Here is a 62076-nt window from a genome sequence, read left to right as displayed (position 1 = left end):
CCTCTGCTCCACTGCTTTGCTTTTTGTAAATTCTTTACAATGGCTATTTCTTGATTTATTATTACTACGAACTTGACTTGTCTTGATATTTTGAGATAGGATCTTATTATGCAGCCCAGGCTGGCCTTGATTTCCCAATTCTCTGGCCTTAGTCTTCCACCATTCCCTGATTCTCAATTTGTTATTAGATGTAGTTGTATGGCCCCATTTCCAAATCAAATGTTCTTCTGGCTTTATGACTTTGCTCTTTCCACAGACTTTTATTAATTATGCAAAGTAGATGGTTTTTCATGTTTAAATACTAGATATATTAACTCATCAGTTCCCAAGACAACTCTGTGAATTAAACACTCGTTATCATCCTCACTGTGCAGATAAGGGAATTGAGTCACACAAAGGTAAAATAACTTCTCCACAGTTGAACATCTGACCAGTGTGAGAGCCAAGCTTTGAGACCAGCTACAAAGTAGATCGGCCTATAATGTGTCTGGTGCTGCTGTATATTCAAATGCTAAATTCTGTACCTTAAGGTCTGGTTGCTCCAAGACAAGGAGATCCTCAAGTATACCAGATTTTTTTTTGCCTCCTAAGTTATCCCTGATTGGTTAATAAAATCCCTACAACATGGGCTGGGCAGAAGAGAGGGGACAGAACAAAGTTTCCCTGGGCCTGGGGGCTCAGGCAGGGTCCACAAGGAGAGGAAAAGGACATGGGAGGAGAAGGAAGGAGTCACCACCCCATAGGGTAGGTGGATCGTGAGTGTATTGCCATGAGGGGCAGCCTGTCAGAACAGGAGTGACCCAGGCAGAGCATGGCAAGCAATACCTCAGGGTTATTGACAGGGAAGCAGAAAAAATAGCACAGAGGGTTGATGTCTGCCCAGCTCGAGTACTTTAAGGCTTATTCTAAATCTAAAAGTTTTGTGTCTTTTATTTGGGAACTAAATGATCTATGGTGGGGTAGAAACCCCCTAATAATATTTACTGTAGCAATGGCCACTCATTTATTGTGGTATTTTAAATATAACACACATTGAATTTCACAATTCAGATGCTAGGCTTTTTATGTTTCCAATGTGACTGTACACCTGAGGTCATGTCTAAGTATAGAGACAAAACATGGCAGAAATGCCTAGAACATTTTAAGGTCATCACACTGACCACATGAAAGCCACAGGCTATACAGACTATGATGGATGAGGAGAAGGCTTAGTGCTCTCTGGGAGTCCCCTTCCCTAGTCTTGGGATAAGACTTCCAGTAAGTCAAGACCATATTCCTCTTTCATTTCTCAAGGAGCCAGGGGTAGACCCACATATATGATTTCTTTGCCTGCAGGGTTTTTTTTCCAAGAGCTGCCCTGTTTGAGGACTTGGCAAAGGTAAGCACCATCAGAGGAAGGCCAGCATATGAATTCTGTATAACTCTGCTCTGACAGCATGTAGCACAATCCTATCAAGTACTGGAAGCCTTACTGGAAAGATTAATCAACCTCTAGGATTAAAAGGAAGCAACCCGCGGGGCACATGGCTGTAAATCAAGTCTGAAACCATAGCCCATTATGGAAGTTTATCCTTGGATCTTACATCAAACAGCATTAGCATCCAAAAGAAAAACGAAACTGAAATGGCAAGGTGACTGGTAATGACCTCATGGCAAGCATATCTAAGTCATGTGGAAAGATCCCAGTGCAAAGATACATGTCCACGAAGCTGTCACCAAGAATCCCTATTCTGTGTTCTACAACATTATATATACACACACACAGTGAATCCTCATTTATGGTCAGTTATGGGGATTGATTCTCTGGGAACCTGACTTTGAGATTGACATAGATGTATAAAGGTGTTTGACAAGTGCTCTTGGGGACCATGGCTGTGACAAAGAGGAGAGAAGAGGATGGGGCGGAGAGCACTCTGGCTCTAATGCAGTCACAAGGGTATGCAGGCAGCCCTGTGTGGGGCTCAGGAACTGGCCTGACCCTGAAGTCTTAGCCTGCACTGGAACAAGCAGGAGGCCCGGCCTTAAAGTCCCCATTGGCTAAGGACGAGGTTCCTGGTCAGAACCCAGTTACCACATTGTAACCACATAGCCATCCCTTCTCCATTATCATTCTTCCTAAATTTCCAAGTCCTATCATGAGGATATTTGGGGCTACTCGCTGATCTTTTACTCAGAACAAACATAAAAATCAGGCAGATGGGCAGGGAGTGGAATGGCCTAAGGTTAGGCTAAACCTCAATTTTAATGGGTCCATATGTTCAGGAGGGAGTCCATTTGGCATTGTCTTCTGTGGCTTCTGTGTCCTTATCCTGGGTGTGCTGACTCTGTGATACGATGCCACCTCACCTCACAGATATCAGGGTGAAAATCATGTATGACTTTTCTGGGAAGAACTCTGCCTTTTACTACCATCTGGAGTTATACATCATCTCTATGCAATGCTCAGAAGAGAGGGGTGGAGATTGTGGATGCCTTAGAAGTTGAGGATCTTTTCTGATTAAGGCACATATTTTTTCCTATGTAATTTTTCCCTTGCTCTTTCACTAATGATGGTTGACTTCATTGCTGGCCTGAAGTCAACTGGATTCCAAGGTTTTGGATTAGGGAAGCCCATATTTTTGAGATGACAGGCCCAGCAAGGGATCCCACTGCATACAGGTTCCTATTCCCCAGGAAGTTGTTGGTGTAGAATCACAGCATGGGGGCAGCAGCACAGGATATCTCCCAGCTTTCTCTCCTGCACCTGTTGCAACTGTAATAAGGCTGTTTGTTTGTTTGTTTGTTTGCTTTTTATTGGAAATACCTAAAAGCTGGTCAGAGTTAATACATGCCTTTAATACCAGCACCCACAAGGTATTTTTGTTTTTGCTTTTGTTTTTGTTTTATTTCATTTCATAATTTCTGTAATTGTTGTTAGGATTCTTATTGTTTTCTTTGGTAATTCCCTCTAGCTATTCAATATGTATATAGAATGTAAAGCCATGCATTGCATGGTCCTGTTATTCATGTTAAGGATTTTATTCTTACCACCGATGCCACAGATGAACACAATATTTACTTTCAAATCAGGGAAACAGGCATAAAGAAGAGAGCTATGTTGTTTGGTCTCAGGTAAGCAGGCAATCAGGAGTGTAGGATGGCTTCCCAATGTTTTGGATTAGGTAAGCTTCTGTTATTGAGATGAAAGGCCTCTGCTGAAACCTTCAGTTGAGTAACAGAGGGCCTGGAAAGACTGAAAGAGTGGTTGCACCTTGAAGGTGAAGGCTGGCCCTTCAGTGCCTCTGCAGCCTGAGGCAGAGTAATTTTGGGAACACAAGAGCACTTGGCAGAGATCATAGGGGACTTCATTTTCCTTGAGCCCTGAGAACTGGATGAGCAGAGGCTTCCACAGTTTTGAAAAGGGAAGCAGAGTCACATAATGCGAGGGAACAATGGATCTGTGATCTGCATGTTATCCACTTCATTTATCTTTGCTGTGTACATAGTAAATATAAACGACAAGGGCATCCTATTTTATCACATCTAGTCTCTCTAGATGTTAAAGAATGTGCAAGTGTAAACACAGTAGAGTTAGTTCAGCAATACATTGTGTCCCATTTTGTTAAAGACCTTTATTTTATTTCTATTTATATATTTTTTCTTTTTCACTTTACGTTCTGCTCACTGACTACTGATACCTAATTACTCTCTCCCACAATCCTTCCCCAATCCTCCTGGCACAGTCTTCTCTGAGTGTATGAGGGCCAACTGTCTCAGTACCTCCCTTCTTTAACCAAAGCCTTTCCTGGGGGCATTGTTGAGGATGCTGGTTTTGAATGCCTTGGACTTGGCTTTCTTCATGCTCCAGTTTGCTGGCTTTGAGAAGTTTGTGAATAACTGTCTGTGAACTTGGTACTTCATCCAGATGGTACTCAAGAGGCAATGGTTTTGTTAATATTCCTGAGAGTATATTTCAATCAAACCGCTCCTACTAATATCCTAACAATGACAAAGGTAATGGGAGGCTACACATCTATTTCATTAGTTTTCAGTTCTTCTCAGACCAGCAGTGTAGAAGCCCACAAAGCTGGCAAAGTGAAGTGAGGTCTCGCAGGGGTCTTAAGAGCACTGTCCTACTTTCTTAGAGTAACTCCTAGGGACTTACCATATCCATACACCCATAGCTCCATATGCACTGGACCCCAGGGAAGTGCTCAACATTCATTGCTTTTGTCACTCAGTTTGCCACAAATGGTAGAAATCTGAAAAGTTCAGCAAATTTGAAAGTGTGAATAACTCCCAGTGACTGGAGTAAGCTCAAACAGTCTGTGACAACGAAGAACTGATTGAGCATCCAAGAGACAAGACGCTCACCAGGATCGTAGTCCTATCCCAGTAAGAAAATTTAATAATAAGTCTTCAGGTGAAAATATAAATTAGGAGGTCATAGACCTAAAAGTTTTATCCTCTGCCCTCAGGGTTGCAGCCATTCTTTCAGACTTTCCTGGCCCTCGGTCACAGGATCAGAGTTCTCACCTGGAAGCAGGAATATCTGGAAGGCGCATAATACATATCCACAGACTCCTCTTTGGGTACAAACTGACAGGCAACTTCAAGGCTTAAAGTCATTCTCTCTCTCTCTCTCACTCTCTCTGTCTCTCTTTGTCTCTCTCTGTCTCTCTGTCTCTCTCTCTCTCTCTCTCTCACTCTCTCAGTTTGAGGCTGCACACACTCTGCATTCTTTTGTGCACCCTGCCTTTTTTATTGCAGTTTTCTTTTCTCAAACTCCCACAATCATGCACACGTCTGTTCATTATCCTTTCACGCACACACACACTCTTCATACACTCCTCAGACATATCTCACACACACCACATGCACTCTCCTGTCATGCACACACACAGTCTTCATACACACCTCACACATATCTCACACACACCACATGCACTCTCTTGTCACACACACACACAGTCTTCACACACACCTCACACATATCTCACACACACCACATGCACTCTCCTGTCACGCACACACACAGTCTTCATATACACCTCACACATATCTCACACACACCACATGCACTCTCTTGTCACTCACACACACAGTCTTCACACACACCTCACATTCTCTCCTCACTCATTCTCACATGCTCTCCTCATGCTCTCTCCCTGGCTCTCATGTTTGTTCTCAGACTCGCTCTCTCATTAGCTCGCTCATTCACTATCACGTTCTTTCTCCACTCACTCTTCACATGCTCTCCTCATGCTGTCTCATTCGCTCTCACATTTGTCCTTACATTAGCTCAGTCATGTACTCTCTCCTTCACTCCCTCATGCTCTCTCTCATTTACTCTTCACATGTTCTGTAGCCTTTCTCTTGCCCCAGTCCTTTATTAATAATCCAAAAGCAGGTAGAAAAAAGACATTTTATAATCATTGCCAAATCAAATGCAAAGAATGACTACATCCCATCAAGAACTAAGAATTGCAATTGTTCCCCAAAGTTTCAGGCTTCCTCTATACTCAGGCCTGTGGCCAATATAATAATAATAATTGTAAACTTATCATTATTTAAACTTTAACCATTTACTTTTATACTTCAGAGTCCAAAGCTCCGAGATCAGCTAATTGCATTTTCCTGTGACATTCTAATGATAAATGACATAGGCAAAACTGCCAGGAGGTGGCCAGAAAGAATCAAGGTAACCCTTAGCACACTAATTCCACTAGCGTTCTGCTCCTTTCACACAATGACACTCATAAGGGTTCCAGTAGTTAGACTTAGTTTACTAGTATATTATTTTATATATTCTATACTTCCTTAACCAGTCTATAATATTATGTAAAACTTACTTCCTAACTTCAATAACTCTTTCCTTTCTTAGGGTCCCAATGTTGGCACTAATTCATTTTCTCTTATTTTCTTCAAGCTGTCTTTGCAAGTCAAACCCTAATCTAGAACTACAATTCTGCAGTTATTACATTTTTTCCAAGATGAGAACACACAGTATGCACCTGGGCCACTAGGGCTGTGTTGTTCTGTGCCCCTATGCATCAATTTCCAATTGTCTAAGAATCATAACCTCAAGGAACATCTAGTTTCACAGAATTCACCAGAGCAGAAGGACAAAGACGTGGGAAAGTCAGACATAATAGAATACTTGTGCACACCATGGCCAACTGATAGGCAGTCACACACAAATGAAATCTATACAGCCGTTGTCCAGGCCTAAGGTTTGGAGAAATGGAAACAACCAGTTTTTACAAAAAGCGACTGCGGGCTACTGAGATGTCTCCATTGTATGTTGTCCCCAGCATTAGCCAGAACTCAGACAACAAGAGGAGGTCAAGGGATACAGATTGGAAAGGAAGAAGTCAAAATATCACTGTTGCAGAGGATAGGGTAGTATACATGGGACACCCCAAAAGTTACACCAGAGAACTCCTAAGCCAGATAAACAACGTTGGCAAAGTGGCTGGGTATAAAATTAACTCAAACAAATCAGTACCCTTCCTCTACACAAAAGATAAACAAGCTGAGAAAGAAATTCGGGAAATGACACCTTTCATAATAGTCCCAAATCATATAAAAATACCTCAGTGTGACTTTTGTCAAGCAAGTGAAACATCTGTGTGACAAGAACTTCAAGTGTCTGAAGAAAGAAATTGAAGAAGGTCTCAGAAGATGGAAAGATCTCCCATGCTCATGGGTCGGCAGGATGAAGAGAGTAAAAATGGCCATTTTCCCCAAAGTGACCTACAGATTCAATGCAATCCCCATCAAAATTCCAATCCAATTATTCATAAGGTTAGACAGAACAATTTGCAAATTAATTTGGAATAACAAGTAACGCAGGATAGCTAAAACTATCCTCAACAATAAAAGGACTTCCCTGGAAATCACCATCCCTGAACTCAAGCAGTTTACAGAGCATGAGTGATAAAAACTGTATGGTATTGGTACAGAGACAGGAAGATAGACCAGTGGAATAGAACTGCAGACTCAGAAATGAACCCACACACCTATGGTCACTTGATTTTTGACAAAGGGCACAAAACCATCCAATGGAAAAAGGATAGCATTTTCAGCAAATGGTGCTGGTTCAACTGGAGGGCAGCATATGGAGGACTACAAATCATCTCCTTCTTATTGCCCTGTGTAAAGCTTAAGTCCAGGTGGATCAAGGACCTCTACATCAAACCAGATACTCTCAAACTAATAAAAGCAAAAGCGGGGAAGAATCTTGAACACATGGACACTGGAAAAAATTTCCTGAACAAAACACGAATGGCTTATGCTCTAAGATCAAGAATAGACAAATGGGACCTCATAAAGCTACAAAGCTTCTGTAAGACAAAGGACACTGTGGTTAGGACAAAACAGCAACCAACAGATTGGGAAAAGACCTTTACTAATCCTACAACTGATAGAGGGCTAATATCCAAAATATACAAAGAACTCATGAAGTTGGACTGCAGGGAGACTAATAATCCTATTAAAAATTGCAGTTCAGAGCTAAACAAAGAATTCATAGCTGAGGAATATGGAGTGGCTGAGAAGCACCAAAAGAAATGTTTAACATCTTTAGTTATAAGGGAAATGGAAATCAAAACAACCCTGAGATTCCACCTCACAACAGTCTGAATGGCTAAGATCAAACACTCAGGCTATAGAAGATCCTTGCACGGATGTGAGAAAGTGGAACACTCCTCCATAGTTGGTGAGATTGCAGACTGGTACAACCATTCTGGATATCAGTCTGGAGGTTCCTCAGAAAATTAGACATTGCACTAGCTGAGGACCCAGCTATACCTCTCTTGCACATATACCCAAATGATGCTCCAACATACAACAGGGCACACGCTCCTCTACGTTCATAGCAGCCTTATTTATAATATTCAGAAAATGAAAATATCCCAGATGCCCTTCAAAAGAGGAATGGAAACAGAAAGTGTGGTACATCTACACAATGGAGTACTACAGAGATATCAAAAACAATGACTTCATGACATTAATAGGCAGATAGAATGAACTAGAAAATATCCTCCTGAGTGAGTTATCCCAATCACAAAAACACACACATGGTATGCACTCATTGATAAGTGGATATTAGCACAAATGCTCGATTCCTCCAAGATTCACAGACCAAATGAAATTGAGGAAGGATGACCAAAATGCTGATGCTTCACTCCTTCCTTTAAAGGAGAAGAAGAATCTCTATTGAAGGGATAGGGAGGCAAAATTTAGAACAGAGCCTGGAGGAATGGCCATTTAGAGTCTACCCCACGAGTGGCCTATACACATATACAGCCTTCAAACTAGATAAGGTGGATGAAGCTAAGAGGTGCATTGCTGACAGGAACTGAAAATAGATGTCTCCTGAGAGGCACAGCCAGATCATGTCAAATATCTGGTGAATGCTAGCAGCAAACCATTGAACTGAGAACTGGACCTCAGTTGGAGGAATTAGAGAAACATTGAAAGAGCTGAAGGGACTTGCAACCCCATAAGAACAACCATGCCTGCCAAGCAGAGTTCCCAGAGACTAAACCACTACCCAATCACTATACAGGGACTGTGCCATGGCTCCATCTGCATGTGTATCAGAGGATGGTCTTCTTGGGCACAAATGGAATGTGCAGCTCTTGGTCCTGCCTAGGCTGGGAAAGTGGATGGATGGTGAAGGGAATACTTTGATAGCAGAGGTGGAGGGCGATGGTATTTGGACTTATTTCTGGAAAACAAGGAAGGAATAACATTTGAATTCGAAATGAAAAATATCCAACTAAAAATCAACAACAACAAAATGGTATTTTGAGCTTCGAATCAAAAAAAGCCACAGTCAGGAAACAGAGAATTGTATGCCTCTGGTTTTCTTCAAATATGCTCACGGCCCCGGTAGGTTCTGGGCCCAGGCTGAACCAAGCAGGTTCCTGCCACTGACTGCTCCTCTATTCCTGTTTCCAGAGGCATCATGCAGATTAATATTGGGCCAGAGATGTGGGCAGAGCTGGTCAGAAGTGGCTTTCTGTCCTGTGGTCTCAGGATTATCTGCATTCCTGGGTGTTCAGCATTTTCTGCCCCGGGATTTGGGTGCAGGATTCCCGATGGCTTTAAACTCCCTTATACCATGTTTATATGTCCTGGGAGGTATTACAGAAAAATTAATGTTTATCCTATTAATTTGGTCAAAACTCTCATCGACAGAGTATAATTTAGAGGTAACTATATATTTGACAGCAAGCATGCACCTTGGGTAATGTATGCATGGTGAAGTTGAAATTCAGAGTTGGAAACACAGTGCACAGTGACTGTATAAATGCCTGTGAATCTCAGTCTGACTGGGAAGTGATTTGATGCCCAGTCCCCATGAGAATGCAGAGATCCATCCCTTCCTGATAGCTGTGGGACTTCAGATGTTGACACTAATGATCAATAAAGAAGGTTCTTAAGAGTGAAGAGTTTGAGATTACTCCTTTATTGACCAGAATACATCCAATTTACTTGATAGTAACCAGATGCAGGTAGTCAATATATACAGTCTATATCCTTATCAAAATAGAAAAGCAAATGAACAAAACAACAACACATAAATAACAAATCTTCAAATGAATAGAAGGAAAACCAAATAACCAAAACTATTAAAAATTAACCAAACTTTAAATAGAGGAATTGCACTAAGCATTTTTTGCTGCTCCTTTTGCAGAATAGACTTATAGCCTGTGGCTTGCCTTGGAGACATAGTAGACAAGCAGTTAGTGATGGTAATGATCTTTTCAAGAGGAGTGGAAGTAGGTCTGTTTTGTTGGAGTGGGGGTATTAAGGAAAACGCCTACCAATACTGAGTATAAATGATATTACAGACTTTGTCACAAAGTCTTTCCAATATTGTGAATTGATCTCCATGAAACTCTTCTGAATGACTCATCAGGACAAGTACAAATTTAAACGTGCACAGTCTTTCTGGATGACCAGCAGCTCTTGATTGATGTGCATCAGCACTTCTCTGGGTCCCTCCAAAAGTGTACACTTGCTGGAGAGAGGCGAGGTGAAAATAGAGCGTATTCAATGCAAAGAAATCAAACTAAAGGAGGAAAATGCAGTCCACAATTGCTATAGACATTACAGATGAGACGCAATAGTGGTGTATTTGCTGTGCACACTTAGTTCTCCTCCTGTAGTTCTTCTCTCCAAGGGAGATCTTGTCCTGGTCTGTGTCTTGTTCGAGTTTCTGCTGGAGAATTTCAGACCTAGTAGAGCAAGGGGAAAAGGTTTAGTGAGTGGTTGTCAATGAAGCTCTCCCTCTTACATCAGCTCTATTCAGTTGGACAATCCAGCATGACCTGTCAGCTGAAGTCAGTCCCTGCATCCCCAAGTGTCCTAGAGTACCTGGGCTTGGATTTATATCTCACCTTTCAAACTGCTAGAATTTGAACTGTGGACTATGCACTGTACTGGGATTAAGAGAAAAATGAGCCTTTTTTCCCACTGGTCCAGGTATATGACATTGAATAATAACATTGTAGCTATGTCTGAATCTGAGTTCAAGAGAGGTATGAGCAACCTAGAATACCATGTGGATTCCTTCTGGAGAACATGCCCAGAATTGAGGTGAAATTTCTGATTATGTTAGCACTGAAGGAACCCGTCTAGTTTCCATTTGTAACCACTGTATCTGCAAATACACAGAGAAGCCATCTCACTTCAAATTCATGCTCACCGCACAGATCCTGTAATCACTGAGAATGTGCTCCATGCAAATCTTCCTAGCGTACACGTGGACATTAAAGGTGATTGTGATGTAGAAACAGAACAGCACCCCTGTAAGTCTATGGCTAGTGTAAGGCAATTTGTGAGAGGACAGAAGAGAAAATGTCCTCAGATCTTTCTGGAGAGATCACAGGAAGAAAGGAGTAGAACATAGCAAGAAATCCAGAGGATCATATATATTGTTTAATGGGCAAAATTCACATGAACTGTACCAGAACAATACTCTGAGTAGCTCCTTAGCTGCCTGAGGCTGAAATCCAGGTGGGGTGGTCATCCACCCAAAAAGGGTATTTATATAGGGAAGGATATTCAAATGGCTTCTTCCAGCCTGTGTTCCTACCTGAACATTAATGCTTAATGTAAATATTCCCCAGGATACGCTGGAGGCATAAAAACAAATGTTGAGTGGGATATGTACATAGTGGCCAGACCTATAGACAGCTCAGTCAGTGATGTGCTGTCCTCCCAAAAACCGTCATAGACTCAGGGTTCTTTCCCCATTAACAATCTGGCTTAGCAAGTCCCAAAGGCTGTGTAGAGCTGTCTTGTTGCTCAGCAAAGGATCATATATTGGTGGTGGACTAGACTCTTGTTCTTGTTCACTCTTTCAGACTTTCCCCAAAGTGTGCAACTTCTTCTAATCGGAGCTGTCTTTACCATAGCCTGAGTGACTTCATGCCCAAAGCTAGAATCATAGGAAATCTCCATAACCAGGATCCAAATCAACAAATTTTCTCCCCGTAATGTGATTGTTCCACAGATAATTTGAATAAGTAAGTAAAAGCTTGCATGGATTATCTCACACTGAATCAGAATCTATGGAAGGGCTCCATCGTATGGTACACTTTTACTCCTTGGCTGATGGACGTCTGGATAGATTCTCCTTCAAGGTTACTCTGGGACCACTACAACACTGATGCTCCCTAGTTGCAATGGCAATACCTACTCCTTGTTGTGGAATCACTGGGTTAACTAAAACTTCTGTTCCACTTTCTGAACATGGCTTCTCATAGGGCTACCTGTTCTTACACTGTCAGACCCATTTGAAGCTCATCATTTCTCCTAACCCATTGAGGCTGAAATTAACTGAGAGAAAATGATGTTGATCGACAGCACTTGCAGAATGCTACACAGATAACATAGAGGAGCGCTTTGGATTATCTGTGCACCTAAAGGGGTTCCTGAAACTGCCCTGTTCTTGCACCACAGCATAGCCATGGGACTTTTTCTGGATGACGATACAATTCCAAGCAACTCAAATTCTCAATGAATAAAATCCAAGCCAACTCCCACGGGAAGTTGTAGTGTGCCAAGGTAGCTGGAAAGAAATGGTAGCAGGCAATGTGGAAAGCAACCTTGGAGAAGACACAGTGAGTGACACAACCTTCCAGTGGGCTTTCACAATTCACAAAGAACAGAGAAGCAGAATAAACTCATGGATTTTTCTAGAGAAGCCTTGCCCTTACCTCCCAGTACTCCATTCCTTTGATGTGCTCCAAAGGATTTCAATGCAGATCAGTAGTTTTGCCCGTAATCACTTGAAAATCTAACTTTACAGGTGTTTTTGTGTCCTCTTTTTGGGGGTTGCATTTCTAAAGGATTTTATTGTCCTGCTACTACACCATAACAAAAAGGGACCTGCAAGCTCTAGGCCTATACCATTTGTTACCCCTGTGAAACACGACTCACTTGAACATATTTCCACTCCTCCCCCAGACTTCACAAGATAATTCTCTTCTGAAATTTTTGGAAACAGAATAAATTAGTAATTTAAGTGACCTTTTGCTGTACAGAGCTAGATGGAGATGCCAAATGACTGGGCAGCTCCATTTCATGTTTCATGGATGTAAAGTGAACGCTTAGAGTACTTTTCTCATGAATCTTGGAAAATCAGGGAAACACACGTTCACTACTGCAAACACACACACACACACACACACAAACACACACACAAACACAGACACACAGATACACACTCGCATGCACAAATGAAAACTTTGCTCTTATGCAGCACATTTCCTGTTGAGTGAGGAATTAGTGGGAACAATGCTGTGTACAAGTCTCTTAGACTCAAGCAGGCTGTGATGCCCTGCCCTGTACTCATTTCCACTTCAGGAAACCTTTCTATGCAGATACTCGCTGGTCCGACAAGTAAGTTACATGTTCTGCACAGATAGCCTAAACAACACAACATCAAATCCCCAAGAGAGAAATTTCTAGGAAAAGACTCCATCAAGTTCTATGCTGACTCATCATAGGCCCCTCACTAAAACTACCCTGTTTCCTTCATAGAAGACTTTGGAAGCACCAGAGAAGACAGTAACTCATGGTCAGTTCCGAGGAACATTTGATCACATTAGAGTTCCTGTGATATAAAAACAACCTCAATGTCAGTCAGAAAAAGGCTAAATAAATAACATACAGTGAATTTTCTGAAATGCAGCACTGTGTACAATATTGAGAGGGAATCTATCCTGAAAGAATGCAGTGCCCATGATATAGTCAGCAAAGCAATGTCAGCAGAGGGTTGCACTCTAGGATTCAATGCAAGATCATGGTGAAGCCAATAAGACAATCCAGAATCTTCCCGGGGGATAACTCTGTTCAGGTAAAGTGAAGAAATCTAATCCTTATTTTTAAAATAGGTGAATGGTTTAAGAATGTGTTGAGACAAATAGGAGAGGGGGCTCCACTTGGAACTGGACGAATGATGCAAAGACTGCTGGCCAGCATAAAACAGGAAGCTTCATGTTTGTTGAGAGACCTAGGCTTAAAGGACTAAGTTAGATAATGACTGGACAAAACTGCATGTCATGAACTGGCCTCCCCGCATGCTCCCTAAGATGCAGGTCAGCACAGCAATGCACCTTTCTTGGTGAGAATTGGGGGTATATACGGATAACTTTGTTCTTGAAGTCTCAAATCTCTCATGCCTACCCTCAGCCTTTGAGAAACCGTTTCCACATCCTTGCTCTTCTAACCAGCTTCAGGTTGTAAGGCCCAGTTATGAACTCTCAGGGGCACTCAAATAAGACAGGATTGACATACTGATACACAGGCTCTGTAGTTACCCAAGATCTATGAAGCATGAAGTCACCATCTTCATATACAGGGACATGAGGGGAGGAAGAACAAAAGCCACCACAAATGACAATGAGAACCATTTCTTTGGCATTTCCACCAGGCTCTCCTCCTTGAAAACTACTTACTTCCTGAGTCTCACATGATCCCTGTAAAGAAAATGAGCTCCAGGCTTTTGCTTCATCCCTCAAAGCCCTGCTCTAGTCTAAAGAGGGGCTCCCACATAGCACCCTCCATACATAATGGCATGTAGTGCTGTGCTGTGTGATCAACCTATCTCCCTTTATGAAGTGCAGATCTCGAAGAGCAGGAGCATTTGCTTTCCAAACATGCAGTTTCTTGAAAAGGGGCTATCTCCACAGAAAGCCTTGTAAACCATCACATGAATGAACACTTGGATGAGACCTAGGTCAGGACATGGATCAGTCAATGGACAGTTACATTGGTTTGTCTATGTTTATGGTAAGACCTGAGGACAACCTGACCCTGAGCCCTAACCCTACCTGCTGTTGCTTGGCTCTGGGGTCACAGATGTTCATTCTGGCCTCCTCACAGAGCCTCTTTGTCTCCACAGAGGATGATGGCAGTTCAGTCTGCTCCACCAGCAGTTCTCTCTTCTCATTCAGCAAAATCTGTATATTGTTCTTCAATTGAGCTTGTTCACGCAGGAGCTGGGAGTGCCTGATGCTGAACCACAAACAAAAAATGGTAAATCCCAGCCAGCTTCTATTTGCCTGTCACTCCTGCAAGTCCAATCATCCCTTCAAGGGTCCTCATCCTCAGAAATCCCCAGAATAGAGCCACACTATAGAGGTTAGCACCAATTAGAGGAGGTCAAATCCAGAATCCACATTCCACAAGAATCAAAGTACTTCTGAAAATCCTGACACTAAGACGGTTTATATAAATCAAGGAAGAAGAGATGTTCCATAAGGGAGCTCGTATGTCCATGGTATGGTGAAACCATCTTCACGTTGTGGGGAAAGCCCCTCTGAGGGGTAGTTGAAGACCCAATAGCTATAGACTCTTTCCATGTGTTTCTCATGGATCACAGATCTTTAAATCTCCTGTCAGAGTCCTAGAGATTCAGAGTTGATTGCTATTCCCATCATGGTGCAAACCTTTTCTATCTAGAGGAACTTTAACTGGGAAAATAACAATTGGAGGGTCTTCTACACCCCTCACATGTACGACAACTGATTCCAAGAGCTACAAATCTAAGACCCTTGCCAGGAGGCAGCCTTCTTGTTAAGAGTCAGACACTACAGAACCAGAGCCCTGACTTTTGTTCAAAGTCATACAGGACAGAAGCATTCCGTGCCTAGTGCTGGGTTCTCATCTCTGTCAGCGACTCACCGGTAGGAACTGTTCACTTGTATGAGCTCCTTGTACCTCTCCATGGCATCACTTATTGAGTTGGTCATCATTTGCATAGCCATCATTCTCATCTCATGTTCGGATTGAAGGACTGGCAATTCGACATGCAGCCTGGGTTAGGTCATGGCCAAAGGAACAAATAATGTTTTGAACTCACGATTTCAGAATTAGGTGAAATGTAAATAAAAATATATAATAAAATATATAATATATAATAATATATAAATATAATATAAAAATATATAATAAAAAATTTCAAAAAGATGACATTTCTCTTGTTTTGAAAGCAGGTATACTCAATCCTTGGTTTCCATCGTTACATGAATTCCCAGAGGGCATAACTAAGTTTGACCAGGAAGAGGATTTATAGCACCTCCTCCCCTCAGGAGAGTCCTGGGTGCCACCAAGGTATATAGAAGGAGCAAAGTGCTCTTTTGATCAGTGTGGGCCTCCACGTACTCATCACTATCATGACCTGCAAACTGTTGATCAAACAAATCCTCAGACCCCATCAAAGGTCCCAGACGTCCTGATCCTGAGTAAACACCACATATACTTCCACATACACACATACCAACCCATATCCAAACACATTTAGAATGCCAACTACATGCATGGAGGTGCCATAGAATCAGTGTATAATGAACAAATTCAGAGGAAAGAGTGATGACGTGCAGGCATTTCATTCACACACACACAGTTGCAGCAAGTGTGACCAGGTCCTTCCAGCTGATGACAGAACCAATGCTAATCCAAGAGGCTCGGGGTCAAGTACAAAAGAGGTTGACCCTAAACACACAGCACCTAGCTTATCTCACAAGCAAATGCCTGCCAAATCTCCTTAAAATCCAGGATGAGAGGTGAAACTTTCTCGTGCTATGAGTAAATCTTGAGGTAGAAGAGAGAGAGCACAAGACAGTGAACAGGTTACTGGGCATAATGACTACCTGTGGTCCCACTCATCATAGATATAAAGATCCAGGATTTGATAAAGTTCATCCCTCTCGAATTGACACTTCTGGATTTCAAATTTGAGTTCCTCCAGTTCCTTTAGACACTCCTCTTGCTTAATGATGACATTTTGGGATGATGCCTCCCTACCAAAACCTGTAGACAGATAAACCCAACTGAATTTGCATATTTGAACCAATGGGCAGAATAGATCATTCTGAATCCGAAAAGGAGGTTGAGGAAGGGGAAATGGTAGAGACTGGGTTAATCCCTGAAAGAGCAGAAAAGCTTTCTTAAAGGTTGATTCTTAAGCTATGTCCCTCTTCCCAACCTCTAATGCCATACACGTGCCACACTCACTATTACACAACCCCCGGCAGTGAAAGTTATAATCTGACTGAGACATAAACATCTGCGACATTGTTATCTCATATCAGATGTGGTGCAGATAATCCTGGAGTTCATAATGACTTCATAATGCTTAGCACCATCAAGCTCTAACCAAGTGTGGTCCACCCCAAAGTGTCTGAGTACTCAATTCATGACTAGGTGTGCATCCTTCTTTGTTCTTGCCATCAGAGACTTATATAACCTACAGTAATCTAGAGGATGAAGTGCTTCAACTCCCAAACATGGATGGTCACATTGTTAATCTCACAGTGCCTCCTCCTGCCATTCATTGACACTCACAGTTAAAAAGCTTCAAGAAAAGACACTGAAGTCTTACAACTTTCTGGCTTTCTCTCAAATTAAAGATCAGGAACTCCTGACTCTTGGTTTGCCTTTGAAAAATCCCAAGGCTCCTGATTGTAAGGCCTAGTCTTAGAAGGCACATCTCAAACCTACCTCCTTGAGGATGTTCCCCAACTCTGCCCACGACTCACCAAGCCTTCCCCAGAATGATTTCCTCCTTCCTGTTTCACTAGAGAGGGGGTCAGCTTCCCTCTGACCTGGTGCGGTCTCTCCTTGATCAACACTTTCCTTCCGAAATAGCCTGAGCAGCTGGCGAAACATGCCTGCTTGTGAACCCAAAGGGAACTGAAGTAATATCCCAAAGGCAGTTGGTGTCACCACAACACTGGCGACATCACAGAAGATTCTAGGGATCTCTTAGATACAATAGAGTGTCCAGTGAAGGGCTTACTGGTGATGTCACTGGAAAATTCTATGGCCTACCTACTAACCAGCTCTCCCCACACTGATGAATTTCTGTGGGGACCCTTTCCTCCAGTCTCCCATGGGTCACTGGGAATACCATTTGGCAACCTCTATTTCAAAGCTAGATATGTCTCTCTGCTTCATTAGAAGTCAACAATGCTTTTGCTGGGGAGGGTTGCTTACAACCCTGAATTGGAGAACAGATTTTTCTTAGCACCCAAAACTCTAGGGACCAAGGAGGAGGGAGATTTTTCTTAAAAGTAAATCTACTACTCGAGACAATGCATGTGACACACATTTCGATTCCTAAGCTTTTCCCTTTTTCTGGAGGCCAATATATTTCTTCTATACCTCTGAGTGTATAAAACCTGGAAATATGTGCTTATTGTGCAGTCCTTGAAAGCCGACATTGTTTCCATTTACATATCCATGTATTTCACAAAATCAATGGTCTATAATCCTATTTTTTTGCAATAAAAACTCCTTTTACTTGGGAACATAGGGTCCAACTACAGGGCATATATAAAATAATAAATTTCTGTGCGTTTTATATATTATGTAGGACATCCTCCCTTTCTCAAATATAACAAGAAAATTAAATTGGACATCAGTGAGCAAAGGTCAACCTGGACCTTGTGTTACTACATTGTAACTATATAGCCATCACTTCTCCAATATCATTATTCGTGAATAGACAAGTCTAGGCATGAGAATGTTGGGGACTACACCATGATCTTTTACTTGTAGCAAACATAAGAATCAGGAGGATGGGAAGGGAGTGGAATGGCCTGAGTTCAGGTTGAACCTCAATTTTAATGGGTCCATACGTTCAGGCGGGAGTCTATTTGGCATTGTGATATATGGATTCTGTCTTCTTATCATAGGTGTTATAATAATTCAACATGAATGTGTGCTATAACGCCACCCCACCTCAGAGATGTAAGAGTGAAAATCATGTCTGACCTTTCTGGGAAGAACTCTGCCTTTTACTACCATCTGGAGTTATACAACATCACTATACAAAGCTCAGAAGAGAGGGGTGCAGATGTGCAGGCCTTAGAAGTTGAGGATCTTTTCTTCTAATTAAGGCACTTGTTTTTCCTATGTAATTTTTCCCTTGCTCTTTTACTAATGGTGGCTGACTTCTTTCCTGGCCTGAGGTAAACTGGAGTCCAATCTTTGGATTACCGAACCTTCTATTTTTGAGATGACAGGCCCACCAAGGGTCCTACTGCATAGAGAAGGTATGAATAAGTCTCAGGGGCTGGAGTAAGTTAAAAACGTCTGTTACAACAAAGAACTGATTAAGAAAACAAGAGCCCAGCTGCTCCTCAAGATCACAGTTGTATGATAGTAAGAAAATGTGAATAGGGCATCGGGTGAAAAGATAAATTAATTAGGAGGTCATAGGCCTAGAAGGGGTAGCCTTTGCTCTCAGTGGAGCTGCTATTCTTTCTGCCATTCATCGCCCTCTGCCACAGGACCAGAGACTTCCCCAAACAACTGGCTGGCCTTGCCAAAGACCTGGCAGGGCTTCTCCCTGTAGAATAGGAACGTAGAGTCCTTGATGAGTCACCAAGAGGTCTCCTCCACACAGGTTCCTTGTTGTCAAAGGGAAATGTTCCTGCAGAATCCTGCCATGGCAGCAGGAATTTCAACCTGGCTGCTCTTGGTCCAGCTCACTGGGTGCAGACCTGTGGCCCAGGGGTATCTGGGGAAAGAAGCAGCACGCACTACCTCACAGCTCTCTCTTTGTTGGATGCAACTGCTAGGACTGTGATAGGATTTTTGTTTCTTTGTGTGTTTATTAGAAATACCTACAAAGCTGATTAAAGTTGCAACATGCCTTCATACCCAGAGTGCAGAATGTTTTCACATCGTTGTTGTTCCTGTTTTATGTTTGGATTTTGATTTTTAATCCCCTCAGGAAATTTCCCTGTGCTTAGAATGTTAAGCACATGCTCGGGAGGGATCGATTATTCAAGTTCGGCAAAGCTTTTGTTCTCACCATCACTCCAGAGATGATGCCATTACTTACTTTGAAATAAGAAAACAGTTATAGAGAAGTAAATTAACCTGTAAGCTATCAAAGAAGAAACACATCATGATTGTGGAATGGCACCCCAGTATTTTGTATTTCCTAAGTTATTTTTATTTTAAACTTTTTTATTGGATTTTTTTGGGTACATTTCATCTTTTTCAAATCCTCAAAGGTATCTTTTATTCCTCTCCTCCCATTTACAAGGTGGGATTTCACATGTAATTGTTAGTCCAGATAGTTTGGTCAATGGCTTAGACATCACCTTGGCCTAGTTTCCTTGGCATAAGCTGTGTTAGAAGCAGACTCAAAGATTCAGGACCAACAAATAATAAATTCCACTACATGTGGATACCTAGCCTCACAGCCAGGAAGGGACTGTATTTCCATTCACTATTAAAAAAAAAGATGCAGTTCATTAACATGTAAAAAATTTCTCAAGTATATTAAAGTGTTTACCATGGTCATACAGTTTTTCAAATACCTGGCATTCATCTTTTTCCAAAACCTAAAATTTCTGTCTTATTCACATTTTTTGATTATTTTTTGGTATTAGTATCATTTTTTTAAATTTCAGTTTTTTTAATAGATATATATGTTTTATTCAAACGTTATTCCCTTTCCCAGCGTTTGGTCCATACGCCCCCCTGCCATGCCCTCTCCCATATGTATGGTCCCCCAATCCATGCCACTTAGAAACCCCTTCCTGGACATTTCCCTGCAGTCAGGGTCCAACCTTGTTAAGAACAAGGGCTTCCCCTTCCACAGGTGCCCCAACAAGGATATTCTCTCCTACATATGCAGTTGGACCCCTGGGTCAGTCCACGTATAGTCTTTTGCTAGTGGTTTATTTGGTTGGCATTGCTGTTCTTATGGGGTTGCAAGCCCTTCAGCTCTTTGAATCCTTCTTCTAATTCCCATAAAGGGCGTCCTGTTCTCAGTTCAGTAGTTTACTGCCAGCACTGACCTCTTTATTTGACATGCCTTGGATGTGTCTCTCAGGGGAGATGCATATTCTGTACCTTTCAGTAAGCACTTTTTAGCTTCATCAATCTTACCTAGTTTTGGTGGATGTATATATATGGGCCCCATGTGGGGCAGACTCTGAATGGCTGTTCTTTCGGTCTCTGCTTTAGATTTGGCCTCCATATACCCTCCTATGGATATTTTTGTTTCCCATTTTAAGAAGGAGTGGGAGCATCTGCACTTTGGTCATCCTTCTTCTTGAGTTTCCTGAGATCTGTAGATTGCATCTTGGGTAATTTGAGGTTTTGGTCAATATCCACTTATCAATGAGTACATACTGTCAACGAGGGGTGCTGAGAATCTGGAAGAGAATGAGGGATAAGAGATATGAAGAAGGATGCCAAGAGAAGAGTCTGATCAAGGTGACAATTTTATTTTTCCCCAATGCTGAATTTGTACCATAAAAAGGGTAAAAGAGAGGGGAGAGAAGTAAGAAATATTTACCCACGCCAAGGACACAATATTCATGTGGTCAGGGAATCAGCTGATGTTGACAGGTAGTCAAAAAGGTCACAGGTTTGTCATATCTATTAGACAGCATGATGTTGGTTTTTCAGAAAGGTTACAGGTCATGACATTGGGTATATTAACGTCACACGTTATCATATGATTATTCATCTTGACCTCCACATTTGTATTAGTCTTCTGCAGCTGGCTGGGTTTTTCCATGAACCCAGTCATACTTAATGCTAACCATAATAATAACATCAATAATGGAGTGATTCGAGGCCATTGCTCCCAAGAACATACCATGTGTGTTTTTCTGTGATTGGATTGCCTCCCTGTGGATGACATTTTTAGTTCTTTCCATTTGCCTATGAATTGAATGTAGTCATTGTTTTTGATAGCTGAGTGGTACTCCTTTGTGTAGATGTACCACATTTTTCGAATCCATTCCTCTGTTGAAGGGCATCTGGGTTCATTCCAGCTTCTGGCTATTATGAATAAGGCTGCTATGAACATAGTGGATCATATGTGTTTGTTGTATGTTGGAGAATCTTTTGGGTATATGCCCAGGACAGGTATAGCTGTGTGCTCAGGTAGTACAATATCCAATTTTCTGAGGAACCTTCAGACTGATTTCCAGAGTGCTTGTACCAGTTTGCAATCCCAGCAACAATGGACAAGTGTTTCTCTTTCTCCACGTCCTCCCCAGCCTCTGTTGTCACCTGAGTTTTTGATCTTAGCCATCCTGACTGGTGTGAGGTGGATTCTTAGGGTTGTTTTCATTTGCACTTCCCTGATGACTAAGGATGTTGAGCATTTCTTTAGGTGCTTTTCAGCTATTCGATATTCCTCAGCTGAGAATGTTTTCTTTAGCTCCGTACCCCATTTATTAACAGGGGTGTTTGGCTCTCTGTACTCTAACTTCTTGTGTTTTCTGTATACTTTGGATATTAGCCCTCTATCAGATGCAGGAATGGTAAAAATACTTTCCCAATCTGTTGGTTGCCTTTTTGTGTGAATGACACTGTCCTTTGCCTTACAGAAGCTTTTCAGTTTTATGAGGTTCCCCCCATTTGTCGATTCTTGATCTTAAAGCATAAGTCATTGGTATTTTGTTCAGGAAATTTTCCTTAGTGCTCATGTCTTCGAGACTCTTCCCTACTTTTTTTCTATTAATTTTAGTGTATCTGGTTTGATGTGGAGGCCCTTGATCCACTTGGACTTAAGCTTTGTACAGGGCAATAAGAATGGGTCAACTTGCATTCTTCTACATGCTGACCTCCAGTTGAATCAGCACCATTTGTTAAAAATACTATCTTTCTTCCATTGGATGTTTTACCTCCTTTGTCAAAGATCAAATTACCATAGGTGTGTGGGTTCACTTCTGTGTCTTCAATTATGTTCCACTGATCGGCCTGTCTGTATGCCAATACCATACAAACTATTGCTCTGTAATACTGCTTGAGGTCAGAGATGGTGATTCCCCAGAAGGTCTTTTATTGTTGAGTATAGTTTTGCTATCCTGAGTTTTATGGTATACCAAATGACGGCAAATTGCACTTTCTACCTTTATAAAGAATTGAGTAGGAATATTGATGCTGATGGCATTGAATCTGTAGATTGCCTTTGGCAAAATGGTCATTTTTTACCATATTCATCCTGCCAATCTATGAGCATGGGAGATCTTTCCATCTTCTGAGATCTTCTTCAATTTCTTCAGAGATTTGAAGTTCTTGTCACACAGATTTTTTACTTGCTTGGTTCAAGTAACAGCAAGTTATTTTATAGTATTTGGGACTGTTGTGAAGGGTGTCATTTCCCTAATTTCTTTCTCAGCCTGTTTACCCTTTGAGTAGAGGAAGAGTACTGAATTGTTTGGGTTAATTTTATACTCGGACAGTTTGCTGAAGTTGTTGATCAGGTTAAGTAGTTCTCTGGTAGAATTTTGGTGTTGCTTAAGTGGACTATCATATCATCTTCAAATATTAGTGTTTTGACTTCATCCCTTCTAATTTTTTCCCTTTGACCTACTTTCATTGTTTGATTGCTATGGCTAGGACGTTAAGTACCATATTGTACTTAATTAGGGAAAGAGTGGGCAGCCTTGTCTAGTCCCTGATTTTAGTGGGATTCCTTCAATATTCTAAGTTTAGTTTGATGTTAGGTACAGGTTTGATGTATTTTGCATTTTCCTATATTTAGATTCAGGCCTTCAATTCCTGATCTTTCCAGGACTTTATTAATGAAAGGGTAATGAATTTTGTCAAATGATTTCTCAGCATCTAATGAAATGATCATGTGGTTTTGACTTTGTTTATATGATGAATTTCATTGATGGACTTCCGTATATCAAACCATCCCTGCATCCTTGCCATGAGGCCTACTTGATCATGATGGATGATTGTTTGGATGTGTTCTTGGATTCAGTTTGCAAGAATTTTATTGAGCATTTTTCATCAATATTCATAAATCAAATAGGTCTGAATTTCTCTATCTTTGTTGTATCTTTGTGTGGTTTAGGTATAAGAGTAATTGTGGCTTCATAGAAGGAATTTGGTAGTGCTCTGTCTGTTTGTATTTTGCGGAATAGTTTGGACAGTAATGGTATGAAGACTTCTATGAAGGTCTGATAGAATTCTGCACTAAATCCATCTGGTCCTGGGCTCTTTTTGGATGGGTGATGTTTAATAGCAGTTTCTATGACTTTATGAGTTATGTGGTTGTTTCAATGGTTTATTTGTTCCTGATTTAACTGTGGTACCTGGTATCTGTATAGAAAATTGTCCATTTCCTCCACATTTTCCAGTTTTGTTGAATATATGTTTTTGTAGTAGGATCTGATGGTCTTTTTAATTTCTTCAGAGTTTGTTGTTATGTCTCCCTTTTATTTCTGATTTTATTAATTTGGATACACTCTCTGTGACCTCTGGTTAATATGGCTAAGCGTTTATGTATCTTGTTGATTTTCTCAAAGAACCAGCTCCTGGGTTTGCTGATTCTTTTGATACTCGGTTTTGTTTCTTCTTGTTTGATTTCAGCCCTGAGTTTGATTATTTCCTGCCTTCTACTCCTCTAGGGTTTATTTAATTTTTTCTAGAGCTTTGAGGTGTGCTGTCAAGCTGCTGACATATGCTCTCTCTTGTTTCTTTTTGCAGGCATACAGAGCTATGAGTTTTCCTCTTAGCGCTGCTTTTATTGTGTCCCATAAGTTTGGGTATGTTTTATCTTCATTTTCATTAAATTCTAAGAAGTCTTTAATTTCTTTCTTATGTCTCCAATGACCAAGTTGTCATTGACTTCAACTTCCATGTATATGTGGGCTTTCTGTCCTATTTGTTGTTATTGATCAGCAGCCTTAGTCCGTGGTTTTTTGATACGAGACATGGGATTATTTCTATCTTCCTGTATCTGTTGAGGCCCGTTTTGTGACCGATTATATGTTCAATTTTGGAGAAGGTACAATGGGATGCTGAGAAGATGGTAAATCCTTTGGTTTAAGGGTGGAGTGTTCTATAAATATATGTTAAATCCATTTGTTTCATAACCTGTTAGTCTCTCTATGTCTCTGTTTAATTTGTTTCCCTGATCTGTCCATTGATGAAAGTGTTGTGTTTAAATCTCCTACTATTATTGTTTGTGGTGCAATGTATGATTTTTTTGAGCGTTAGAAAGGTTTCTTATTGTTTAGGGACACAACTGCTATATACTTGACAAATATAGCAATCACCCAGAATATCCGTAGAAAGCATGTGACTGTTTGCCACATGAGGATGAGTTTCTTTCAAAGATCATCATGATTTTTGGTAAGATCTTCCCTGTAATTGGTGGCATGGCTTCCCAAAAACATGGTCCAGTAGTCTAAAATCTACACCTTGGTAAGCATCTTGTTTTATCTGACTCATACACCAAATGCCGGGCCTCAGCCTGTGCATGGTCATAGTCCTGAGGGAGGATCAAGTGGCGAATCTCATCCTAGTCCAGCTTCCCATCCTTGTTCAGATCTGGGAAATCATTGAACTGCTCCCCAGACAAAACCCAGTCTGTCTCAGGGCAACTGTCCTCGTGAGAAAAAGATGTCCACAATGTACTCATCCTGGTCCACAAAACCATCCCCGTTCTTGTCGATATTCTCCAGCGTTTCCAGAACTACAATATCCTTCATATGTTCTAAATCCTCTTAGTGTAGAAAAGCAATGAACCCGTCCTGAGTAGCTGTCAGGTCACCATCAAGGCCTTAAACCTCCTCTCATCTCGTGGAGGCAACTTGTTCCAGTTGTGATGATCAGAGCTATCTTGGAATTCAGCAAGGTTTCCCAGGTAGTAGCCATAGGTAGCCTGCTTGTATTCTTCCCAAGAGATTTTTCATCTATGTCCCCATCATAATCCTTCCAGAGTTTAGCCACATTTTGGTTGATGTATCTTTTCTGTACCTGTTTGATCCAAACTTTCAGGTCCTCAGTAGTAACAAGGCCGCATTCATCACTGTCAATTGGATCAACAATTTTCCCCAGCCTCTCCTGCTCTTGTCCAGGCTTAGCTATCAAAGGTCTTGGAGTCCTCCTTGCCCAGGAAGACCTCATGATCGTACAGGAAGCTGTGCTTATTCCCTGGTGGCCACTCGCCCTGCTCTGAATCAGGACAAACCATGTGCTCCTTGCTCATCATGCTCTTGGCCAGGAACGCCAGGACCAGTGCCAGCAGCAGCCCATGGAGAGTCCCAGGCTGACACCATGCACCGCAGTCGTGATCAAAGGGAGGCAGCAGGGAAGTAGGGGCTCAGAGCACCTTATCCGCTTTCCATTCCCCAGAGAGGGCTTTTGTTACATTTCAAACATTATCCGTTTTCCTGGTTTCCACAAAACCCCTTATAAAACCCCCTCCCCCTTCTACTGTGAGGGTGTTACGACATCCACCCAAACACCCAGGCCTACCTGCCTCCCTGTTCTGGTTTCCCCTACACTGGGGCATCAAGCCTTTACAAGACCAAGGGCTTCTCCTCCCATTTGTGCCCATCCTCTTCTACATATGCAGCTGTAGCCATGGGTCTGTCCATGTGTACTCTTTGGATGGTGGTTTCGGTCCTGGGAGCTCTGGGTGTTTCTTAGTGTTGTTCTTATGGGGCTGTAAACCCCTTCAGCTCCCTCAATCCTTTCTCTTACTCCTCCATTGTGGGGGACCCTGCTCTCAGCTGAATGGTTGGCTGCAAGTATCTGCCTCTGTATTTGTCATGCTCTTTACCCCACTCTTTTGAGCAGATCACCACAGAGCAACGAAGATGTATTGTCTTGGCATGATGATGTACAGACAAATAGATGATTTCTTAATTCTTATGATGGTTCTATAAGAATTCCTAAAATTAGATTAGTAATTTTAAGCTCCTTTATAATGGGACTGCTATTATGTTTTCTCTGGTAATCAAAATTGCATTGAGAACTCTTCCTTCTTAAAGTTTCATGAGTGAATTGCTTCTGCAATACCAAGGAGGCATCTACAAATTAGAACCCATGCTAAGAGGGTATAAACCAATTAACCAAAGTTCATAAAAAGAGAACTAATGATTTACTATAGATGCAAGGACTGAACATAAATAATTGATTGGATTTGCCTATAGGTAATTTCACTTATTCTTTTCTCATAAAAATTACACCTTTTAACTCATCATGAATGTGGATAGCTAGTGACAGATGGTAACGGTTTATCCTGATGATTACTCTTCATGGATATGCATGTAAACATTCTCTGTCGTAAACTGATTATCCAACTTATGATTTGAATTCCTGTGCAAACTTGTGGTGAACTTTTCACCATGTGATGCTGTTTTCAGAGAGATATACAAATGTTGAGGACAAAGAGAGAGAAAGCTTTTTAGACAGAACTGAACAGAACAGAACAGAATTGAAGAAGAACTTAGAAGTAAAGGCATAGTGTTGAGAGTAAGGCATTGAGAGAAAGGAAATTATTGTGTCATAAGAGCAAGAGGAAAGAAGATAAGAAGAAGAGAGCAAGAAGAACCTTCTAAGTCAAACTTTATGGAGGCAAACTTTTGTCATTTAGGAAAACTGAAGAACTTAGAAATAAATGTTAAAATCACTGCTCTTCAGCCTTCAACCTGGCTCAGTGGCTAGCCTCTGCTCTTCAGCCTGGTTCACTGGCTAGGCTCTGCTCTTCAGTCAGGCTCACTGGCTAGCCTCTGCTCTTCAGTCAGGCTCACTGGCTAGCCTGTGCTCTTCAGTCAGGCTCACTGGCTAGACTCTGCTCTTCAGTCAGGCTCACTGGCTAGCCTCTGCTCTTCAGTCAGGCTCACTGGCTAGCCTCTGCGCTTCAGTCAGGCTCAGTGGCTAGCCTCTGCTCTTCAGTCAGGCTCACTGGCTAGCCTCTGCTCTTCATTCAGGCTCACTGGCTAGCCTCTGCTCTTCAGTCAGGCTCACTGGCTAGCCTTGCTCTTCATTCAGGCTCACTGGATAGCCTCTGCTCTTCAATCAGGCTCACTGGCTAGCCTCTCCTCTTCAGCTGGGCTCAGTGGCCTATGGGGCCCTAGCACATTGCTTAACCATCTGCTCATGTGTGCCTGACCACACTGACCACCTGACTGTCCTGACTTCTTAAAGTCATTCTCTAGAAAGAGCACAAGAAACCAAAGAGAAACACCACAGCAAACTTTTCCCATGGGCTCTGCTTTAACCTTAAGTGCTTTCATTATTTCTTTAAAAGAGTTAAATATAATTTCGGCTATTCATATGGCCAAGAGAGCTGTGCAGTAGTCATTGCTTTATGGAATTTGGTGCTAAATCAAAAGATTCCTTTATTCTATCACGATGTTATCTGTATGCTGTAAGATGTATGTTTAGAAAACACAACACTAAATTCCTAAAATCTAGATGTTTTAAGACATCAGCTCATGGAGAAACATAACTGCTTACCTATCTAGACTGGGATTTTTTGCTATACTGCAGGTACAATAAATTTTCCACACTACTTCCATGATTTTCAAGAATGATTAAGAGAAAAATAAGTTGAACATAATGGCCAGAAAGAAGGTTCTGTCAAGTTGTCTTATGTGGGACAAGATACCAAGGTATGAATGGTAAACCGAAAACCCCTGTTCCCGAAACTAACAGAACTTACAGAAAATATATATTTTCTTATCATTCCTCCTCCCCGATGGTCAGTTATTTAATGAGCACCTACTATGATCCTAGCACTGTGCATCTAAGTGTGTAATGGTGAATAAAATCTTAATAAAAAGCCTCATTAAGGAATAAAGAAAAATGAAACATAACTTTGAAACTCAGAATTCAATATAAGCAAAACCACCATTTCTTCAGCTGGTGATTTCTGAAAACTTCATCATTTTTCCATGGGCTTCTATAGTAATGATACTGAGTCTTGATTTTGTAAATCACAAAAAGCAAGTCACACTTCTTTCTTGGCTCCCACAACTATCAAATAGAACAACACTGTCACTGTCCATTTTGCTTCCCTATCAATCCTGCTATGGATGGTAATGAATTCCAGTCTTTTCAATGTGAAAACAGGCCACCACTTGAGGGCAAAGGTTATTAAAATTACCCAAACCGGTATATTCTCTAAAATTTTCACATAGCATTTTACTGATAGCACAATGTAAATTCACAACAAATATTTAACCAATGAAAATATTGAATAGCTCTGCAAATAGGAGCGCTAATAATATATACTTGAAAACAACTATTATGGAAACAAAGGACGTACTAGGAGAAAAGTTACATCACTAAAAGCTACACAAGCAGCAAAAAAGACACTACATTTCTTGGTTTAAAAGTTAGGTGATACACTTGATCTTTAAAGACAGGCAATGTATTTGATCTTAAAGCCCTTAAACTGTGCCCTGTCCACATAGAAACTGCAGTAGATGACAATCTTTTGTAAGATTTATTTATTTACATGTCAGACAATGCAGCTGTCTTCAGACACACCAGAAGAGGGCATCAGTACTCATTACAGATGGTTGTGAGCCACCATGTGGTTGCTGGCATTTGAACTCAGGACCTCTGGAAGAACACTTGGTGCTCTTACCCACTGAGCCATCTCTCCAGCCCTCACAATGGCCTCTTACACAGCAACACAGTGGTCTATTTCACTAGATGGATCCAGGGTGATAACAGAGAAACTTTCACAGTTCCTGAGCACTTCTGAGTTCAAACACCACCAGTGCCCACTCTGTGCTGTTGGCACATTCTGACCTTCTCCTAAGGGTTGTCAGCCACAAAAGGGACGGGTTAGCCCCAGACAGCATTCACTGCCCAATCCTAAAAACCCCCTCGATTCTGAAAAAGCCACATTCCATGCTTGCTCCATATTTGAGGAAGCCAAATGGTTGATCTGGCTCAAGGCTCTTCTTTTCTTAGCTCATCAACTTTCTTTTTCCACTTCTTGTCACAAGAAATATTTTTTATGCTGCAACTACACTGCAGTGTTTGAAGGAAACCACCATCAACTCTGGGTGTCACCTCTTGAAATTTAAAATTCACAAAACAATTCATGGCTTTCTAATCAGCACCATGGAAAATAAACAAAAACAAGCAAAACCATTCCAAAGGAACTTGCTGATCTGGAGGCCTGCTCATAGCAGGTAGGAAAGAATTAAATTATGCAGAACTGTAATCTCTCAGAGCTTTGGAGGCTAAAAAAGAGGAAATCTCTGTTTATGTTCCCTTTTCCCGAGTAATTGAAGGAGGGTATTTTACATCTTCCAAATACAATCTCTTGCAAGGGGCAACCAATTACAAAGTAGATCAGAAGAAATCTATTAAATAATAATTCATTGCCTGAGGTTTTAAGGAAATATTTTCCCACGATCCCTGTCCTTTAACATACAATGGAAACATTACAGGGAGTGTGCCACCAGGCTAAGCTGCCTCTGAAAAGCCTGTCCTGCCCTGGCAGGTACAAGCCATTTAATTCCAAGTCATCTGGAGAGATGTGACAGCCCCAGGTTGCTCTGGGGATGTCAGAGCACAGCTCTCATGCACACTCCAGAGCACCTCTCCATTCTTTCCCAATGCCATAGGCTTTCCAATCCCTGCTTCAGCTCTCCATACATCCCTGAACCCTCCCTTCCCCTACCCAGTGGGCTCCCTTTGCATTGCCTCCTTCTGCCACTGCTTTCCCAGGGCGGGGGAGGGGGGCTAGAAGGAGCTTAAGGACCCGCGGGCGCTGGTCTCCTACCTACCTTGATGATGCTGCTCTTAAGGTGCAGCCCGCCCTGCTTGCTGCTTGCTGTCCCTGGGGAGCAGACCGGAGGTCGGCCTGGGGTCCGCGCGGGCGCCAGGCCTCCAGGTCCCCTGGCAGGACTAGCCTGAGCTTCTTCCCTGGAAACTGCAGGGTGGAGTCGCTGTTGGAAACCCCGCCGCTGTCTTAGCGCGCCCTCCCGTGGCCGAGGTGACCCCCAACGCCGTTACCGCCCCCTTCTCTGTCAGCTTCTTCTGATTTTTCTTTTCATTTTTTTCTTTTCTCTTTTTGTTCGCGACGTGGCGCCTGCGAAGAGCTCGTCTCCAGGAAGGAGGACATCGTGCGGACAGAATCACCTCTGGGCCCTGCGGGGGTCGGAGAGGGAGAGAGAGGAGTCAGCTTGGGCGGCGGCGCCCCGGCTGCCGGCACCTGCGGAAGGAAAACTCGCCCAGGCACACGCGCTGCTGCGGGCGCCAAATATAACGCGAGCGCCCCGCCCCCTCAGGCCCCGCGCTCACCCACGAGCTCCGCGTGCCCTGAGGCCCGGCTCGGGCGCGGTCGAGCTGCGGGGTGGGAAGGACACGTGTGCCCACTCCGTGGCGCAGACAACACCGGGAGGCAGGACACGGGGAGGCTTGTGGTGTGGAGCTCCGGGCTCCGCTCAGGCCCGTCAGTCCCCTCTCAGGGCCTGCGGAGGCCGTGGCGGCTTCTTCGGGCCTCCAGGCCCACCGTGACCAACCTGAGGCCATCACAGCTGGAGCTTCCTGGTGCCCCAGGCTGGAGGCTTGGGCATGGCGATTGTGGTTGCCACTCTCCTAGGCCGGTTCAGCAGGGCACAAGCCACCACCTGCTGTCCTCGCCTGAAGACATCCTGATGGGGCTGAGAGCCCACATCCAGCAGGCAAGCCTCAGGGCACAGGGCCAAGGTCTTGGCTCTGCACCTTGTTGCCAGCCCCTCACACATATGGCAGCATCACACATATGGCTCCTTCTACCAACCGCCACTAATTACCATTTGGACATTCCATTACAGTGTTCTCAAGAAGAAAGATGCAAACAAACACGAAAAGAATGAAATTTAAAATCTTTTTTATCAGGTTGGAGAGATGGCTTGGTGGTTAAGAGCGCTGCTTCTCCAGTGCTCCCAAGTTCAATTCCCAGCAACCACATGGTGACCGACAACTATCTGTAGTGGGATCCAATGCCCTCTTCTGTCTGAAGCTCTCTTCTGACATTCAGGCACACTCGCAGAGTGCTCATGTACATAAATAAATAAATCTTTAAAAATAAAACCTTCTAATCAGTTAATGTATCTACATCTAGAAGCTAGAAAAGGGTCACAGCAATATTAAAAATAATTCAGAAATGGTAAAGGGATGTACGAGAGTCACAAAATTCACTGGGCAAGATGGTGTATACCTGCAATCCCAACACTCACAAGGCTGAGGTAGGTGGATTGCCTTGAGTTCAAGGCTAGACTAAAGTGTGAGTCCTTGTACTAGAAAACAGAACAATTGGGGAGGGGATGGAGAGAGAGACAGAGAGACAGAGAGACAGAAGAGACAGAGAGACAGAGAGACAGAAGAGACAGAGAGACAGAGAGACAGAGATAGAGATAGAGATAGAGAGAGAGAGAGAGAGAGAGAGAGAGAGCTTGATGTCATTTCCTGCACTGATGACAAGCTACTGAAGAATGTGAATGTCTCCTATCAAGCACAGAGAGTGCTAATGACAGAATGGGTTTCTTATTAAGATATCATAAACTATAGATGGAAAAGTAAAGGGATGTATAATAAATAAAAGAGAAATCAGACATCGGAAACCTAAATTTAGAAGACTGTATATGTTTAAGTTCCAGGGGAGGGAATGGGACGATGTGGGGGAGAGAATAATCAGAATAAATTATATATGTGTATGAATATGGAAACTAAGAGCAACCAATGAAAAGAGAAAAGCAGGTTTATTTTACGATGAAATTGAGTTCCCATATGACACTATGTAACATTTTTTAAATTGATTATATGAATTATCAGCAATAAAAATTAATTGTTATTAAAGATGTGGTTGTGTTCATATTAATGAGAAATGTTTTAAATTCTTTTTATTTATTTGCTTATTTATTGATTGATTTTTTTTAAGATAGGGTTTTCCTATATAGACCAGGTCGACCTCAAAAAACAGATCCACCTGCTTATGCCTTCAAAGTGTTAGGATCAAAAGTGTATACTCACACATGAAAGTTACATTCTTAAAGTGATAAAAAAGAAAGTACAGTTATCAACATGGTACAATTATTGAACATTGATCAAGTGAATGGAAATATCAGAAACACATTTAAGGCATTAGGTCACTGTTGTTAAAAGGATCTTAAGCAGCATATATAATTCAAATCATCCAGGAGACACATTTCGAAAAAAAACAAGAAACTGGGTAAAGATGATTTAAATTTTTTAATCTATTAAAAATTTTAAAGTGCATTCGATATGAAAGTCTAAGTGATATACTTCACATTTTTGCTTATATACCATCTTCAATTTTATGTGCATTCTGCAAATATTGTCCATGTTTATTCAGGCTCTTAATATTTCCCCATGACTAATAACATTCACAGAAATCATATTGAGCAAAATGTATATGTTGACGTATAATAGAATTGTATTCTACACAGTATAGCATAGAAATATGTATATATAACTTCCCATATGTGTGTATATACATATGTAAATGGCTCAAGAAAATGAGTATCACTTTATCATTGTAGTATTATTTTCATCAAAATCCTGAGAACATTTAAATGGCATCAAATACTGACCAGATTGGCAAAAAGCAAAAAAAAAAAAACAAAAAACAAAAAGAAAAAAAAACTCCAAAAAATGAAACTCTTATAAAGAATCTAACGATACTAGCAAAAGATGCAAAAATATTAAAGTCTCAATGAAAAAAAAAAAGCTCAGATGAAATACTGTATATTTTCTCAACTCTAGGATAATATATTTTTGTACAACTATCAATAATAGGCCTGAATTTTGAAGAATTCAAAAGTAGTGCAGTATAATTATGCAGGGGACAATACTGTTGCATACCATTTTACATAACTGCATACACTCTCGTTCTTTTGTTCCGTGGTCTAGCAACGAACTCCGGTAGATTTATGGGGAACTCGGGTAGATTTATGGGGAACCATTGCACTGTAGACTTAAACTGGATTAATTTGGGGATGAGTAAGTCGTATTTTGTTAAAGTTGCTTTAAAAATAAACCGTTGGATATTAGTATGGCAAGTAATTCTCCCTGAAGGAAAAACCAGACACCAAGAACCTAGACCACTTCTGTCCAGGAGAAATTTCTAGATGATAGCAATATTCTATATCTGCTGTGTTTCTGGCTATGGATTTCTGGCTGCCTGTTTGCCTCCTGGTTTGCCTGCTGTGACTAAAGAGGCAGATTTTAGTTCTAAGTTTAGTTCATCTCAAATAGCCATGTGTGACCAGTGGGTGCCATTTGGACAGTGTAGCCACAGAAAACTGAAGCAGTGTAACCAAAGACTCACCTAGGAGTCAGTTGACCTCCTAGAAGGTGACTTGGGAAAACGTTGGCAATGATAGCCTCTTGGGGAGCTCACCTTCACCAAAAACAAACTGTGAATCCTTACTCTTCTGCAATAGTCATAATGCAACTGGTCTCACACCCACCCCAACCCTCACCAAAGACACTTGAGAGGGAGCTGAACCCATTGTGTGCTTTAGATTTCAGTGTAGAAAGCACTTCCTTCGAAGTGGAGCAGACTGAGATTGCCAAGTCCTTTGCCTGGCTCCAGGGACTTGGGCCTGACCAGGGATGAGGAGGAAATGAAGAATGACATTGGACACACTTACATGGGGAAGGATGGGTCCATGAGCTGGAGAAAATGCAGCATCCCAGAAGCTCAGCATGTTTATTGTATAGAGTTGGCCAGGAAGCAGGGCTGTTGCTCCAGGCAGCAAGGAGGTGGGCATTACATGCAGATAAACAAGGAGGGGAGGACTATGCATATGTAACTGACAAGGGGCAGATTTAGCTAATCTCAGTGGGAGCAGTCTCTGCAGCTGGCAGTCTTCAGGCTGTAAATATCCTGATGGGGACAGGGGAAAGGTAGAGTAGACTTTATCTGCACACACTATCAACACCATCCTGAGAAGGCTTTGTCATGTCTCTGAGCCTCAACGGGTATGGGGGCCTTTGCCTTTTCCCCATGGATAAATGGCTTTGGGTCCATGGCATGGTCATATCATTTTTAAAACACACACCCTCTTAGGGCTGCAGTTCCTCAGGACTTCCTCTGCTCCCACAGTGAGATCTCAAAAGAAAAACAGAAACCAAACAAACAAAAAATGTGCTCAGTGAACTGGTTAATTCCCTAAACTATACAGATCCAGTGTCCTAAGTCTAGGACTTCCTCAAAAGCTACAGAAAATCCTGTGGACCTAAAATAAGCAAGAAAAAAAAAAGAAAAAAGGAAAAAAAAACAAAACAAAGACCCTTGTCCCCTCCACAAAAAATGAATGGGAGAAAAAATTATTAAAGGTTTTCATAGAAAATTGTTTAAGAAAAACACACGGGAATTGTACTTAATAGAATTAGTGTGCTGAGATGTGAGGCCCACTCACAGCATGCAGCATTTGGAAGTCTCAGACAACTTAACAGAAGAGGACTCCTAATTAGTCTTTGTGACCACTCTCCACATACTACTCACAGCTTAATACTAACCTTCATAATTGAGTTGGGGATAGTATTCACCATAGCAGATAATTGAAGCATTTGTGCACAAACACACACACACACACACACACACACACACACACACACACACACAAACATGCACACAAAACACACACACTCACACATACACTCACACACATACACACAGACACACACACATGCACACAAAACACACACACACATTCACAAACATACACACAGACATACACTCATGCACACAAAATACACACTCACACACACACTCACACATACACACACACTCACACATACACACACACTCACACATACAAAACAAAACACACACACTCAGGAGCACACACAAGAGAAATGCATATTCTATGAAGTTTCTTGGCATATTTTTATTTGTAAGCCTCAATGCTGGAGTATTCTTGGTTTTGCAAAAAGTGGGGGGAAAAGTGTGGCTTCATTTTCCCCCTTTTGAAATGACAGATATCTGTGTGTTAAACATTCTCTGATGGCTGTCCAGGCTGCCTCGGCCTATTTGACAGCATCCAGGTCACCTTGGTCAGGACAGTGGTTGTTCTTCTTATTGGCAACTGGTTTGCATCACAAGAGTTTTTCACATCCTTACCAATATTAGAAGTTTGGTGACACAAGCAGCTTGACAAACAGTAAAATTATTGTGGTTTTGCCTCTCTGGAGGACATTAAAATTTACATGTTTTGCATATGGCTTTTTTTCTTAGCATTTAGTCCTGCTTTAGCGCTGTTCAAATGTGGCCATGCAGCCAGCATCCCTTTGCTCCAGGCTCTCAGCACCCCATTCCTGTCACTGATCTGATGCATACTTGGTCCCAGAGATGGACAGCAGAGGGACTTGACACACAGCGTCCACACTGCTCCACTGCTTTGCTTTTTGTAAATTCTTTACAATGGCTATTTCTTGATTTATTATTACTATGAACCTGACTTTTCTTGATATTTTGAGATACGATCTTATTATGCAGCCCAGGCTAGCCTTGATTTCCCAATTCTCTGCCCTTAGTCTTCCATCATTCCCTGATTCTCAATTTGTTATTAGATGTAGTTGTATGGCCCCATTTCCAAATCAAATGTTCTTCTGGCTTTATGACTTTGCCCTTTCCACAGACTTTTATTAATTATGCAAAGTAGATGGTGTTTAATGTTTAAATACTAGATATATTAACTCGTCAGTCCCCAAGACAACTCTGTGAATTAACACTCGTTATCATCCTCACTGTGCAAATAAGGGAATTGAGTCACACAAAGGTAAAATAACTTCTCCAGGTTGAACATCTAACGGGTGTGAGAGCCAAGCTTTGAGTCCAACTACAAAGTAGATCGGCCTATAATGTGTCTACTGCTGCTGTATATTCAAATGGTAAATTCTGTACCCTCAGGTCTGGTTGCTCCAAGACAAGGAGATCCTCATGTATACCAGATTTTCTTCCTTCCTTCCTTCCTTTCTTTCTTTTTTTCTTTCTTTCTTTCTTTCTTTCTTTCTTTCTTTCTTTTTTTTTGCCTCCTAATTTATCCCTGATTGGTTAATAAAATCCCTACAACATGGGCTGGGCAGAAGAGAGGGGACAGAGCAAAGTTTCCCTGGGCCTGGGGGCTCAGGCAGGGTCCACAAGGAGAGGGAAAAGACATGGAGGAGAAGGAAGGAGTCACCACCCCATAGGGTAGGTGGATCGTGAGTGTATTGCCATGAGGGCCAGCCTGTCAGAACAGGAGTGGCCCAGGCAGAGCATGGCAAGCAATACCTCGGGGATATGGACAGGGAAGCAGAAAAAATAGCACAGAGGGTTGATGTCTGCCCAGCTCTAGTACTTTAAGGCTTATTCTAAATCTAAAAGTTTTGTGTCTTTTATTTGGGAACTAAATGATCTACGGTGGTGTAGAAACCTCCTAATAATATTTACTGTAGCAATGGCCACTGAATTATTGTGGTATTTTAAATATAACACACATTGAATTTCACAATTCAGGTGCAAGGCTTTTTATGTTTCCAATGTGACTGTACACCTGAGGTCATGTCTAGGTATAGAGACAGAACATGGCAGAAATACGTAGAACATTTTAAGGTCATCACACTGACCACAGGAAAGCCACAGGCTATACAGACTATGATGGATGAGGAGAAGGCTTAGTGCTCTCTGGAGTCCCCTTCCCTAGTCTTGGGATAAGACTTCCAGTAAGCCAAGACCATATTCCTCTTTCATTTCTCAAAGAGCCAGGGGTAGACCCACATATATGATTTCTTTCCCTGCAGGGTTGTTTTTTCCAAGTGCTGCCCTGTTTGAGAACTTGGTAAAGGTAAGCACCATCAGAGGAAGGCCAGCATATGAATTCTGTATAACTCTGCTCTGACAGCATGTACCTATCAAGTACTGGATGCCTTGCTGGAAATATTAATCAACCTCTAGGATCAAAAGGAAACAACCCGAGGGCCATATGGCTGTAAAGCAAGTCTGGAACCATAGCCCAGTGTGGAAGTTCAGCCTTGGATCTTACATCAAACAGCGATAGCATCCAAAAGAAAAACGAAACTGAAATGGCAAGGTGACTGGTAATGACCTCATGGCAAGGATATCTAAGTCATGTGGAAAGATCCCAGTGCAAAGACACATGTCCACGAAGCTTTCACCAAGAATCCCTATTCTGTGTTCTACAACATTATATATACACACACACACAAAGAATACTCATTTATGGTCAGCTATGGGGATTGATTCTCTGGGAATCTGACTTTGAGATTGACATCGATGTATAAAGGTGTTTGACAAGTGCTCTTGGGGACCATGGCTGTGACAAAGAGGAGAGAAGAGGATGGGGAGGAGAGCACTCTGGCTCTAATGCAGTCACAAGGGTATGCAGGCAGCCGTGTGTGGGGGTCAGGAACTGGCCTGACCCTGAAGTCTTAGCCTGCACTGGAACAAGCAGGAGGCCCGGCCTTAAAGTCTCCATTGGCTAAGGACGAGGTTCCTGGTCAGAACCCAGTTACCACATTGTAACCACATAGCCATCCCTTCTCCATTATCATTCTTCCTGAATTTCCAAGTCCTATCATGAGGATATTTGGGGCTCCACTCTGATCTTTTACTCATAGCAAACATAAAAATCAGGTGGATGGGCAGGGAGTGGAATGGCCTAAGGTTAGGCTAAACCTCAATTTTAATGGGTCCATAAGTTCAGGAGGGAGTCCATTGGCATTGTCATCTGTGGCTTCTGTGTCCTTATCCCGGGTGAGCTGACTCTGTGATACGATGCCACCTCACCTCACAGATGTCAGGGTGAAAATCATGTATGACTTTTCTGGGAAGAACTCTGCCTTTTCCTACCATCTGGAGTTATACAACATCTCTATGCACAGCTCAGAAGAGAGGGGTGGAGATTGTGGAGGCCTTAGAAGTTGAGGATCTTTTCTGATTAAGGCACATATGTTTTCCTATGTAATTTTCCCCTTGCTCTTTCCCTAATGATGGTTGACTTCATTCCTGGCCTGAAGTAAACTGGATTCCAAGGTTTTGGATTAGGGAAGTCCCTATTTTTGAGATGACAGGCCCAGCAAGGGATGCCACTGCATACAGGTTCCTATTCCCAAGGAAGTTGTTGCTGCAGAATCACAGCCTGGGGGCAGCAGCACAGGATATCTCCCAGCTTTCTCTCCTGCACGTGCTGCAAGTGTAATAAGGCTGTTTGTTTGTTTGTTTGTTTGTTTGTTTGCTTTTTATTGGAAATACCTAAAAGCTGGTCAGAGTTAATACATGCCTTTAATACCAGCACCCACAAGGTATTTTTGTTTTTGCTTTTGTTTTTGTTTTATTTCATTTCATAATTTCTGTAATTGTTGTTAGGATTCTTATTGTTTTCTTTGGTAATTCCCTCTAGCTCTTCACTCTGTACCTAGAATGTGAAGCCCATGCTCTGCATGGTCCTGTTATTCATGTAAAGGATTTTATTCTTACCACCGATGCCACAGATGAACACAATATTTACTTTCAAGTCAGGGAAACAGGCATAAAGAGGAGAGCTATGTAGTTTGGTCTCAGGTAAGCAGGCAATCAGGAGTGTAGGATGGCTTCCCAATGTTTTGGATTAGGTAAGCTTCTGTTATTGAGATGAAAGGCCTCTGCTGAAACCTTCAGTTGAGTAACAGAGAGCCTGTAAAGACTGAAAGAGTGGTTGCACCTTGAAGGTGAAGGCTGGCCCTTCAGTGCCTCTGCAGCCTGAAGCAGAGTAATTTTGGGAACAAAAGAGCACTTGGCCAGAGATCATAGGGGACTGCATTTTGCTTGAGCCCTGAGACCTGGATGAGAGGAGGCCTCCACAGTCCTGATAAAGGGAAGCAGAGTCACATAGATGCGAGGGAACAATGGATCTGTGATCTCCATGTTATCCACTTCATTTATCTTTGCTGTGTACATAGTATATGTAAACGACAAGGGCATCCTACATTATCACATCTAGTCTCTCTACATGTTAAAGCAAGTGCAAGTGTAAACACAGTAGAGTTAGTTCAGCAATACATTGTGTCCCATTTTGTTAAAGAACTTTGTTTTATTTATATTTATATATTTTTTCTTTTTCACTTTACGTTCTGCTCACTGACTACTGATACTTAATTACTCTCTCCCACAATCCTTCCCCAATTCTCCTGGCACAGTCTTCTCTGAGTGTATGAGGGCCAACTGTCTCAGTACCTCCCTTCTTTTAACAAAGCCTTTCCTGGGGGCATTGGTGAGGATGCTGGTTTTGAATGCCTTGGACTTGGCTTTCTTCATGCTCCAGTTTGCTGGCTTTGAGAAGTTTGTGAAGAACTGTCTGTGAACTTGGTACTTCATCCAGATGGTACACAAGAGGCAGTGGTTTTGTTAATATTTTTGAGAGTATATTTCAATCAAACCTCTCCTACTAATATCCTAACAATGACAAAGGTAATGGGAGGCTACACATCTATTTCATTAGTTTTCAGTTCTTCTCAGAGCAGCAGTGTAGAAGCCCACAAAGCTGGCAAAGTGAAGTGAGGTCAGGCAGGGGTCCTAAGAGCACAGTCCTACTTTCTTAGAGTAACTCCTAGGGACTTACCATATCCATACACCCGTAGCTCCATATGCACTGGACACCAGTGAAGTGCTCAACATTCATTGCTTTTGTCACTCAGTTTGCCACAAATGTTAGAAATCTGAAAAGTTCAGCAAATTTGAAGGTGTGAATAACTCCCAGTGACTGGAGTAAGCTCAAACAGTCTGTGACAACGAAGAAATGATTAAGTATCCAAGTCCAGGTGGATCAAGGACCTCTACATCAAACCAGATACTCTCAAACTAATAAAAGCAAAAGCGGGGAAGAATCTTGAACACATGGACACTGGAAAAAATTTCCTGAACAAAACAGGAATGGCTTACGCTCTATGATCAAGAATAGACAAATGGGACCTCATAAAGGTACAAAGCTTCTGTAAGACAAAGGACACTGTGGTTAGGACAAAACAGCAACCAACAGATTGGGAAAAGACCTTTACTAATCCTACAACTGATAGAGGGCTAATATCCAAAATATACAAGAACTCATGAAGTTGGACTGCAGGGAGACTAATAACACTATTAAAAATTGCAGTTCAGAGCTAAACAAAGAATTCATAGCTGAGGAATATGGAGTGGCTGAGAAGCACCAAAAGAAATGTTCAACATCTTTAGTTATGTGGGAAATGCAAATCAAAACAACCCTGAGATTCCACCTCACACCACTCTGAATGGCTAAGATCAAACACTCAGGCTATAGAAGAGGCTTGCACAGATGTGAGAAAGAGGAACAATCCTCCATTGTTGGTGAGATTGCAGACTGGTACAACCATTCTGGATATCAGTCTGGAGGTTCCTCAGAAAATTAGACATTGCACTAGCGGAGGACCCAGCTATACCTCTCTTGCACATATACCCAAAAGATGCTCCAACATACAACAGGGCACATGCTCCACCATGTTCATAGCAGCCTTATTTATAATAGTCAGAAAATGAAAAGATCCCAGATGCCCATCAACAGAGGAATGGAAACAGAAAGTGTGGTACATCTACACAATAGGATACTACAGAGATATCAAAAACAATGACTTCATGAAATTCATAGGCAAAGAGAATGAACCAGAACATATCATCCTGAGTGAGTTAACCCAATGACAGAAATACACACATGGTATGCACTCATTGATAAGTGGATATTAGCCCAAATGCTCAAATTCTCCAAGATTCACAGACCAAATGAAATTCAGGAAGGATGACCAAAATGCTGGTTCTTCACTCCTTCCTTTAAAGGAGAAGAAGAATCCCTATTGAAGGGATAGGGAGGCAAAGTTTAAAACAGAGCCTAGAGAAATGGCCATTCAGAGTCTACCCCATATGTGACCTATACACATACAGCCTTCAAACTAGATAAGGTGGATGAAGCTAAGAGGTGCAGGCTGACAGGAACTGGATATAGATGTCTCCTGAGAGGCACAGCCAGAGCATGTCAAATACAGTGGCGAATGCTAGCAGCAAACCATTGAACTGAGAACAGGACCTCAGTTGGAGGAATTACAGAAAGATTGAAAGAGTTGAAGGGACTTGCAACCCCATAAGAACAACCATGCCTGCCAAGCAGAGTTCCCAGAGACTAAACCACTACCCAACCACTATACAGGGACTGTGCCATGGCCTCATCTGCATGTGTATCAGAGGATGGTCTTCTTGGGCACAAATGGAATGAGCAGCCCTTGGTCCTGCCTAGGCTGGGAAAGTGGATGGCTGGTGAAGGGAATACTTTTATAGCAGAGGGGGAGGGCGATGGTATTAGGACTTATTTCTGGGAAAAAGGAAAGAATAACATTTGAATTCAAAAAGAAAGATATCCAATTAAAATTCAACAACAAAATGGTGTTTAGAGCTTCGAATCTAAAAAAGCCACAGTCAGGAAACAGAGAATTGTATGCCTCTGGTTTTCTTCAAATATGCTCAGGGCCCAGGTAGGTTCTGGGTCCAGGCTGAACCAAGCAGGTTCCTGCCACTGACTGCTCCTCTATTCCTGTTTCCAGAGGCAGCATGCAGATTAATATTGGGCCAGAGATGTGGGCAGAGCTGGTCAGAAGTGGCTTTCTGTCCTGTGGTCTCAGGATTATCTGCATTCCTGGGTGTTCAGCACTCCCCACCATGGGATTTGGGTGCAGGCTTCTGGATTGCTTTAAACTCCCTTATGCCATGTTTATATGTCCTGGGAGATATTACAGAGAAATTAATTTTATCCCATTAATTTGTTCAACACTCTCATCCACAGAGTATAATTAAGAGGTAACTATATATTTGACAGCAAGCATACACAGTGGGTAATATATGCAATATGAAGTTGAAATTCATAGAGTTTGGAACACAGTGAACAGTGACTGTATAATTGCCTTTGAATCTCAGTCTGACTGGGAAGTGATTTTGATGCCCAGTCCCCATAAGAATGCAGAAATCCATCTCTCCCTGATAGCTGTGGGACTTCAGATGTTGACACTAGTGATCAATAAAGAAGGTTCTTAAGAGTGAAGAGTTTGAGATTACTCTTTTTTTCACCAGGATATATCCATTTTACTTGATAGTAACCAGATGCAGGTAGTCAATATACACAGTCTATATCCTTATCAAAATAGAAAACAAAATGAACAAAGCAACAACACATAAATAACAAAACTTCAAATGAATAGGAGGAAAACCAAATAACCAAAATAATCAAAACTCAGCCACACTTTAAATAGAGGAGCTGCGCTAAGCATTTTTGCTGCTCCTTCTGCAGAATAGATTTATAGCCTGTGTCTCTCCTTGGAGACATAGTAGACCAGCAGTTACTGATGGTAATAATCTTTTCAAGAGGAGTGGAAGTAGGTCTGTTTTGTTGGAGTGGGGGCATTAAGGACAAAGCCATCCAATACTGAGTATAAATGATATTACAGACTTTGTCTCAAAGACTTTCCAATATTGTGAACTGATCTCCATGAAACTCTTCTGGATGACCCATCAGGACAAGTACAAATTTACACGTGCACAGTCTTTCTGGATGACCAGCAGCCCTTGATTGATGTGCATCAACACTTCTCTGGGTCCCTCCAAAAGTGTACACTTGCTGGAGAGAGCTGAGGTGAAAGTACGGTCTATTCAATCCAAAGAAATCAAAGTGAAGGAGGAAAATGCAGTCCACAATTGCTATGGATATTACAGATGAGACGCAATAGTGGTGTATTTGCTGTGCACACTTAGTTCTCCTCCTGTAGCTCTTCTCTCCAAGGGAGATCTTGTCCTGGTCTGTGTCATGTTCGAGTTTCTGCTGGAGAATTTCAGACCTAGCAGAGCAAGGGAATAAAGGTTTAGTGAGTGGTTTCCAATTCAGCTCTCCCTCTTACATCAGCTCTATTCAGTTGGACAATCCAGCATGACCTGTCAGCTGAGGTCAGTCCCTGCATCCCCAAGTGTCATAGAGTACCTGGGCTTGGATTTATATCTCAGGTTTTCAAACTGCTAGAATTTGAACTGTGGACTATGGACTGTACTGGGATTAAGAGAAAAATGAGCATATTTTGTCACTGGTCCAGGTATATTATATTGAATAATAACATTGTAGCTGGGTCTGAATCTGAGTTCAAGAGACGTATGAGCAACCTAGAATACCATGTGGATTCCTTCTGGAGAACATGCCCAGAATTGAGGTGAAAGTTCTGATTATGTTAGCACTGAAGGAACCCGTGTAGTTTCCATTTGTAACCACTGAATCTGCAAATACACAGAGAAGCCATCTCACTTCAAATCCATGGGAATTGCATAGATCCTGTAATCACTGAGAATGTGCTCCATGCAAATCTTCCTAGCGTACACATGGACATTAAAGGTGATTGTGATGTAGAAACAGAACAGCACCCTGTAAGTCTATGGCTAGTGTAAGGCAATTTGTGAGAGGACAGAAGAGAAAATGTCCTCAGATCTTTCCAGAGAGATCACAGGAAGAAAGGAGTAGAACATAGCAAGAAATCCAGAGGATCATATATATTGTTTCATGGGCAAAATTCACATGAACTGTACCAGAACTATACTCTGAGTAGCTCTTTAGCTGCCTGAGGCTGAAATCCATGTAGGTGGTCATTCACCCAAAACAGGTACTTATATAGGGAAAGGATATTCAAATGGATTCCAGCCTGTGTTCCTACCTGAACATTAATGCTTAATGTAAAGATTCCCCAGGATTCGCTGGAGGCATAAAAACAAATGTTGAGTGGGATATGTACATAGTGAATAGAGCCTATAGATAGCTCACTCAGTGATGTGCTGTCCTCTCATAAACCGACATAGACTCAGGGTTCTTTCCCTATTACCAATCTTGCTTTGCAAGTTCCCGAGGCTGTGTAGAGCAGTCTTGTTCCCCAGCAAAGGATCATATGTTGGTGGTGGACTAGACTCTTGTTCTTGTTCACTGTTTCAGACTTTCCCCAAAGTGTGCAGCTTCTTCTAATCTGAGCTGTCTTTACCATAGACTGAGTGACTTCATGCCCAAAGCTAGAATCATAGGAAATCTACATAACCAGGATCCAAATCAACAATTTTTCTCCCCGTAATGTGATTGTGCCACAGATATTTTGAGTAAGTACGTAAAAGCTTGCATGGATTTTCTCAGACTGAATCAGAATCTATGGAAGGGCTCCACCCTATGGTACACTTTTACTCCTTGCCTGATGGACGTCTGGATAGATTCTCCTTCAGGGCTACTCTGGGACCACTACAACACTGATGTGCCCTAGTTGCAATGGCAATACCTACTCCTTGTTGTGGAATCACTGGGTTAACTAAACCTTCTGTTCCACTTTCTGAACATGGCTTCTCATAGGGCTACCTGTTCTTAAACTCCCAGACCCATCTGAAATTCATCATTTCTCCTAACTCCATTGAGGCTGAAATTAACTGAGAGGAAATGATGTTGATTGACAGCACTTGCAGAATGCTACACAGATAACATAGGGGAGCGCTTTAGATTATCTGTGCACCAAAGGGGCTCCTGACACTGCCCTGTTCTTGCACCACAGCATAGCTATGGGGCTTTTGCTGGATGACAATACAACTCCAAGCAACTCAAATTCTCAATGAATAAAATCCAAGCCAAAGTCCCAGCGGAAGCTGTAGTGTGCCAAGGTAGCTGGAGAGAAATGGTAGCAGGCCATGTGGAAAGCAACCTTGGAGAAGACACAGTGAGTGACACACCCTTCCAGTGGGCTTTCACCATTCACAAAGAACAGAGAAGCCACATAAACTCATGGATTTTAGAGAGAAGCCCCCCTTACCTCCCTGTACTCCTTTCCTTTGATGTGCTCCAAAGGATTTCAATGCAGACCAGTAGTTTTACCCCTAATCACTTGAAAATCTAACTTTACAGGTGTTTTTGTGTCCTCTTTTTGGGGGCCTGCATTTCTTTTTTTGGGGGGGGGGCTGCATTTCTACAATTTATTGTCCTTCTTTTACACCATAACTAAAAGGGACCTGCAAGCTCCAGGCCTGTACCATTTGTTACCACTGTGAAACACGACTCACTTGAACATATTTCCCACTCCTCCCCCAGACTTCACGAGATAATTCTTTTACGGTATTTTTGAAAACAGATTAAATTAATACCTTAAGTGTCCTTTTGCTGTACAGAGCTGGATGGAGATGCCAAATAACTGGGCAGCTGTATTTCATGTTTCATGGATGTAAAGTGAACTCTTAGAGTACTTTTCTCATGAAACTTGGAAATAGAGGGAAACACATTCACTACTGCAAACACAAACACACACAAACACACAGAAATACACAGATACTCACTTGCACGCACAAATGAAAACTTTGATCTTGTGCAGCACATTTCCTGTTGAGTGAGGAATTAGTGGGAGCTATGCTGTGTACAAGTCTCTTAGACTCAAGCAGGCTGTGCTGCCCTGGCCTGTACTCATTTCCACTTCAGGAAACCTTTCTATGCAGATACTTGTTGGTTTTACAAGTAAGTTACATGTTCTGCACAGATAGCCTAAACAATACAACATCAAATCCCCAAGAGAGAGATTCTAGGAAAAGACTCCATCAAGCTCTATGTTGACTCATCATAGGCCCCTCACTAAAACTACCCTGTTTCCTTCATAGAAGACCTTGGAACCATCAGAGAAGACAGGGACTCATGGTCATTTACCAGGAACTTTTCATCACATTAGAGTTCATGTGATGTTAAAACAACCTCAATGTCAGTCAGAAGGAGGCTAAAGAAATAACATACCCTGACTTTTCTGAAATGCAGCACTGTGTACAGTATTGAGAGGGAATCTATCCTTAAAGAATGCCATGCCCATGATATAGTCAGCAAAGCAATGTCAGCAGAGGGATGCACTCTAGGATTCCATGCAAGATCATGGTGAAGCCAATAAGACAATCCAGAATCTTCCCGGGGGATACCTCTGTTCAGGTAAAGTGAAGAAATCTAATCCTTATTTTGAAAATAGTTGAATGGTTTAAGAATGTGTTGAGACAAATAAGAGACAGGGCTCCACCTGGAACTGGACCGGTGATGCAAAGACTGCTGGACAACACAAAAAAAGGAAGCTTCATGTTTGTTGAGAGACCTAGGCTTAAAGGACGAAGTTGGATAATGACTGGACAAAACTGCATGTCATGAACTGGCCTCCCCGCAGGCTCCCTAAGATGCAGATCAGCACAGCAATGCACCTTTCTTGGTGAGAATTGGGGGTATATACGGATAACTTTGTTCTTGAAGTCTCAAATCTCTCATGCCAACCCTCAGCCTTTGAGAAACCTTTTCCACATCCTTGTTCTTCTATCCAGCTTCAGATTGTAAGGCCCACATACGAACTCTCCAGGAGCACTCAAATAAGACAGGACTGACATGCTGCTCCTCAGGCTCTGTAGTTATCCAAGATCTATGAAGCATGAAGTCACCATTTTCATATACAGGGACATGAGGGGAGGAAGAACAAAAGCCACCACAAATGAGAACCGGTTCTTTGCCATTTCCACCAGCCTCTCCTCCTTGAAAACTACTTACTTCCTGGAGTCTCACAAGATCCCTGTAATGAAAATCAGCTCCAGGCTTTTGCTTCATCCCTCAAAGCCCTGTTCTAGTCTAAAGAGGGGCTCCCACATAGCACCCTCCACACACATGGCATGTAGTGCTGTGATATGTGATCAACCCATCTCCCTTAATAAACTGCAGAGTCTCAAAGAGCAGGAGCATTCGCTTTCCAAACATGCAGTTTCCTGAAGAGGGGCTATCTCCACAGAAAGCCTTGTAAACCATCACATGAATGAACACTTGGATGAGACCTAGGTCAGGACATGGATCAATCAATAGACAGTTACATTGGTTTGTCTATGTTTATGGAAAGACCTGAGGACAACCTGACCTGGAGGCCTAATCCTACCTGCTGTTCCTTTGCACTGGGGACACAGATGTTCATTCCGGCCTCTTCACAGAGCCTCTTTGCCTCCACACAGGATGCTGGCCGTTCAGTCTGCTCCACCAGCAGTTCTCTGTTCTCATTCAGCAAAATCTGTATATTGTTCTTCAATTGAGTTTGTTCACGCAGAAGCTGGGAGTGCCTGATGCTGAACCACAAACAAAAAATGGTAAACCCAGCCAGCTTCTATTTGCCTGTCACTCTTGCAAGTCCAATCATCCCTTCAAGGAATCCCTCATCCCCAGACATCCCCAGAACAGAGCCACACTATACAAGTTAGCACCAATTAGAGGAGGTCAAATCCAGAATCCACATTCAACATGAATCAAAGTACTTCTGATAATCCTGACACTAAGACGGTTTATATAAATCCAGGAAGAAGAAATGGTCCACATGGGTGCTTATATGTCCATGATATGCTAAAACCATCTTCACGTAGTGGGGAAATCCCCTCTGAGGGGTAATTGAAGTCCCAATAGCTATACAATCTTTCCATGTGTTTCTCATGGATCACAGATCTTTAAATCTTCTGTCAGAGTCCTAGAGATTCAGAGTTGATTGATACTCCCATCACGGTACAAAACTTTCTATCTAGAGGATCCTTAATGGGGAAAATAACAATTGGAGGGTCTTCTATAGCCTTCACATGTAGGACAACTGAGTCCAAGAGCTACAAACATAAGACCCTTGCCAGGAGGCAGGCTTCTTGTTAAAAGTCAGACACTACAGAACCAGTGCCCTGACTTTGGTTCAATGTCATACAGGACAGGAGCATTCCCTGCCTAGTGCTGGGTTCTCATCTCTGTCAGCGACTCACCGGTAGGAACTGTTCACTTGTATGAGCTCCTTGTACCTCTCCATGGCCTCACTTATTGAACTGGTCATCATTTGCATAGCCATCATTCTCATCTCATGTGCGGATTGAAGGACTGGCAATTCGACATCCAGCCTGTTGTGGGGCATGGCCCAAGAAAAAAATAACCATCTGAACTCAGGATTTCAGAATTAAGTGAATTGTAAATTAAAAAAACCCAATAAAAAATTGAAATTTAAGAAATGTGGGGGGAGGGAAGAATGTGGCAAACACAAAGACCAGAGCAAAAAACACAACAGTGAGACTCCAACAACAATTCTTTCAAGGAAATATTTCTACGCAAATCAGCAAAGAGTCATTTTGAAATATGGACATTTTCTAAGACTGTGGAGATATGGTTCCCCCAAGACCAACTGTACTGCAGTGGCTTGGGTCTAACAGATAGTTGTGATGATATTTCTTTTGTTTTGAAAACAGGGATTCTCAAACCTTGTTTCCTACTGTTCCATGAATTCCCAGAGGGCATAACTACTTTGACAGGGAAGAGGATTTGTAACCCCTCCTTCCCTCAGGAGGGTCCTATCTACCACCTAAGTAAACAGAAGATGCAAAGTGCTCAGTTGATCCATGTGGGCATCCCCACTATCATGACCTGCAAACTGTCCATCAGACATATCCTAAGATCCCATGAAACTCCCCAGACTCCCTGACCGAGAGCTTAATACCCACAAACACTTTCACATACTTACATACCAATCAATATACAAACACAAGCAGAATCCCAACTACATGCATGGAGGTGCCATAGAATCAGTGTATAATGAAAAAAATTAGAGGAAAAGAGGGATGACGTGCAGGCATTTCGTCCCCTCACTTAGAGGCAGCAAGTGTGACCAGGTCCTTCTAGCTGTTGACAGAACCAATGCTAATCCAAGGAGCTCAGGGTCAAGTACAAAAGAGGTTGACCCTAAACACACAGGACCTAGCTTGTCTCACAAGCAAATGCCTTCCAAATCTCCTTAAAATCCAGGATGAGAGGTGAAACTTTCTCGTGCTATGAGTAAATCTAGAGGTAGCAGAGAGAGAGAGCGCAAGACAGTGAACAGGTTACTGGCCATAATGACTACCTGTGGTCCCAATCATCATAGATATAAAGGTCCAGGATTTGATAAAATTCATCCCTCTCGAATTGACACTTCTGGATTTCAAATTTAAGTTCCTCCAGTTCCTTTAAACACTCCTCTTGCTTACTGATGACATTTTGGGATGATGCCTTCCTACCAAAACCTGTAAATAGATAAACCCAAGTGAATTTGCATATTTGGTGGCCCATGGGCAGAAAAGATCATTCTGAATCCGAAAAGGAGTTGAGGAAGGGGAAATGGTAGAGACTGGGTGAATCCCTTAAAGAGCAGAAAAGCTTTCTTAAAGGTGGATTCTTTTTTTTTTTTTTTTGGTTTTTTTTTTTTTTTTCTCGGAGCTGGGGACCGAACCCAGGGCCTTGCGCTTCCTAGGCAAGCGCTCTACCACTGAGCTAAATCCCCAACCCCCTTAAAGGTGGATTCTTAAGCTATATCCCTCTTCCCAACCTCTAATGCCATACACGTGCCACATTCACTTTTACAGGACCCCTCACCCTGAATAGTATAACCTGACTGATACATAAACATCTGGGACGTTGTTATCTCATATCAGATGTGTTTCAGTTAATCCTGGAGTTCATACTGCTTAGCACCATCAGGCTCTAATCATGTGTGTTCCACCCAAAGTGTCTGAGAACTCAATTCATGACTAGGGGTGCATCCTTCCTTGTTCTCACCATCAGAGACTTATGTAACCTACAGTAATCTAGAGGAAGAAATGCTTCAACTCCCAACCATGGATGGTCACATTTTTAATCTCACTGTGCCTCCTCCTGCCATGCATTGACACTCACAATTAAAAAGCTTCCAGAAAAGAAACTGAAGGCTTACCACTTTCTGGCTTTCTCTCAAATTAAAGATCAGGAACTCCTGACTCTTGGTTTGCCTTTGAGAAATCCCAAGGCTCCTGCTTGTAAGGCCTAATCTTAGAAGGCACATCTCAAACATACCTCCTTGAGGATGTTCCCCAACTCTGCCCAGGACTCACCAAGCCTTCCCCAGAATGATTTCCTTCCTTCCAAGGAAGATGAGAGGAGGTCATCTTCCTTCAGCCTTGGTGTGGTCTCTCCTTGATCAACACTTTCCTTCTGAAATAGCCTGAGCGGCTGGCGAAACATGCCTGTTTGTGAACCCAAAGGGAACTGAAGGAATATCCCAAAGGCAGTTGGTGTCACCACAACACTGGTGACATCACAGAAGATTCTAGGGATCTCTTAGATACAATAGATTGTCCAGTGAAGGGCTTACTGATGATGCTACTGGGAAGTTCTATGACCTACCTGCTAACTAGCTCTCCAAAAATTGATCAATTTCTGTGCGGACCCTTTCCTCCAGTCTCTCATACATCACTGGGAATAGCATTTGGCAACCTCTATTGCTAAGCTAGATGTTTCTCTGTGCATCATTAGAACTCAACAGTGCTTTTGCTGGGGAGGGCTGCTTACAACCTGAATGAGAGAACAGATTTTTCTTAGCACCCAAATCTCTAGGGACCAAGGAAGAGGGAGTTTTTTCTTAAAAGTAAATCTACTACTCGAGACAATGCATGTGACACACATTTCGATTCCTAAGGTTTTCCTTTTTATGGAGGCCAATATGTTTCTTCTAGACCTCTGAGTGTATAAAACCTGGAAATATTTGCTTACTGTGCAGTCCTTGACAGTTGACATTGTTTTTATTTACATATCCATGTATTTCACAAAATCAATGGTCTATTATCTTATTTTTTTAGAATAAAAACTCCTTTTTTCTTGAAACATAGGGATCAACTACAGGGCATATATAAAATAATAAATTTCTGTACCTTTTATATATTAAGTTGGACATCCTCCCTTTCTCAAATATAACAAGACAGTGAAATCGGACATCAGCGAGCAAACGTCAACCTGGACCTTGTGTTACCACATTGTAACCACATAGCCATCCCTTCTCCAATATCGTTCTTCCTGAATTTCCAAGTCCAATCCTGAGGATATTTGGGGCTGCACGCTGATCTTTTATTCAGAGCAAACATAAAAATCAGGCGGATGGGCAGGGAGTGGAATGGCCTAAGGTTAGGCTAAACCTCAATTTTAATGGGTCCATAAGTTCAGGAGGGAGTCCATTGGCATTGTCATCTGTGGCTTCTGTGTCCTTATCCTGGGTGTGCTGACTCTGTGATACGATGCCACCTCACCTCACAGATGTCAGGGTGAAAATCATGTATGACTTTTCTGGGAAGAACTCTGCCTTTTACTACCATCTGGAGTTATACAACATCACTATGCACAGCTCAGAAGAGAGGGGTGGAGATTGTGGAGGCCTTAGAAGTTGAGGATCTTTTCTGATTAAGGCACATATGTTTTCCTATGTAATTTTCCCCTTGCTCTTTCACTAATGATGGTTGACTTCATTCCTGGCCTGAAGTCAACTGGATTCCAAGGTTTGGGATTAGGGAAGCCCCTCTTTTTGAGATGACAGGCCCAGCAAGGGATCCCACTGCATACAGGTTCCTATTCCCAAGGAAGTTGTTGCTGCAGAATCACAGCATGGGGGCAGCAGCACAGGACATCTCCCAGCTTTCTCTCCTGCACCTGCTGCACTTTTAATAAGGCTGTTTGTTTGTTTGTTTGCTTTTTATTGGAAATACCTACAAAGCTGGTCAAAATTAATACGTGCCTTAAATTCCAGCACCCACAAAGTATTGTTGTTTTTGCTTTTGTTTTTGTTTTATTTCATTTCATTATTTCTGTAATTGTTGTTAGGATTCTTATTGTTTTCTTTGGTAATTCCCTCTAGCTATTCAATTTGCAAGTAGAATGTAAAGCCATGCTCTGCATGGTCCTCTTATTCATGTTAAGGATTTTATTCTTACCACCAAGACCACAGGTGAGCACAATATTTACTTTCAAATCAGGAAAACAGGCAGAAAGAAGAGAGCTATGTTGTTTGGTCTCAGGTAACCAAACAATGAGGAGTGTAGGATGGCTTCCCAATGTTTTGGATTAGATAAGATTCTGTTATTGAGATGAAAGGCCTCTGCTGAAGCCTCCAGTTGAGTAACAGAGAGCCTGAAAAGGCTGAAAGAGTGGTTGTACCTTGAAGGTGAAGGCTGGCCCTTCAGTGCCTCTGCAGCCTGAGGCAGAGTTCTACTGGGAACAGAAGAGAACTTGGCCAGAGATCATAGGGGACTGCATTTTGGTTGAGCCCTGAGACCTGGATGAGCAGAGGCCTCCACAGTCCTGATAAGGGAAGCAGAGCCACATAGATGTGAGGGAACAATGGATCTTTGAACTGCATGTTCTCCAATTCATTTATCTTTGCTGTATACATAGTATATGTAAATGACAAGGGCATCCTACTTTATCACATCTAGTCTCTCTAGATCTTAAAGCATGTGCAAGTGTAAACACAGTAGAGTTAGTTCAGCAATACATTGTGTCCCATTTTGTTAAAGACGTTTATTTTATTTCTATTTCTATTTTTTTCTTTTTCTTGACTACTGATACCTAATTACTCTCCCACAATCCTTCCCCAATTCTCCTGGCACAGTCTTCTCTGAGTGTATGAGGGCCAACTGTCTCAGTACCTCCCTTCTTTTACCAAAGCCTTTCCTGGGGGCATTCGTGAGGATGCTGGTTTTGAATGCCTTGGACTTGGCTTTCTTCATGCTCCAGTTTGCTGGCTTTGAGAAGTTTGTGAAGAACTGTCTGTGAACTTGGTACTTCATCCAGATGGTACACAAGAGGCAATGGTTTTGTCAATGGGTCCATAAGTTCAGGAGGGAGTCCATTTGGCATTGTGATATGTGGATTCTGTCTTCTTATCCTAGGTGTTATAATTCCACCTGAATGTGTGCTATAATGCCACCCAACCTCACAGATGTAAGAGTGAAAATCATGTTTGACCTTTCTGGGAAGAACTCTGCCTTTTACTACCATCTGGAGTTATACAACATCACTATGCAAAGCTCAGAAGAGAGGGGTGCAGATGTGCGGGCCTTAGAAGTTGAGGATCTTTTCTACTGATTAAGCCACTTCTTTTTCCTATGTAATTTTTCCCTTGCTCTTTTTTACTAATGGTGGCTGACTTCTTTCCTAGCCTGAGGTAAACTGGAGTCCAATCTTTTGGATTACCGAACCTTCTAATTTTGAGATGACAGGCCCACCAAGGGTCCTACTGCATACAGAAGGTATGAATAATTCTCAGGGGCTGGAGTAAGTTAAAAACATCTGTGACAACAAAGAACTGATTAAGAAAACAAGAGACCAACTGCTCATCAAGATCACAGTTGTATGATAGTAAGAAAATGTGAATAGGGCATCAGGTGAGAAGATAAATTAATTAGGAGGTCATAGGCCTAGAAGGGTTATCCTTTGCTCTCAGTGGAGCTGCCATTCTTTCTGTCATTCCTCGCCCTCTGCCACAGGACCAGAGACTTCCCGAAACAACTGGCTGGCCTTGCCAAAGACCTGGCAGGGTCTCCCTGTAGAATAAGACACTTAGAGTCCTTGAGGACTCACCAAGAGGTCTCCTCCACACAGGTTCCTTGTTGTCAAAGGGAAATGTTCCTGCAGAATCCTGCCATGGCAGCAGGAATTTCAACCTGGCTGCTCTTGGTCCAGCTCACTGGATGCAGGCCTGAGGCCCAGGGGTATCTGGGGAAAGAAGTAGCAGGCACTACCTCACAGCTCTCTCTTTGTTGGATGCAACTGCTAGGACTGTGATAGGATTTTTGTTTCTTGTGTGTTTATTAGAAATACCTACAAAGCTGATTAAAGTTGCAACATGCCTTCATACCCAGAGTGCAGAATGTTTTTACATCGTTGTTGTTCCTGTTTTATGTTTGGATTTTGTTTTTTCATCCCCTCAGGAAATTTCCCTGTGCTTAGAATATTAAGCACATGCTCCGGAGGGATCGATTATTCAAGTTCGGCAAATCTTTTGTTCTCACCATCACTCCACAGATGATGCCATTACTTACTTTGAAATAAGAAAACAGTCATAGAGAAGTAAATTAACCTGTAAGCTATCACAGAAGAAACACATCACGATTGTGGAATGGCACCCCAGTATTTTGTATTTCCTAAGTTATTTTTATTTTAAACTTTTTTATTGGATTTTTTTGGGTACATTTCATCTTTTTTAAATCCTTAAAGGTATCTTTTATTCCTCTCCTCCCATTTACAAGGTGGAATTTCACCTGTGATTGTTAGTCCAGATAGTTTGGTCAATGGCTTAGATATCATCCTGGCCTAGTTTCCTTGGCATAAGCTGAGTTAGAAGCAGGCTCAAAGGTTCAGGACCAACAAATAATGAATTCCACTACATCTGGATCCCCAGCCTCACAGCCAGGAAGGGACTGGATTTCCATTCACTATTTAAAAAAAAGATGCAGTTCATTAACATGTAAAAAATTTCTCAAGTATATTAAAGTGTTTACCATGGTCATACAGTTTTTCAAATACCTGTCATTCATCTTTTTCCAAAACCTAAAATATCTTTCTTATTCACATTTTTTTGATTATTTTTTGGTATTAGTATCATTTTTTTAAATTTCAGTTTTTTTAATAGATATATATGTTTTATTCAAATTTCATTCCCTTTCCCAGCTTTTGGTCCATAAGCCCCCCTGCCGTGCCCTCTCCCGTATGTATGGTCCCCCAATCCACGCCACTTAGAAACCCCTTCCCGGACATTTCCCTGCACCCAGGGTCCAACCTTGTTAAGAAAAAGGGCTTCCCCTTCCACAGGTGCCCCAACAAGGCTATTCTCTCCTACATATGCAGTTGGACCCTGGGTCACTCCACGTATAGTCTTTTGCTAGTGGTTTATTTGGTTGGCATTGCTGTTCTTATGGGGTTGCAAGCCCTTCAGCTCTTTGAATCCTTCTTCTAATTCCAATAAAGGGCGTCCTGTTCTCAGTTCATTAGTTTACTGCTAGCAATGACCTCTTTATTTGACATGCTCTGGATGTGTCTCTCAGGGGAGATGCAAATTTGGTCCCTTTCAGTAAGCACATTTAGCTTCATCAATCTTACCTAGTTTTGGTGGCTGTATATATATGGGCCACATGTGGGGCAGGCTCTGAATGGCTGTTCCTTTGGTCTCTGCTTTAGATTTGGCCTCCATATCCCCTCCTATGGATATTTTTGTTCCCCATTTTAAGAAGGAGTGGGAGCATCTGCACTTTGGTCATCCTTCTTCTTGAGTTTCCTGAGATCTGTAGATTGCATCTTGGGTAATTTGAGGTTTTGGTCAATATCCACTTATCAATGAGTGCATATTGTCAATGAGGGGTGCTGAGTACCTGGAAGAGAATGAGGGACAAGAGATGTGAAGAAGGACTCCAAGACAAGAGTCTGATCAAGGCGACAATTTTATTTTTCCCCAAGGCTGAATTTGTACCATAAAATGGATAACAGAGAGAGGAGAGAAGTAAGAAACATTTACCCACGCCAAGGACACAATATTCGTGTGGTCAGGGAATCGGCTGATGTTGACAGGTTGTCAGAAAGGTCACAGGTTTGTCATATCTATTAGTCAGCAGGATGTTGGTTTTTCAGAAAGGTTACAGGTCATGACATTGGGTATATTAATGTCAGACGTTATCATATGATTATTCATCTTGACCACCACATTTGTATTAGTCTTCTGCATCTGGCTGGCGATTTTCCATGAACCCAGTCATACTTAATGCTAACCATAATAATAACATCAATAATGGAGGGCTTCAAGGCCATCGCTCCCAACACCATACCAAGTGTGTTTTTCTGTGATTGGATTACCTCACTGTGGATGATATTTTCTAGTTCTTTCCATTTGCCTATGAATTGAACGTAATCATTGTTTTTGATAGCTGAGTGGTAGTCCATTGTGTAGATGTACCAAATTTTTCGAATAAATTCCTCTGCTGAAGGGCATCTGGGTTCATTCCAGTTTCTGGCTATTATGAATAAGCCTGCTATGAACATAGTGGATCATATGTTTTATTGTATGTTGGAGCATCTTTTGAGTATATGCCCAGGACTGGTATACCTGTGTGCTCAGGTAGTGGAATTTCCAATTTTCCAGGAATGTTCAGACTGATTTCCAGAGTTCTTGTACCAGTTTGCAATCCCAGCAACAATGGACGAGTGTTCCTCTTTCTCCACATCCTCACCAGCATCTGTTGTCACCTGATTTTTTGATCTTAGACATCCTGACTGGTGTGAGGTGGATTCTTAGGGTTGCTTTGATTTGCATTTCCCTGATGACTAAGGATATTGAGCATTTCTTTAGGTGCTTTTCAGCTATTCTATATTCCTCAGCTGAGAATGTTTTCTTTAGCTCCAAACCCCATTTATTAACAGGGGTGTTTGGCTCTCTGTACTCTAACTTCTTCTGTTTTGTGTATACTTTGTATATAAGCCCTCCATCAGATGCAGGATTGGTAAAGATTTTTTCCCAATCTGTGAGTGTCCGTTTTGTCCTAATGACACTGTCCTTTGCCTTACAGAAGCTTTTCAGTTTTATGAGGTCCCATTTGTCGATTCTCAATCTTAAAGCATAAGCCACTGGTATTTTGTTCAGGAAATTTTCCTTAGTGCTCATGTCTTCTAGACTCTTCCCTACTTTTTATCCATTACTTTTAGTGTATCTGGTTTGATGTGGAGGTCCTTGATCCCCTTGGACTTAAGCTTTGTCCAGGGAAATAAGAATGGGTCAACTTGCATTCTCCTACATGCTGACCTCCAGTTGAATCAGCACCATTTGTTAAAAATACTATCTTTCTTCCATTGGATGTTTTACCTCTTTGTCAAAGATCAAATGACCATAGGTGTGTGGGTTCTTTTCTGTGTCTTCAATTATGTTCCACTGATCTGCCTGTCTGTATGCCAATACCATACAAACTATTGCTCTGTAATACTGCTTGAGGTCAGAGATGGTGATTCCCCCAGAAGGTCTTTTATTGTTGAGTATAGTTTTGCTATCCTGGGTTTTATGTTATACCAAATGACGGCAAATTGCACTTTCTACCTTTATAAAGAATTGAGTAGGAATATTGTTGGTGACGGCATTGAATCTGTAGATTGCTTTTGGCAAAATGGTCATTTTTTACCATATTCATCCTGCCAATCTATGAGCATGGGAGATCTTTCCATCTTCTGAGATCTTCAATTTCTTCAGAGATTTGAAGTTCTTGTCATACAGATTTTTTACTTGCTTGGTTCAAGTAACAGCAAGTTATTTTATATTATTTGGGACTGTTGTGAAGGGTTTCATTTCCTTAATTTCTTTCTCAGCCTGTTTACCCTTTGAGTAGAGGAAGAGTACTGAATTGTTTGGGTTAATTTTATACTCGGACAGTTTGCTGAAGTTGTTGATCAGGTTAAGTAGTTCTCTGGTGGAATTTTGGTGTTGCTTAAGTAGACTATCATATCATCTTCAAATATTAGTGTTTTGACTTCATCCCTTCTATTTTTTTTCCTTTGACCTACTTTCATTGTTTGTTTGCTATGGCTAGGACGTTAAGTACCATATTGTACTTAAGTAGGGAAAGAGTGGGCAGCCTTGTCTAGTCCCTGATTTTAGTGGGATTCCTTCAATACTCTAAGTTTAGTTTGATGTTAGGTACAGGTTTGATGTATTTTGCATTTTCCTATATTTAGATTCAGGCCTTCAATTCCTGATCTTTCCAGGACTTTATTAATGAAAGGGTAATGAATTTTGTCAAATGATTTCTCAGCATCTAATGAAATGATCATGTGGTTTTGACTTTGTTTATATGATGAATTTCGTTGATGGACTTCCGTATATTAAACCATCCCTGCATCCTTGCCACGAGGCCTACTTGAACATGATGGATGATTGTTTGGATGTGTTCTTGGATTCAGTTTGCAAGAATTTTATTGAGCATTTTTGATCAATATTCATAAATAAAATAGGTCTGAATTTCTCTATCTTTGTTGTATCTTTGTGTGGTTTAGGTATAAGAGTAATTGTGGCTTCATAGAAGGAGTTTGGTAGTGCTCTGTCTGTTTCTATTTTGCGGAATAATTTGGACAGTATTGGTATGAAGTCTTCTATGAAGGTCTGATAGAATTCTGCACTAAATCCATCTGGTCCTGGGCTCTTTTTGGATGGGAGATGTTTAATAGCAGTTTCTATGTCTTTATGAGTATGGGGTTGTTTCGATGGTTTATTTGTTCCTGATTTAACTGTGGTACCTGGTATCTGTATAGAAAATTGTCCATTTCCTCCACATTTTCCAGTTTTGTTGAATATATGTTTTTGTAGTAGGATCTGATGATCTTTTTAATTTCTTCAGATTTTGTTGTTATGTCTCCCTTTTATTTCTGATTTTATTAATTTGGATACACTCTCTGTGACCTCTGGTTAATATGGCTAAGCGTTTATTTATCTTGTTGATTTTCTCAAAGAACCAGCTCGTGGGTTTGCTGATTATTTTGATGCTCGGTTTTGTATCTTCTTGTTTGATTTCAGCCCTGAATTTGATTATTTCCTGCCTTCTACTCATCTAGGGCTTATTTAATTTTTTCTAGAGCTTTTAGGTGTGCTGTCAAGCTGCTGACATATGCTCTCTCTTGTTTCTTTTTGCAGGCATACAGAGCTAGGCGTTTTCCTCTTAGCGCTGCTTTTATTGTGTCCCATAAGTTTGGGTATGTTGTATCTTAATTTTCATTAAATTCTAAGAAGTCTTTAATTTCTTTCTTATGTCTCCAATGACCAAGTTGTCATTGACTTCAACTTCCATGTATATGTGGGCTTTCTGTCCTATTTGTTGTTATTGATCAACAGCCTTAGTCCGTGGTTTTTTGATACGAGGCATGGGATTATTTCTATCTTCCTGTACCTGTTGAAGCTTGTTTTGTGACCGATTATATGGTCAATTTTGGAGAAGGTACCATGAGATGCTGATAAGAAGGTATATCCTTTGGTTTTAGGGTGGTGTGTTCTATAAATATATGTTAAATCCATTTGTTTCATAACCTATTAGTCTTTCTGTGTCTCTGTTTAATTTCTGTTTCCCTGATCTGTCCATTGATGAAAGTGGCGTGTTTAAATCTCCTACTATTATTGTTTGTCGTGCAATGTATGATTTTTTTGAGCTTTAGAAAGGTTTCTTATTGTTTAGGGACACAACTGCTATATACTTGACAAATATAGCAATCAACCAGAATATCCGTAGAAAGCAGGTGACTGTTGGCCACATGAGGATGAGTTTCTTTCAAAGATCATCATGATTTTTCGTAAGATCTTCCCTGTAATTGGTGGCATGGCTTCCCACAAACATGGTCCAGTTGTCTACAATCTCCTCCTTGGTCAGCATCTCATCCTTGTTCTTATCTGACTCATACACCAGATGCTGGGCCTCAGCCTGTGCCTGGTCATAGTCCTGAGGGAGGATCCAGTGGTGAATCTCATCCTAATCCACTTTCCCATCCTTGTTCAGATCTGGGAAATCATTGAACTGCTCCCCAGACAAAACCCAGTCGGTCTCAGGGCAATTGTCCTCGTGAGAAAAAGATGTCCACAATGTACTCATCCTGGTCCACAAAACCATCCCTGTTCTTGTCGATATTCTCCAGCGTTTCCAGAACTACAATCTCCTTCATATGTTCTAAATCCTCTTAGTGCAGAAAAGCAATGAACCAGTCCTGAGTAGCTGTCAGGTCACCGTCAAGGCCTTAAACCTCCTCTCATCTCGTGGAGGCAACTTGTTACAGTTGTGATGATCAGAGCTATCTTGGAATTCAGCAAGGTTTCCCAGGTAGTAGCCATAGGTAGCCTGCTTGTATTCTTCCCAAGAGATTTTTCATCTATGTCCCCATCATAATCCTTCCAGAGTTTAGCCACATTTTGGTTGATGTATCTTTTCTGTACCTGTTTGATCCAAACTTTCAGGTCCTCAGTAGTAACAAGGCCGCATTCATCACTGTCAATTGGATCAACAATTTTCCCCAGCCTCTCCTGCTCTTGTCCAGGCTTAGCTATCAAAGGTCTTGGAGTCCTCCTTGCCCAGGAAGACCTCAGGATTGTACAGGAAGCTGTGCTTATTCTCTGGTGGCCATTCGCCCTGCTCTGAATCAGGACAAACCATGTGCTCCTTGCTCATCATGCTCTTGGCCATGAACGCCAGGACCAGTGCCAGCAGCAGCCCATGGAGAGTCCCAGGCTGACACCATGTACCACAGTCGCGATCAAAGGGAGGCAGCAGGGAAGTAGGGGCTCAGAGCAGCTTATCCGCTGTCCCTTCCCCAGAGAGGGCTTTTGTTACATTTCAAATGTTATCTGTTTTCCTGGTTTCCACAAAACCCCTTATAAAACCCCCTCCCCCTTCTACTGTGAGGGTGTTACCACACCCACCCAAACACCCAGGCCTATCTGCCTCCCTGTTCTGGTTTCCCCTACACTGGGGCATCAAGCCTTGACAAGACCAAGGGCTTCTCCTCCCATTTATGCCCAAGAAGGCCATCCTCTTCTACATATGCAGCTGTAGCCATGGGTCCGTCCATGTGTACTCTTTGGATGGTGGTTTCGGTCCTGGGAGCTCTGGGTCTTTCTTAGTGTTGTTCTTATGGGGCTGTAAACCCCTTCAGCTCCCTCAATCCTTTCTCTTACTCCTCCATTGGGGACCCGGCTCTCAGCTGAATGGTTGGCTGCAAGTATCTGCCTCTGTATTTGTCATGCTCTTTACCCCACTCTTTTGAGCAGATCACCACAGAGCAACGAAGATGTATTGTCTTGGCGTGATGATGTACAGACAAATAGATGATTTCTTAATTCTTATGATGATTCTATAAGAGTTCCTAAAATTAGATTAGTAATTTTAAGCTCCTTTATAATGGGACAGCTATTATGTTTTCTCTGGTAATCAAAATTGCATTGAGAACTCTTCCTCCTTAAAGTTTCATGAGTGAATTGCTTCTGCAATACCAAGCAGGCATCTACAGATTAGAACCCATGCTAAGAGGGTATAAACCAATTAACCAAAGTTCATAAATAGAGAACTAATGATTTACTATAGGTGCAAGGACTTTACGTAAATAATTGACTGGATTTGCCTATAGGCAATTTCACTTATTCTTTTCTCATAAAAATTACAGCTTTTAACTCTCCATGAACATGCAGAGCCAGTGACAGATGGTGACGGTTTATCCTGATGATTACTCTTGATGGATATGCATGTAAACATTCTCTGTCGTAAACTGATTATCCAACTTATGATTTGAATTCCTGTGCAAACTTGTGGTGAACTTTTCACCATGTGATGCTGTGTTCAGAAAGATATACAAATGTTGAGGACAAAGAGAGAGAAAGCTTTTTAGACAGAACTGAACTGAAGAGAACAGAACTCAAGAAGAACTTAGAAGTAAAGGCCTAGCGTTGAGAGTAAGGCATTGAGAGTAAGGAAATTATTGTCATAAGAGCAAGTGGAAAGGAGATTAGAAGAGAGCAAGGAGAACCTTATAAGTCAAACTTTATGGAGGCAAACCTTTGTAGAAATTTTAGGAAAACGGAAGAACTTATAAATAAAGGTTAAAATCACTGCTCTTCAGTTTTCAGCCTGGCTCACTGGCTAGCCTGTGCTCTTCAGTCAGACTCACTGGCGAGCCTCTGCTCTTCAGTCAGGCTCACTGGCTAGCCTGTGCTCTTCAGCCTGGCTCACTGGCTAGCCTCTGCTCTTCAGTCAGACTCACTGGCTAGCCTCTGCTCTTCAGTCAGGCTCACTGGCTAGCCTCTGCTCTTCAGCCTGGCTCACTGGCTAGCCTCTGCTCTTCAGTCAGGCTCACTGGCTAGCCTGTGCTCTTCAGCCTGGCTCACTGGCTAGCCTGTGCTCTTCAGCCTGGCTCACTGGCTAGCCTC

At 41.9% G+C, this 62076-nt stretch overlaps 2 protein-coding genes and 2 pseudogenes across 6 annotated transcripts in view; all 4 read right to left on the bottom strand.

Annotated features, from left to right (window-relative positions):
• Positions 1–9441: 9441 nt before the first annotated feature.
• On the bottom strand, positions 9442–30483 carry LOC134480542 (uncharacterized). 4 transcript variants are annotated; one of them, XM_087568896.1, is made up of 6 exons: positions 30039–30483; positions 20413–20681; positions 16155–16314; positions 15187–15318; positions 14334–14517; positions 9442–10229 (listed from the first exon to the last, which is right to left on the bottom strand). In XM_087568896.1, exons 2-6 carry the CDS (start codon positions 20501–20503, stop codon positions 10224–10226), a joined length of 573 nt encoding a protein of 190 aa, XP_087425022.1. In that variant the 5' UTR covers positions 20504–20681; positions 30039–30483; the 3' UTR covers positions 9442–10223. The 4 variants fall into 4 exon arrangements, with proteins under 4 accessions (XP_087425022.1, XP_087425024.1, XP_087425023.1 ...); XM_087568898.1 differs by lacking the exon at positions 16155–16314; XM_087568897.1 differs by lacking the exon at positions 20413–20681.
• Positions 24609–25492, bottom strand: LOC148003580 (reticulocalbin-1 pseudogene; annotated as a pseudogene).
• Positions 30484–42357: 11874 nt separating the features above from the next.
• LOC134478914 (uncharacterized) overlaps positions 42358–62076 on the bottom strand; it is a 22996-nt gene continuing 3277 nt past the window's right edge. The window contains exons 2-7 of one of the 2 annotated variants that reach the window (XM_087568877.1): positions 55248–55516; positions 50216–50347; positions 49213–49372; positions 48089–48220; positions 47236–47419; positions 42358–43131 (exon numbers count right to left, since the gene is read on the bottom strand). In XM_087568877.1, coding sequence (XP_087425003.1) covers positions 43126–43131; positions 47236–47419; positions 48089–48220; positions 49213–49372; positions 50216–50347; positions 55248–55338 — 705 coding nt within the window. In that variant the 5' untranslated portion in view covers positions 55339–55516 and the 3' untranslated portion in view covers positions 42358–43125. The remainder of the gene's footprint in view (positions 43132–47235; positions 47420–48088; positions 48221–49212; positions 49373–50215; positions 50348–55247; positions 55517–62076) is intronic. The other variant, XM_087568878.1, reaches the window with a different exon arrangement.
• Positions 59438–62076, bottom strand: part of LOC148003579 (reticulocalbin-1 pseudogene) — a 5939-nt pseudogene continuing 3300 nt past the window's right edge.

The sequence above is a fragment of the Rattus norvegicus genome, chromosome 9 (assembly GCF_021556685.1).
Source record: "Rattus norvegicus strain SHRSP/BbbUtx chromosome 9, alternate assembly SHRSP_T2T, whole genome shotgun sequence".
Classification (NCBI taxonomy): Eukaryota; Metazoa; Chordata; class Mammalia; order Rodentia; family Muridae; genus Rattus; species Rattus norvegicus.
The sequence above is the reverse complement of the archived record's forward strand: the minus strand, read 5'-3'. Positions and strand labels throughout refer to the sequence as shown.

What these genes read in the sequence shown, in the direction of transcription:
- LOC134480542 (XM_087568896.1), bottom strand. Translation starts at nt 20,503, where the DNA reads ATGGAGGCCAAATCTAAAGCAGAGACCGAAAGAACAGCCATTCAGAGT. An exon ending in TATGATGAGTGGGACCACAG is followed by an intron (nt 15,319 to 16,154) that starts GTAGTCATTATG and finishes GACCTAACCCAG; the next exon opens with GCTGCATGTCGAATTGCCAG. An exon ending in CAAGTGAACAGTTCCTACCG is followed by an intron (nt 14,518 to 15,186) that starts GTGAGTCGCTGA and finishes TTTGTGGTTCAG; the next exon opens with CATCAGGCACTCCCAGCTCC.